Consider the following 72,089-nt stretch of genomic DNA (forward strand, 5'->3'; position numbering starts at 1 on the left):
TATAGGCAGCAAAATCTTGGGTCCTCATTGTGTATCCAGTTTGTTAATCTGTGTCTTTTTATTGAGGAGTTGATTCCATTGCTGTTGAGAGATATTAAGGAATAGTGATTGTTGCTTTCTGTTATATTCATGTTTGGATGTGAGATTACGTTTGTGCTTGTCTTATTTTTGCTTTGTTGTAAAACGATTAGTTTCTTGCTTCATGTAGTGTGTAGCTTGCCTCCTTGCGTTGGACTTTACCATTTATTATCCTTTGTAGGACAGGATTTGGAGAAAGATATTGTGTACATTTGGTTTTGTCATGGAATATCTTGGTTTTTCCATCTATGTTAGTTGAGAGTTTTGCTGGGTACAGTAAACTGGACTGGCATTTGTGTTCTCTTAGGGTTTGTTTGACAGATGTCCAGGATCTTCTGGTTTTCATAGTCTCTGGTGAGAAGTCTGGTGTAATTCTGATAGGTCTGCCTTTATATGTTACTTGTCCTTTTTCCCTCACTGCTTTTAATATTCTGTCTTTGTTTTGTGCATTTGGTGTTTTGACTATTATGTGACAGGAGGAGTTTCCTTTCTGGTCCCATCTATTTGGAGTTCTGTAGGCTTCTTGTATGTTTATGGGCATTTCTTTCTTTAGGTTAGGGAAGTTTTCTTCTATGATTTTGTTGAAGATATTTACTGGTCCTTTGAGCAGGGAGTTTTCACTCTCTTCTATACCTATTATCCTTAGGTTTGATCTTCTCATTGAGTCCTGGATTTTCTGTACATTTTGGACTAGTAGCTTTTTCCATTTTACATTATGCTTGAGAGTTGTGTCGATGATTTCTATGGAATCTTGTGCTCCTGGGATTCTCTCTTCTATCTCTTGTACTCTGTTGGTGATGCTTGTATCTACGGCTCCTTGTCTCTTCCTTTGGTTTTCTATATCCAGGGTTGTTTCCCTGTGTTCTTTCTTGATTGCTTCCATTTCCATTTTTATTTTCTTCAACTGTGTGATTGTGTTTTCCTGAAATTCTTTTAGGGATTTTTGTGATTTCTCTCTATAGGCTTCTACTTGTTTATTTATGTTTTCCTAGGATTCTCTAAGGGAGTTCTTCATGTCTTTCTTGAAGTCCTCCAGCATCATGATTACATGTGATTTTAAATCTAGATCTTGCTTTTCTGGTGTGTTTGGATATTCAGTGTTTGCTTCTGTGGGAGAATTGGGCTCCGGTGATGCTATGTAGTCTTGGTTTCTGTTGCTTTGGTTCCTGTCCTTGCCTCTCGCCATCAGATTATCTCTGATGTTACTTTGTTCTGCTATTTCTGACAGTGGCTAAACTGTCCTATAGACCTGCGTTTTAAGAGTTTAAGCCCCTATAGGGCTGTGTGTCAGGAGTGCTGTAGACCTGTTTTCCTGTTGTCTTTCAGCCAGTTAGGGGAACAGAGTATTCTGTTTTCAGGTGTGTAGTCGTTCCTGTCTACTGGTCTTCAGGTATTCCTGTGGGTGTGTGTCCTGAGTCCACCTGGCAGGTTACTTCAGGCAGAAAAGTTGGTCTTACCTCTGTTCTCAGTCCTGGAGTCGCTCCTCAGAGTTGGGTTTCAGATCTCAGTGAGGGCAACAACCAGAAGGACCTGCCTTGCCTTCACTCCGGATGCTGTTCACAGGGGACTCAGATAGTGCTAGGCATTTCCCTCTACTGTCAGAAATGTCTGCAGTGAGTAGTCTCCTCTGGCTTCCCAGGCATGTCTGCACCTCTGAAAGTCTAGCTCTTCCTCCTACAGGATTTGGGTGCAGGGAGCTATTTGATCAGGTCCCTTTATGATCTAGGCGGTGTCTGGACCGCTGTGTTGAGTGTCCATATCATCCTGTTCCCAGAGCCCTTATACAGTTTCCTCTTTGGCCAGGAAGGTGGGCAAGGGTGGGTGGTACGGGCAGTCTCTCCTGCCCTACAGTCTCAGGAGTGTCCACATTTCTAGGTGATGAGCTCTCTCTCCCACGGCATTTGGGAGCAGGGAGCTGTGGGTGAGGGTCAGCAAGGTTCGGGCCCCAGCTAGAAACAGGAAGTGCCCAGTCACGGTGGAATTTTGCCTTTGTGTGTTCTGAGTCCACCAGGCAGCTCACTTGGAGCTGAAAAGTTGGTTTTACCTCTGGTCTCGGGCCAGGAGTAGCTCCTCAGAGCCAGGTTTCAGCTCTCTGTGAGGGCAGCCACGAGAAGGGCCTGCCCCACCTTCGCTCAGCACCCTGTACACAGGGGTCCCAGATAACATTAGTATTTTCCTCTAGAGTTAGAAATGTGCGCAGAGAGTAATCTCCTCTGGCTTCCCATGCATGTCTGCCCCTCTGAAGGTCTAGCTCTCCCTCCCATGGGATTTGGGTACAGGGAGCTGTTTGACCAGGTCCCTTCAGTATCTTTTTGTCTCTAAATTAACACAATGTTCTTAGTATATTTAAATTCTTTAATCAAATTTTGAAAACTATACATAATACTATATAGGGAGATCATTCACAGCTATAAAATGAAACTAACTTATTAGTTCAGTGCCTCTGCTGCATATTCATTTACTTCACAGTGACAATAAAGCTTTCTTCAGTGTTTGGCTACTCACCCATGCTCCCTATACTAAACAGGGTGAACAGTTTTGTTGCATGCTCTTTTACAAAATGAGATTCAAAATCAAAATCAGAAGAATTATTTTAGAGATGATTCTAGATAAAATGGGAAGCAGCCTTAATACATTCTTGTCAGATGTCACATCAAGGTAACAAATTGACTAGGTACAAAATTCTAGCTAAAACATTTGCGTATATGGATTCATAGAGTGCATGGGTTATGATGGTCATTCTAGACAAATGACTTATCTATAATTGTAAAATGCTTTTGGCAAAGTCATTTACTGTACGAAAATGAAATTAATGCTTTGCCATGAAATCAGAAATTGACATATTTCTAGTGGCTTTTCGCTTATTTTTAACTAATCAATATCAATCTTTAGGATTTTATCTGTATTTATTAATATGGTTCTTAATGGAACATTGTGTTATTTTGGTGTTACAAGTAATATAACTATTGCGGAACAATAGTGTGCTTAGTTTTCCCAAATTGGTGCCGAAGGCTTGATGTGAGAACTAAATTTTTCATCTGCTTCCATGTTGCTGCTGTTGAAACTTTTTCAAATTGCACAATAATTCATCACTTTGGTTTTATACTTAAGATTTTGAGCCATTCTATTCATAAATAAGCTGTTATATATTTTCATCTAAACTGCTTTTTAAATGATAATTGAATAGTCAAATCAATGTAAAGCAAGGCAATGTTATCATGGAAATATAATCACATCTGTGATGCTGCTTCTTCACTTCCCTGCATGACCTGCTCACAATGACATTTCCTCCACATAGACACTTGCATTTTCTGAATAGCATCTACAGTACCAAATCATTCCTCTGTATACACATCGTTTTATGATTTATTCTACTGTCATGATGTTTTGCTTCTCGGTAGACGTGCCAACCCATGGATTAAGTCATTAAAAGAAGAATTTATTATTTTTAAGTGTGAAAAACTGACATTTAAATTAAAAAGAATATAGCAGGTCAAATAAAGGTTAGGGAACAGGCATGATGAAGTCTCCCTGTCCAGATTTCTTTTAAGATATTATTGTGATAAACAGAATGGGGTTTCATTAAATTTAAGCCATGTCACACTTACTTTTGCATATGAAATGTAAATACCTTGGGTTCCCATATTGTTATTGAAATAGATTCTGAATATATTTACATATTTAAGGAGTTCACATTCTCCTTCTTTTCTCTTTGATGTATCTCTTTGGCATTCCATGGCTCTATTTCTTTTCACCTGTATCACCAAGATTTCCCCATGTACTACCTCCCCATTTCTGTTACTTTTTGGCTTAACCTGGTATAATACAATTAAGTTTTTGAGTCTCAACAACTGTAAGCTTAATATAATACCTATATTCAGTCACATCTGAGATTTTATGACACTTTAAGATGCACACAATCCTCAAGAGCCTTGACTCCACAGGAAAGGGGGAACCCTTGTGAGGGGAAGCACCCTCTTGGAGAAAAGAGAGAGGAGGAATGAAAGATGGAACTGTGGTAGTGGAAGACCAAGGGGTAATGACAGAAATGTAAATAAAATAGTGAAAAGAAAAAACAGATTTTTGAAAGGTAAAAATGGAATATAGAACTAAACAGAGAACTCATAACAGAGGAATTCTTAATGGCCAGGAGCACTTAAAGAATTTTTCAGATCCTTACTTATCAGGGAACTGTAAATCCAAAGCACCTTGAAATTTCCCCTTTCACCAATTAGAATGGCTAAGATCTAAAACTCAGGTTGGTACAAATGTGGAGAAAGAGGAACACTCCATCATTGCTGGTAAAATAGCAAATTGGTAAAACCACTCTGGAAATCAACCTGGAGCTTCTGCAGAATATTGGAAAGAGATCTACCTGAAGACCCAGCTATACCACTTTGGGACATACAGCCAAAAGTTGCCTAACCGTGACACAGGGTTGCACTTGTTCCACTATGTTCATAGTGGCCTTATCTGTGATATCTAAAAGTTGGAAACAACCCAGATGTCCTACAACAGTAGAATGGATCTAACAAAAATGTGGTTCATTTACATAGTGGAATACTATTTGCTATTAAGAACGAGGACATCATGAGTTTTGCAAGCAAATGGATGGAACACAAAATGTCAGACTGAGTGAAGGAACTCAGACTCAAAAGGACTTACATAGTATGTATTCTCTAATGTGTGGATATTAGCCAAAAAAGTACAGAATACCAGGTTATAATCCACAGAACTCAAGAAGGTTAACAAGCTGAAGGGTCCAAGTGAGAATGCTTTAATCCAACTTGGAAGAAAGAAGAATGCAATTACAGGGATGGGATGTAGAGGAACAGAGGGACTTGGGTGGGAAAGGGGAGGGGAAGGAGAAAAGGAGAACATGATCAGGTATAGGGAGAGGAATAAGAGTGAATCCCTGAGGCCTGGCAGTATTAATGCAAACAAGCAACCTTGGGAGGTAGAAGAAGGGGGACCCTCTAGAATGTACCAGAGAACTGGGAAGTAAGAGACTGTCAGGACTCAAAAGGAGGGACTTTAGATGAAATGCTCAATAATGGAGAGAGGGAACTTGTAGAGTCTACCTCCAGTAGAAAGACAGGGCATCAAATGAAGGCATTTGGTTGCCATCCTATAGTCAAAAACCCTGACACAGAATTGTTCCTGTCTAAAAGAACTGCAGGAAAAAGCATGGAGAAGAGACTGAGGGAAAAATTTCCAGTGACTAACCCTAATCAAAATCCATCTCAAGAGGAGGCTCCAAGGTCTGACACTATTATTGATGCTATGATGTACTTACAGTCAGGAACCTAGTATGACTAATCCCCAATAAGCCCAACAAGCAGCCGACTGAGACAGAAGCAGATACTTACATCCAACCAAAGGACAGAAGCCGGGGACCCTTGTGGTTGAATTAGGCAAAGTCTGGAAAAAGCTGAGGAGGACAGTGATCTCACAGGAAGACCAGTAGTCACATATTATCTGGTCCCTGAGATAACTTAGTCACTGAGCCACCAACCAGGCAGTATACACTAGCTGCTGTCAGAACCCGACACATATACAGCAGAGGACTACCTGGTCTGTCCTCAGTTAGAGAAGATATACCTAACCCTTGAGAGACTTGAGGCCCCAGGGAGTAGGGAGGCCTAGGAGGGGTTATGGAGGAGGACATACTCTTGGAGGCAAGGGAGGAGGAATGGGATGAGGAACAGTGGAGGGGGAACTGGAAGGAGAGTAGTGGCTGAACTGTAAAAAAAATAAATGTTAAAGAAAGAAAGAAAGATCAAGGTTGTCAAAATGAATTGAAAATGTTTGTGGTACATACTTGAGTTCAATTCCTGGACCCGACATGGTAGAAAAAACTGATTCGGGAAACTTATCCTGACCTCTGACCTCTACATGTACACCATGTTTTGCACATACACAGACACACATAAATAAGTAATTAAAAATATACAATAAAATTTAAGAAGTTTCAGTAAACATGCATTTATTCATTAATCAGCATTATATGAAACATCCATAAACATTGATCCATTTTAGCTAAAATAACCTTCCTTACATCCATGAAGTTCAGCAAGATGATCACAAATTCAACATTGCTTAACTATTAAGATTTGGTGTTAGCATGACTCATTCCCAAACCCCTTTATTGAGCATAGACACACTGCTTCAGTTTGTGTATATTCCCTTATTTGTAAATCTCTTTCAAATTCAACTGGTTTTAGGTGCCATAATAACCCATTATCTGTTCTTGTTAAGAATGACCCTTTGACAATTAGTTTTCCATTGTCCTTAAAACATGCTTCTCTGCTTCCAATTTTCTTCTCCCAGTGTGCACCTGTACTTCTGAACACAAGATTAGCATCCCACACATTTGGCCTAGAAATGTGTTAAGGACACAGATAAACTTAGAGTGACTTTGATTTCACATTTGTTGTTTTAGAACTCTGATCTGAGTTCTGTCCCAATTCACAAAATATAAGATGAGATGGTATGATCAGAAACTATTGGTAACATCAAACAAGCAGGAATACCACAATATTGTAATAACACAAGCCAAGTAAAGACAGTTGACAATGGGCGAAACAAATGAGGGCAAAGGTATTACGTATAAACAGTCAAACAACTTCAATTATGAGCAGGTCTGAGGAGAGCCACAGATAGAAACAAAAAGAAGGATGGTAACTAAAACCCGGCAGATTCCTTTCATCTTCCCTTATTAGTATCTGAAATGTGAAAACCTTTAGGTGTGCATTTCAATTATGAAGGCAACAGCTCTGTTTGTAGTATTAATTGAGGTCACTGCCCGCTATCATCATGTATCTGGAAAATCAAAGCTTTCCTTAATTTTCATTTATCAAATACATAAAAGTACACTGACTGGAGATAAAGAACCCATAAGGCAACATAAGGAAAAGGCTGAAGTGTAATATCAAAGTAAAAAGCGGTCAGGCTGTCTGTCTGAAGCCTTGGGTCTCATTAAGATTCCAGGAGGGGAATGGCTGTATCCTCGAAGTTTGCTCTCTGGGGAACCCAAAAGACAAATGACATCACCTCAACTCATCCAGCAGTCAAAGGCCCTAATTCTGCGGTTCTGCACATAGTAGGCATTCACAAAGTTCAAGTGGATGACAAGACCCAGTTGTATCAACATTAAAAGAGCAACTTAAAATTAGTAATACATTTATAATATATTTCTGAAAGACTTCTATTATGTTTCTTGTAAAATTAGTGACTGTTTCCTACTATCTTCGGCTTAGATGAGTTATTCCTTGAATATCTTTAATGCTGACACCTTGTAGTGTCATTCTGAGGTAGATGTATTCACATACTCTAAAACTGATTGTTTGAACTTTAGGAATTTGTTCTATTCTAGAGGTTCCAAGATAATATAGAGACTACAAGATTAAAACCTGCACCTCCTATTTTAAATGATGTTTAAGGCTTCCAAAACATTTTTACTGTTCCTAAGTGTGTAAGGTGTCAGGTTTTATGAGAAACTGTCAGAGAAGATGATTATTTTTTTCTTTTTCTTTTTTTTATTGGATATTGTTTATTTACATTTAAGATATTATCCCCTTTCCCTGTTTTCCATCCATAAACCCCCTATCCCATCTCCCACCTTCTTCTTCTATGAGGGTATTCCCCCACCCATTCCCCCACGCCTTGCTGTCTCAGCACACAGACATTCCCCTACACTGGGGGATCCCGTCTTGGCAGGACCAAGTGCTTCTCCTTCCATTTGTGCTCAACAAAGCCATAGATGAGGATGTTTCTAATCATATACTTCATAGTTAACAATAAGTACCAGAAAAAATGTGTAAAGTCTTATAAAGTTAATGCTCTTACTATTTACATAAACAAATGAAAATGAGATACATGGAGAAGAAGAGATGAGTATTTTATGTTATGCATTTTATTTGGTCTCTTGTAAGAGGGGTCTGGGTTACAATGTTTTGTTTGCCTTTAGTTTTGTGTTTGTTTCTTCTTTGTTTTGTTTTAATTTTTTATTTGTTTGTTGTGTTGTGTTGTGGCAGAAATTCCCTGTGTAGGCCTGGCTGTCCTGGAATTAACTCTGCATATCAACCTGCCTTGAACTAAAAGATATCTTCCTACCTCTGCCTACTGAGTCCTGGGATTAAAGGTATGTATCAATGCTACCCAGCTTACTTGGGGCTTTAGAAGACTGGTCAAAGCAGCCATAGATGAAGATTCAAAAGAATTACAATAATTTCATTATGGCATTTTTCTGATTTGCAATATTTTTTAGTTGTTCTTCAGTTACTACATAAACTGAGAATTTCTATTTTTTTGCAAATAGCAGGGAAAGTGTTTTTCATAATAATTATATGTCCAATAAATAATTTACCAATGTCTTCAAAAATATCTCCAGAGATCAAGTGGACGTAAAACCAGAAAGTCTGGCAGGTGAGCACTCAGAGCTGGCTGTTCTGGCCTAAACTTCTCAGATCCTGTTACAAGGAACTATGGGTCAAACTAGACCCAAATTAGTGTAGGCTGGGGGTGTGGCATGGAGTGTGGTGTGCATGGGTTGGTTGGGATGGGATGGAGTGGGTGACGTGGGTGGGGGTTGAGTGGGATGGTTAAGCACCATCATAGAAGCAGGGGTAGGGGGTTGGAGGTTTTCAAGGGGGAAACTAGGAAAGGGGATAATATTTGAAATGTAAATAAATAGAATATCCAATAAACACACACACAAAAAAGGAGGGGAAACTTCCTAATCCTGAGATCCCAAGAACAACTACCCTCAATATAATTGCATCCATAACAAACTTTTGGAAATGGTTGGTTAATACAATGAAATGTATTGCTACAACTACTGTGTTATGCATTTATAATCAGCTATGGATTTTATATTTGAACATTTGTATCATTCTGCCATTTGTTCATTGGAAGAGTATATATTGTATTTTGGTTATGAAAACCAATTTATATTCAAGAAAAGAAAAAGAAATATTTATAGAAATTCTTTTGCAACAAAGACTGTTGCAGCTATGCCTGGAATTGTGAATAGTAATTCAGAAGAAGGTGGACTGATGAATAAGTGTGTGTACATATACAATTCTGTTTTCTGTAAGAAAATAAGAGATACAGCATCATCACACATCGACAACATCGCATTAAGTTAACCATACCATACAGGCACATCCATTATAATTTTATTCAAACAAATATCAGGCTCCATAAAAATTGATTATTTTTAGCAAAGTGGTATCAAATCACAATGTACAAGGTTGGAAATTGCTAGAAAGAATTGAAAATAGGATATTTTTAGTACTGTTCAGTGAGCTCTTAGGTATCTTCCCACTGCTTTAAAATGCCTCTTGAAAGAAGAGATTATTTAACTTATATTCTTTAAATATATATACATATATATGTGTGTGTATATATATACACATTTGTTTTCAACAATAATATTAAATATATGTCATGATGAATAAAAGGATGAATAAAGGCATAATAATAGAAAGGAAAGTGAAGAGATTAAGTCTTGAGGGTAGTCTGATACAATATTGTGCATCAAAACTTTGCAATGCCTCCTTTCCATCTCAAACTCAAGCCTTCTGATTTCACGAGTGAGTGCGATCACATTCTCCTAGGCTTTCTGTGCCTGCTTATTTCACTTAACATGAGGGACTCTGTTTCCACTCCTGCTAGGCATTGTCACAATTCCACTCTTAATTATGTTCCACAGTATGCGAATATCGCATTTTCTTTATCTGCTCTTTACTGGACAGGTACAGATTGCTTTCATTTATTCACTAGTGCGGAATGCCCCAGTCAGTGTGAGAGTATGCACATCTTCTGCATATTTTGTGAAACTAGGAACAAATGCAAAGCCTTTCTTAGCTAGTACATTGTCATTACTGAAGTAGATTTCCAGGCGCTATTTTTAGTTACTTGAGGAAGAATGCCATTCAAAGATTTATAGCAGTTTATAAAGTATGGTTGTGGAAGAAAATAATGCCGATTTTTACTTATTTATTTACAGCTTCATTTGAGTGTGTTGTATGTATGCATATGTGTTAGTGTGTCTGTGTCTCTGTCTGTGTGCCTATCATGTGGATAACTTTTGGGAGTTATTTATATCCTTCATACAAGTTTAGAAGGGTCAGATTTGGAATCTAGCACCTTTGCATAGTGAGCCATCTTGCTAGCCTTTAAAATATTAAATAACTAGATGAAAAAGAGGGAGAGAGGTTGTAATCTTTAGAAATATGAGTGAAAATAATTTTAAATATACATTTATTTGCAAATTACAGAAAGTGGAATAAATATGGTTTCTGATAAATTGTCTTCAAACTATCTTCTACAGTTTTACTCCTGAACACAGAAAATATTTTGGCCTGGAAAAAGAAAAGAGAAAATCAAGAAAATATATCCTGCAAAAGTAAAAGAAAAAAAAAAGAATAACTTCCCAGGGTTATGACAAAGGAAGGATTTAGGTTCATAAGCAGTTGAGAGTTGCAAAAAGAGTCTGATGAGCATTAGCATTCTGTACTGTTTCTGCAGAATGATAGAGAAAATTTACATGAACTAACAAACTAACACTCTGTTCCTGTGGCTCTAACTGTGCAATGCATATTCCTCTCACTCTGTTTTTCTCTTCCAAGTCAATGATAGGATCTTTCTGGTATATGTAATTTGTATGCAATGACATGAAAGGCATTGGGGTCCCTTTTCCCTCAATTTCTTCACATGCTCTCAGAGCTACAATACCAGTTATGGGCAAGGACACACCTCCATATTCCTTCTGCTTTTCTCATGGTTTCTATTTTCCCACAGTAGCTGAGGTGGAAATGTAACTAAATACTGAAATGACTGATATGTTTCCTCAACAGTCTCAGGATATAGTAAATAGGTGGGGAATTTTGAGAGTTATTTCTATCAAAGAAAATTAGCTCTACAAGGATGAAATTTTTCTTAATCTTTTAATTCTTCTTACCAATTTTCCAATTGTGTCACAGATTTATGTTCAATTCTTACTCATGCAATGAGTCAAAGGCTCTGCCTGCTTCATGCATGAAAGACAGATGTGATTTAGCAGAACATGGTGACTATCTTCTGGCATATTCTCTCTGAAAAGAATACAATAAAGGAAAGAAAAAAGAAACAAATTACTTATCAAACTGTTCATGTGTTTCTTTGTGTAGCACTGTTACTATTCTTCCAGCAAGTAGTAATTAAATACACTCTTTTGCTTTAATATTGGAGTTTGATCGGCATTGTAGGTAATCTGTAGATTTTTTTTCCAGTTTTGGGTAGAACATCTAGCATGCCACTCTTAAATCTCCTTTATCCAAAACTTTGGATTTTATGCCTACGAACTTTTCTTTCTCCTTAAAATTTACTTTGATCTTAGTGATCTTATTAAATTCTCTGAGATTATCATACAAGGAAAACTTCAACCTCACTAACTTAACCGGGAATCTCTTTTAGTTATTTAAGATTATTCATTTGGAATAACAAAAAACAAGCATATCGAAAACAATATTAAACAATAAAAGAACTTCTGGGGGAATCATGATTCCTGTCCTCAAGCAGTATTAGAGAGCAATAGTGATAAAAACTGTATGGTATTGGCACAAAAAAAGGCATGTAGATCGGTGGAATAGAATTGAAGACCCAGATGGGAACCCACCCACCTCTGGTTACTAGATCTTTAACAAAGGAGCTAAAATCATTCAGTTGAAAAATACAGCATTTTCAACAAATAATGCTGGTTCAATTGGAGATTAGCATGTAGAAGAATGCAAATCACTCAATTTTTATCACCCTATAGAGAGATTAAATCCAAGTGGATCAAGGACCTCCACATCAATCCAGATACATTTAAACTAATAGGAAAAAAAAGTCGGGAAGAATCTCAATCACATGGGCCTTGGAGAAAATTTCCTGAACAAAACACCAATGACTTATGCTCTCAAATAAAGAATCAAAAAGTGGGACCTTATAAAATTGCAATGCTTCTGTAAGGCAAAGGACACTGTCATTAGGACAAAACGCCAACCAACAGTTTGGGAAAAGATCTTCACCAGTCCTACATCTGATAGAGGGCTAACATCCAAAATATACAAAGAACTCAAGAAGTTAGAATTCAGAGGGCCAAATAACTATATTAAAAATGGGGGGGTTCATTCTTTAAAAGGGGAACAAGAATACCCTTGGGAGGGAATAGGGAAGCAAAGTTTAGAAGAGGCAGAAGGAACACCCATTCAGAGCCAGCCCCACATGTGGCCATACATATACAGCCACCAAATTAGATAAGATGGATGAAGCAAAGTGCAGGCTGACAGGAACTGGATGTAGATCTCTCCTGAAAGATACAGCCAGAATACAGCAAATACATAGGTGAATGCCATCATTAAACCACTGAACTGAGAACGGGACCCCTGTTGAAGGAATCAGAGAAAGGACTGAAAGAGCTTGAAGGGGCTTGAGACCCCACATGAACAATGCCAACCCACCAGAGCTTCCAGGGACTAAGCCACTACCCAAAGACTATACATGGACTGACCCTGGGCTCCAACCTCATAGGTAGCAATGAATAGCCTAGTAAGAGCACCAGTGGATGGGGAAGCCCTTGGTCCTGCCAAGACTGAACCCCCAGTTAACAGGATTGTCGGGGGAGGTCAGTAATGGGGGGATGGGAAGGGGAACACAGCATAGAGAAGGGGAGGAAGAGGAGTTAGGGGGATGTTGGCCTGGGAATGGGTCAAGGGAATATCAATTGAAATGTAAATAAGAAATACCCAAGTTAATAAAGACAAAAAATGGGGTTCAGAGCTAACCAAAGAATTCTCAGCTGAGGAATATAATATCGAATGGCTGAGAAGTACATAAATAAATGCTTGATATCCTTAGTCATCAGGGAAATTCAAATCAAAATAATCCTGAGATTCCACCTCAAACCAGTCAGAATGGCTAAGATCTAAAACTCAGGTGACAGCAGATGCTGGTGAGGATGTGGAGAAAGAGGAACACTCCTCCATTTTTGGTGGGATCACAAACTGGTACAGCCTCTCTGGAAAACAGTCTGGAGATTCCTCAGAAAATTGGACATTGTATTACCTGAGGACCCAGCTATACCTCTCCTGGGCATATACTCAAAAGATGCTCCAACATAAAACAAAGACACATGTTCCACTAGGTTCATAGCAGTCTTATTTATAATAGCCAGAAGCTGGAAAGAACTCAGATGCCCCTCCACAGATAGATGAATACAGAAAATGTGGTACATCTACACAATGGAGTACTACTCAGGTATCAAATACAATGACTTCAAGAAATTCATAGGCACATGGAATGAACTAGAAAATATCATCCTGAGTCAGGTAACCCAATCACAGAAAATCATTCATGGTGTGCACTCACTGATAAGTGGATATTAGTCTAAAAGCTCTAATCACTCAACAAAAAACACACAGACCACCTGAAGCTCAAGAAGAATAATGATCAAAGTACAGATACTTCATTCCTTCTTAAAATGGGAGAACAAAAATATTCATAGGGAATATGAAGGCAGAGTATGGAGCAGAGACTGAAGGAACGGCCATTTAGAGCCTGCTGCACATATCCCCATATATTTACATATCACCAAGACTAGATAAGATTGACGAAGCTAAGAAGGATATGCTGACAGGAACCGGATATAGCTGTCTCCTGAGACACACAGGCAAAGGATGTCAAATACAGAGGCAAATGCTAGCAGCAACCCACTGTACTGAGAACGCGACCTCTGTTGGAGGAATTAGAGAAAGGACTGAAGGGGCTTGCATCCCCATAAGAACAGTAATGACAACCCGCCAGAGCTTCCAGGGACTAAACACCTACCCAAAGAGTAAATATGAACTGACCCATGGCTCCAGTTTCATTTGTAGCAGAGAATGGCCTTGTTGGGCACCAATGGAAGGGGAAGCCCTTGGTCCTGCCAAGTTTGGACCCCCCAGTGTAGGGGAATGTCAAGGGTGGGTGGGAAGGGGGACTGGATGGGGAGGAAACACCTTATAGAAGAAGGGGATGGGGATGGGATAGCGGGGTTATGTTCAGGAAACTGGAAAAGGGAATAGAATTTGAAATGTAAATAAAAATTTCCAATTAAAAAATGAACAAAAAGGATTATTATTTTGTCTCATTCCATTGTTGTATGAAATACTATGTTGATGTTTTCATATACTTTTCAGTAGCATGGTGAACCCTTATAATAGAAGTGAGCCATATCATATTCTATCAGTGTTGATCCAAAAACAAGTTATGTAAGTTACATCCCAAAGTTGACATTTAGGTTTGAATTGCTTAGCTGTTCATAATATGTTTTAGAAGCAATATTTTCTATTTGATATACCTGATTTATCACATGTACTTTAAAGTAAGGTTGTAATCAATATTATTTGCTTTAAATAATAAAGAGGGGATCTACTTTATTTATAGGAACATAATGTTACGATACATTACAATAAAATACATTTTTGTTTTTGTAAAATACAATACTGAAGAGACAGTAAATTTATAAACTTGTTATATTCTTTGTATAGCTCAAATGCCAAGAATTTTCAAAAGTCTTCCAGGATTATTTATTTTATTTTGTTAAGTGTATTCATCTCCATTTATCATCCAACAAATTGTTATACATATATCAACAGTCTGTTTCTGTAAAATTCTATTCACTTCCTAAAATGAATTTAGTTCCTTTCCACTTTTACACTAATGGCATTCTAACTGTCTCTACATCAAAGTTTCAATAGCTGTTTACAATCCAGCAAAGATGTACCAATATAATAAGACTCTTGAGAACAGTGACCTCATTTTCTGTTTAAAAATAACTCCAGAGTCACAAAAATCAATGTATTATATTTTTATACTTTATGAAATCATTTTGGGTAAATTAAGTTGGAATGGTATTAGGAATATCTATATACACAAGATTTAAGTTTAATATTCACAAATACATATAATCATATATAAAGCTTTAATATATCAAAAAATGAAAGCATTTTTTCTACCACTGAAAAATATCATTTTGACTTCTAGTAAAGTATCAGCAACATGTAATTCCTATCAAATTAAAAGGTTCATAAACGTTGTCACTTCTCAGTACTCTTTCATTTTGTTTCTATAAATTTTGTCTTCAATTACAATAAAAATCTATATATTATGTGATTGATAAGTATCCTAATCTTCTCTTTATAATTTCTGTAAACTTTGTTTTACTTTCATAAGAAACTAGGGTTTTCTTCTTGAAGATTTTGTGCACTCTGGATGCATTTTATTACAGGTGGTGATATTATATAACATACTACTCTTTAAGTTTTTTACTTCTTATAAATTTCATAGTTCAATAATAGTTAGTCCTATGTAAACTTCAGTTATCTACCTATAAATTCAATATCAAGTAAAAAACTAATACTTTGATTCTCAATAGGTGAATGGAGGGATGGTGATGAGATTGAGAGACCAGCACAGTTTGGCCAGCAGCATCATTCCCACCCCATTGTTATTTAAAATGTATAAAAGTACATAAATTCAGATAAAATTAGATTATAAAAATAAACATTAAAATAACTCTAAAATACCAAAGAGAAATAACATGTCCTCAATTCTGCAATAATAGTGTCATTTGAAACCAAAATCTTTGTATGATTTAAAAACACAATAGTTTGTGCTTTTATAGGAAGATTTATTTAGAGACAATGCAAATACTTTGGATTTTTACTTAATCGTTAAGATTTATTTTATTGTGTGCATGTATATGTACATATCTGTGTATGTATTTATGTATTTATGTGTGTGTGTTGCTTAAATGAATGTATATGTGCCCTGTGTGTGACTGATGTCCTTGAAAGTCATAAATAGGCATGAGGTGTCCTGCAAATGGTGTTGTGTATGGTAGAGTCATCATATTAATGCTAAGAATTTAAGCCAAGCCTTCTGCAGACAAAAAAAATGTCAAAAGTCTTCCTAGCTAATCTCCCCAGATTTACTGTTTATTGTCATGAGTAAAGTATCTGGCAACTTAAAAGAGAGAATGTATTTATTTTAGTATGTGATTCAGAGTGCAGACAATATGGCTTTTTGGTTTAAATACATCAAATGAGATTCTCATTGCATTCAGGACCTTTATTCAAAGTGTAGATACCAGATGTCAGATATAACATTTACAGACCACATGTGACTTACTTTCTCACTTTAAACCTCACCTGCAAAGGTTTTACAGTCTCCCCGTATATTATCACAGGGTTAGGACAAAGTAATCAAGCATATGAGCCTGTAAGAAGTCTTTACAGTCCACCATATTCTGTTCCTGGCAATCAAAGATTCATGTCCATATCACTACTAAAAACACATTTAAACAGGGCTAAAAATATGGCTTTCCCAAGCAGACACCCAGAATCCATAGTGCTGAACTCAAATGCTTTTATGTTTACAATAATAAAAAAAAATTACCCAATATACTTCCTGGGGACAAGTGAAAGTTTCCTGATCCAGATATGTTGGGCTTTATCTCACATCTGTCTTTGAGACTTCAGGGAGGCTTCTTCGACCCTATATCTCATACACTCTGTATGCCTGCAAAGTTAGCATTGCACAGACAATGACACTAAACAATGTTTCTAGATCATGGTAGATTTTTGCTCTCTTGAGCTACATTTTACAGAGAAGCTGTGGCATCTTAATCTCTAGGTAGCTGAATCAGGAAAAAATATTCTCTCTGGAGTCTTGTAACATTAAGGCAATGCAAGCTCTCTTCACAGGAAAAGTCTTTCTTTATACATTGGAGCCTGAAGTGGTTGAGAATATGATTTCGGAGTGCTGTGATGCTATGCTACTTTTACTGAGCATGTAGATTTGCTTCTTCTTAATTTCCCAATTTCATTGAAAATCAGATACCAAGAGTAGCAATTGCCTACTATAACCTTTCAAAGGAATATCCTAGTGTTTTTTTTTCTTCCACTCAGGTATATATTCATAAACTTTCCACAACCTCCCTGAGGCATGTCACTAGCAGGGGGCAAAATATAAAAAAATAATGTATGAAATACCTGTGTCTGAATTTATGTATCACATGTCAATAATAAAGCTGATGGCCTAGAGCTTAGGCAGGATATAGAAGGTAGAACATCCAGGAGGCAGAAAAGACTCTTGGATAGAGCAAAGTGGAAGATTTGCCTGGAAAGACATGGCAAGAAGGACACATGGTACCTGGGCACCTATAAATGGGTTATTATAAGTTATGATCTAGTCAGGGAAGAGCATAGATGTATGACCAAGGTATTTGTAGATATAGGAAGAGTCTGAGTCTTATTTCTGGGATCATGAGACCTAACATAACAAAGATAAAGACAAGCTTGTGGGGGGCTTTTAATATTCATACCATAGTAATACTTTAAACCAAGTTTTGAGGACAGGTTTATTTGTGCATGTGGAGAGAACGTTGAAAAAAATATGTCTTCCTCTGTCGTCACCTTATAGATGAAAGTGATTATTACTTAAATCTGGGAGTCAATGTTTTTCCTTATCTAACTATATTTTCTGCATGGGTCTTGTTGCTCACCATGTAATGAGATTACAGGTGGTTAAACAATCCATTTGGCATTTACATGTATATTAGGGAACTAATATGTGGACCTCAAAATTATACTGAAATGTTTTCACTCACTAAGCTATAATTTCAACCTCAAAATTTTATTTTATATGTACATAAAAGAAGATACTTTCAACATTCAGGAGATTCCATTGTTCAACAATAGACATTAGTTTCTTGTTATGTTGCTTAGTATAGCCACTATTTAAAATATGATATAAAAGTTAAATAAAAAAAATATATATATATTACTCTTATGAATCTTATATATCTCAGATGGATATCAAATTCAAGGGCTATAATTTGGAAAACGGAATATTGAACCAACAGTTTTGCATATTCTAAAAAAGCATTCTTTCATTGAGCTAAATTGCTAACAGTTATTAAAATCTGTATGAAGAAAAAATAGTTTTGAACTTAAAATATAAAATACTAATTAATCACAAATCTTGAAATAATTTTAAATGAATATAAGTCCTATAATATTCATATAAATTATGAAAGATATGATTGCAAATAATTTATAATAAAAATATTCATTTTTTCATTGTGTAGAAAATATTCTTATGGTTTAGCTAAATGGTAGTCTAATAATTTCAACTAGTAATTATTATGATTCTTATTGCCTATTCTCTTGAGGGATCTCTTTTCTACCTTTCTATTCAGGAATAATGGAATGTCTTTAAGTCGTAGATGCCTAGCTTATTGCATTGTGGGAACATAGTACTAAATTTCTAAAACACCAAAATTTATCTAACTTGCTACAGTTTTAATCCACGGAGACCAGGAAATTCTTTAAATCAGTGCTGCATTAGTTCAACATAAAGTTTTTCTTTCAAAAGTTAGTAGTGCACAAAGATGATTATCACAAACCCATTTGTCCTTAAGAACAAGTAACTAAATAACCTTCCATTACTCAAAATCAGTATTTTAGCAAAATAAAATATTTCATACAAAAATTTAAGTCAAATCACTATAACACTGCATATATCATCAAAACTGATATAAATTCATCATAAATTTGTATCTTCTTTTCTGAGGGACAAGATTGTAGATTGGACCATGAGTCTTCTTTTCTGAGGGACAAGATTGTAGATTGGACTGTGAGGATACTTCATACAGTTAATTATCTTTCACAGCCCCTTATAAGGACATTGACCCTGAGTACAATGCTTTGTCTCAGATGATCTTTGCAACTTTGATGCTTTTATTGATTATTATGACAATCTTTTATCATTTATGTCCACAAAGAGTACCAGACAGATGAGTCTGTCATGTTCTAGTATCAGCTGTAAACATTACCTCATTTTCTTTCTTTCTCCTTATGTGTTGGTTATGATTGAACATTTTTATAGGCATTTTCCGCTTAATTCTCTTTTCCTTAATGAATTTTCTTTTTCAAAAGGTAGAGCTGGGTTGGGGATTTAGCTCAATGGTAGAACACTTGCCTAGCAAGTGCAAGGCCCTGGATTCGGTCCCCAGCTCCGAAAATAGAAAAGAAAAGAAAAAAAAAAGGAAAAGCCTTCTATGGCTAGAGTGTTAGCTTCATGTCACCCTTCATATTGCTCGTTGTAGAGTACTTGGTTTCTTTCTCTCTCTCCTTCCTTTCTTTCTTTCTTTTTTCCTTCCTTTCTTTCTTTCTTTCTTTCTTTTTTGGTGAGGGAACCTTTATAACAATCACAGTTAATTGTCCCCATTCAACATTAAAATACTGTTATCCTCTCCCCTTTTCCCACCAAACTGCACATTTTTCACACTTAATTTAAACTTACTGCTAAACCTGAATCAAAATAATGGACACTAACAATGATATTGTCTGAATATTTTCTTATCCTCAAATTTATTCCACTAAAACAATTAGTCTTTTATTATTTTCAGCCTCACTCAAGTTTTCAGGACATTGGCAGAAGAAAGTCAAAGGTTTTATTTGTTTGTTTCTGTGCTTGTTTTTTGTCAGGCTATAATATGAATGACCTAGCCCAGTTACTTTTGAAACCCTATTGCAACCCTTTTGCTCTTCTGCAAGCCCAGGCATTAGGACTTCATTGTTCATATTTCCTTTTGCATTCTGTTCTTTGAAACTCACTTTAAAATGATCCATCAGTTGATTTCCGTACTGAGTTTAACTATTTTCTGCCTTCAACTCGTCTTGGGTGTTTTGCTAGTGTAGGATCTCTTCAATTTCTTTACCAGGGCACTTAGCACTATAAATTTTCCTCTTAGTACTGCTTTCATTATGTCTCATAAGTTTGGGTATGTTGTTTCATCATTTTCATTGAACAGAAGGAAAACTTTACAAAGTAGTTGGATATAAAATAACTCAAATCAGTAAATTTCCTAAACAGAAGTCCAATGGCTCATGCTCTAAGATCAAGAATTGATAAATGGGACTTTATGAAACCAGAAAATTCTCTAGGGTAAAGGGCACTGTCAATAGGGAAAAAACTTCAACCTACAGACTGTGAAAGAAATTTCACTAACTCAACTCAACATCTGATAGAGAGCTATTATCCAAAATTATAAAGTACTCAAGAAGTTAAGGACCAAAGAATGAAACGATCCCAAGGGGAAAAAAATAGGGTATAGAACTAAACAAAAAATTCAAAACAGAGAAATCTGAAATGTCAGAGAAGCCCTTAAAAATGTTCAGAGTCCTTAATGATCAGGGAAATGCAAATCAAAACAACCCTGAGATTACATCAACGAGAATTGCTAAATTCAAAACCTCAGGTGACAGCAGATTTGTGAGGATGTGGGGAAAGAGGAACACTCCTCCATTGCTGGTGGGATTGCAAACTGGTAAAACCACTCTGAAAATCAATCTGGAGGTTCCTCAGAAAACTGGAAACAGATCTACCTGAAGATCCAAATATACTACTCTTGGGCATATAACCGAAGATGCCCCACCATGTCACAGGGGCACCTGTTCCACTATGTTTATAGTGGAGTTATTTGTTATAGCCAGAAGCTGGAAACAACCCATAACAGAAGAATGGATAGAGAAAATGTGGTTCATTTACATTATTGAATATTACTTAGGTATTAAGAATGAGAACATCCTGAGTTTTGCAGACAAATGGACAGAACTAGAAAATACTTTCCTGAGTGAGGTAGTTGGGCCCAAAGTACATGCATGGTATCTACTCACTCATAAATTAATATTAGTCAAGACAAATACAGAATACCCAAAATACAATTCATAGAATTCAAAAAGGTTAACAAGCCAAAGGGCCCAAGTGCGGATGCCTCAATCCCCTTGTCAAGGAAAAGAAACCAATCACAGGTAGTGTTGGGGTGGGGAGGGAGGATCCTAGGTGGGAAAGAGGACAGGAACAAGAAGAGCAGAACATGATCAGGTATTAGGTGGGGGGGAATGACTGAAGCCCTGAGGGCCAACAGGAGGAATGGAAACAAGCAATGTTGGGAGGTATGAGGCAGGGAACCCTCCAGAATATATGAAAAACCAGGGAGGTAAGAGACTTTCAGGACTCAAAAGATGATAACTTAGTTTAAATGCCCTACAATAGGGAGAGGGAACTTCCAAAAGAAAGATAGGGCCTCAAGTGAGGTGGGTTTGCTATCCCACAGTCAAAACTCTGACTCATAATTGTTTCCATATGAAGGAACTGTAGGAACGAAACTGGAGAAGAACCCGAGGAAAAAGAGGTCCAGTAACAGGTCCAAAGTGGGATCCAGCACAAGGGGAGGCTCCAAGGCCTGACACTATTACTGAATCTATGGAGTGCTCACAAAAAGGAGTCTATCATGACTGCCCTCTGAAAGACCCAACAAGCAGCTGAAAGAGTTAGATGCAGATTTTTACACCCAACCAATGAACAGAAGCTGGTTACCCCTGTAGTTGAATTAGAGAAAAGCTGAAAGAAGCTGAGGAGGAGGGTGACCCTGTAGGAGGACCAGCAGTTTCAATTAACCTGGAACCTCGAGATCTCTCAGACACTGGACCACCAACCAGGCAGCATACATGAGCTGATATGATGCCCCTAACACACAATCAAGAGAGGGCTGCCAGATCTGGGTTCAGTCAGAGAAGATGCACCTGAAGATCAAGAGAATGGAGGCTCTAGGGAGTGGGGAGGTGTTTTGTGGTGTGGCTTTGAGTGGTGAAGATATCCTTGTGCAGACTTGGGTGGGGATGTATGGGATGTGGAGCAGTCAGAGGGTGGACCGGGAAGGGGAAAAATCTCGAATGTAAAATAAAGATCAAACAATTTTTAAAAAATGGCCTATTAAGCGTCAATGATAGAATTTTAGTTTTTTTCTAGCCCACAGTTTGAAAGCCTTCCAAATGTTTGTCCCACACAGCAGCTCTAAAGTCCAAAGGAACATATGGTTAAATTTCACAAATATATTCTTACTTACTATAGTCATTTTATGCATTATTGGCTTCTTTGTACAACAAAATATCTGACAAAAGTAACTTAAAGGAGATATAGCTTATTTCAGGTCAAAGATTGAGAATACATTCCATCCTTTTGGGAACATATGGGCGGTAGGACCAGAAGGCACCTTTGCATAGCTCTCACATTGCTTGTGCTGTCAAAATGTAAAGAAGATTGAAGGCTAATATTCATCTAGTTTTATTAAATCTGACAGCTAAGCTTTTGGGAAATCATACCTGCTACTGAATATCTAGCGAACTACCCAGGGCTGTTGGAGAAGAACAACCAATGAGCACTTTAATGCATAGTTCCTTACTCTATTTTAAATATTTGTTTTTATACTAACAGGTATGTATAGATCTCGCCACTCACCATCCTTTTTCATTTCGAGAGGCCATTACATTCCGTAAAAGAATAAAAGACTGAACTCCTGAGAAGGGACCATGTGATGCTCAACCCTAACTGATTCATCCACAATACAACCCCTGCCCCTGAGGCTCAGGGATTAAAGAGGAAGAGGAGATGGGAAGTTTATAGCTACAAAACAAACAAAACAGAACAAACCAGAAATTTTCCTGTGAATTGTCTCCTACTATGTCAGAGAAGCTATATCGAAGTCTTATGAACATGACTGCCTAAACAAGACCTGTACAAGAACAACACCAATAGACATGCTAACATGGAAGGAAGAATTATGGGACCTCAACCCCAGACAAAGAGCTGCAGGCAGTCATAAAATGCTGAGAGCAGGAGAAAGAGTCTTCCCCAGAAAAAAGAAGAGGCTTCCAATAGTGACCTGACACCATGTGATCAGCCCTGAAATAACTTGTATATAACTAAAATTATGTTGATTAAACAATATAAATATTTTGGAATGCACATGTGTGCATGTGCGTGCCCTCATGTGTACACATTCTCTCTCTCTCTCTCTCTCTCTCTCACACACACACACACACACACACTCACACACACACTCACACACACACACACACAGTATCAACAACTAAAGAAATAGAAAGCATTAATTGGAGGAAAAGCAAAGAGGGATTGCATGGCAGAGAGGGAAGGAAAGGGAGAAAAGAGGTAATTGTAATTTTTATTTTTATGTATTTATTTTCCAATAATTTATTTTTATTCACTTTGCATCCTAATTACAGCCTGTTTCCCTTCTCTCTGCCCCTGTCCCTGCCTTACACACCCCTCCCCATGTTGCCCCTCCCTTTCTCCTCAAAGAAGGGAGAGACACTCTTGGGTACATATCACCCTGGGTCATCTAGTCCTTGTAGGACTAGGCATATAATCTCCCATTGAGCCCAACCAGACCGTCCAGGCAAGGAAAAAAGGCGACCTAATGATAAGGGATCAAGACCAAGACAGCTCCTGTTTGATTGTTACAGGTTCCACATGAAGACCAAGCTACATTTCGACAAATATATAGGGTGAATGTGTCTAGTCCCTGAATGTTCCCTCGATGGTAGCCCAATCTCTGTGAACTGTAATGTGCCCAGGTTAGTTTACATCGTGGTTCTTGTGATGTCTTTGATTCATCCAACTTACTTAATTCTTTCTTCCACTCTTCAGCATGACTCTGCCTGATTTTGCCTGTAGATCTCTGCATCTGCTTCTACCCACTGGTGAAGGAAGTATCTTAAAATCAAAATAATTATAAAAACACTATTCAGCACATAGTACATTTGAATAAATGGAAACTGTTTTATTTCTCGAGCAGTATATATTTTCCTTTAGTATATATGACCTGATTTCCCTTATATGGCTATCTTTTCTTTTTACACTTTTAAATATTCTTTATTAGTATTTTTGTCAATTTTATACAGAAATTGAAATTATAGTAATTCCAAATATTAATAGCTCTACTTAAATATTGGTTGTATTACTCTACATAGTAAGAAAAGATTTTTGACAGTAGAATTTATTTGATACTGACTTGAGGCAATTCTTTTTGAACATTAACGGGTGAGGAGGGATAAACTTCATGGATGAAAAGAATTAATGACAGTATTATCAGTCACTAGAAAGATAACCCCAAACATCATGGACATGGTACATCATTAAATAAAATATATAATACCTGCCATAGCAAAGCTAATGGTGCAGATCATTGAAAAGAAAAAGTGGCCTTAGGCTGTAGTATTTTTATACAGTATGCACCTAGAAGTTCAGTTTTTCTTCCAGAATGCATTGATTAAGTAGAAAATCCCTGATTGAAGGGAGTGAGCCCTTAACCTCAGTAATGAATAGTCCCCAAGTTGGAGCACTAATGTTCTAAGTCCTCGGTTTATCTTTGTTTCTAGCTCTTTGCCTCTAAATCAAGATTAAAAAGCAAGTCAACATGAGCTAAAATAAGAAGGAGGTCATTTAATCACCCTGTTAGCTTCAAATGATTATTGATTTGTGGAGATGATGTCTAATTCTGCTAGAAAATCTATTTTAGTAATGACTACTGCCTCAGTTTTATCTATGACTAGAGATAATTAACAGTGGAGATCTCAAGAGAAGTGTACAATTTTAAGCCATTAATATCATATTTCATATTTTTCATTAGGACGTGTTTTTGAGATCTGCCTTTTAACCTATAACAGGATCAGGTTATTCATTTATGAATGTTTGCTTCACAGGTCCAATTATTATTTACAGTCCTTGGGGAAACAAAATACATTGAGATGCTGACAGATAAGTAGCAGAGTAGAAAATATTGAATGATTTTTAACCACATAAACATAGCACTCAAGCATGCCTAGAGATGTGAAATTAATGTATTGCCTGTTTTCCTTTCAACTTACTTCATGGTCATACATTAAACACTCCTAGGGGCTCAGATTTGCAATTACAGTGAAAACAAATGTTTAAGCATGGTTGAAATAAATAGCGAGTAAATGCATTTCTGATGCAGATAACTAGATTTGAGATAATCCTTTCTGTAGGAATTGCTATGAGGAATGCTACATCAAATGAGACCCTTGCTTATTTGGATGTGTTTCAGCATTGGTGGTTGCTCAGTGGAATCAGGCAGGAGAAGAAAACAGTATATCTACTAACCATACTATTACAGGTGATGCTACAAAGCTAGAGTTTGTTATTTAATTTGCTATACTTTATTATAGAAAAGACCTGTTTCTCACTCAGTAAGAGTACAGAAAATCTAGAGAACTATTTGAGGGTAGAAAGAACTGATTGTATTATGTAGAGCTATCCAGGGCTGTTGATATATTTAATTGGTAAATTATTTGTGACATCCACCAGTAAGGTGAATTAAGAAAAGGAGTAATGGGAAATTTAAAAACTCAGTCAAAAACTGCACCAGCAGGTTTTGTCCTTTACCCATCAATTTCCCTTTCTAAAGCATTAGAATACATTCCTAAAGTCCCCAAGACCTATTTCCTGTTTTGATCACTAAGTAATTCCTGTCTAATGTTCAGCAACTAAGATTCATTATTTGGCTACAATGTCTAACGTCTCTAGTTAGGACCAACTCACAACTGACCCAAGCACACAGTTTTTTTTCTCCCTATAAATCTAATCCCAATGAAAAAACAAAAATAAAAACAAAACATCAAACAAGCAAACATCTACTGCTTATTGTTTGCTTATTCCCAATTCAGAGGCAGTCCCTTGTTTCTGTCTGTCTTTTCAGAGTAATAATCAACTTTGTGCTGAGAATTTGATATCTCTGTGTGTCCTGTAGTGATTATAACCAGGACCCTTCAAACCCTTCCAAGTACAACCTGTTAGCTTCCTCAAGAAAATATCATTTGAAACAGTCCACTTGAAATTACTGCTGTCAAATATTTGTTATGAATCTTATTTGTTTCATTTATGCATCTCTCCTTTGTGTAGGCTTCATAAGTCTCATGTAAAAGAAACACAAGAATTAGTAAAATTTTAAGTAAATTGTTTATATACAGTGAACAGTTACAAGGATGAGGGTTTGTTCTTTGCATACTATAACTTCAAATATACTGAATAGGAAAATGTGACTTATGGACTGAAGTGTTTTTCTATCATGAGTAGAAACCTAGTTATCCTGGGAACAATTTATATAGACAAGAAGATGTTGAAATCTTCCTGAATATTCAGAATATGCACTTTCTAAGTAGAAAATTAAGGCTGGAAACATATTCAGTTTCGTTGTTGAGTACAGGCATAGCCCGAACACAGGTCTTGTTCCTGCTTGACTACCACAAAAAACCAAAGACAGATTAATAAATAATGAATTAATCGTAAAGTTCAACTCTCTCCCTCCCTCCCTCTCTTCCTCTCTCTCTCTCTCTCTCTCTCTCTCTCTCTCTCTCTCTCTCTCTCTCTCTCTCTCTCTCCTTTTGATACAGGGTTTCTTCCTGTAGTACTAGCTATCCTAAAACTTCATCTATAGACCACACTGGCCTCAAACTCAAAGACCCACTTATCTCTGTTTCCAGAGTCCTGGGAGTAAAAGTGTATGCCACCCACACTCTCAATTTCCTTCTTCATTTCTCACAGTAATTCTAGGAAAGATGTACTAAAATAGAAGTATATTGACAGGGCCGGCTGGTGGAAACCTGGGCCCCTCACCAAACTGGATTGGAGCATAGGGCATTAGTCATGACCTAGACATGAGTGTATGAAAAAATGTGGGCAGGACAGGGATCTGTGACATACACAAGGCTGGATGCTATTTCACTAAACCAATATAATTTCCAACTATATTTAAATATTGTGATTTATCACATTTATACTCACAGTTACATGTAACTCTTAACCATCGTCCAAAAAATCTCCATTTTTAAAAAAAATCAGATGAAGACTAATACTGAGTTCTACAACTTGTCAAAATACAGAAGTGAAATAACAATGAGGTGCCCAACTACAATGGTTACATTAGCTATACTGCTCCTCCATGTCAGCATCAAGAAACATTCAACAACATGAAACTGACAAATCGTAAGAGGCAGAGGAACAGGATGTCTCCTGTGAATGATTTTCTTCTACTAATATGGATAGTATGTGAAATCTCAACAATAGGGTTGCCTAAACAGGGACTGCTTAAAATTATGGCACCACTGAACATATGAACTTAGGGAAGAAAGAATCATAAAACTCAACCCATGGTTAAAGCAAAGTAATGATGGCAGGATGTAGTCATTTTTCAAGGGTATAAAAACATAATTCATATTTATATAAATATGTCATAATTCAAACACACACACACACACACAGAGAGAGAGAGAGAGAGAGAGAGAGAGAGAGAGAGAGAGAGAGAGAAAATATTCTTCTCCAAGAAACATAAACTATAGAATAATTTCAGTGCGTGGCATAGGTTTAGGTCACCTCCATTTTAGTTTGATCAGGGTCAAGATACTACCCAAACAGCATAGGCTAATGTCATTGACACTGGCTGGCTCTCACAATTTGAAAGTGAGATCCTAAAGATACCACACATCAGATCTTGAGAGTATAGAGCTGTGACTGATCTGGAAGTTTCTTCCCTGAGATCTAGCTCTTAAAATATTAAAAGTTGTCATAAAAGCTGTTAATGAAATAAAATAACTAAAAGTACTAACCAGCTGTTTCATCTATGAACCACACTTATGACTGTACCAAGAGTGTCTTAGTGTCACTTGTATTTTAACAATAACGAATGGCCATTTAATGTTATATAAGAACTGCTAAATAGAAAGGAATCCAACCTTAGTAATCTAACCATAGGCTACATCTTTTACCTGGTGAAGTATGCAACATAGTGAAGAAACTATTGCTGGTTGTCTAAACTAGTGCAATATCCCAAATGTATTATAAACATATATACTTATAACAACAGATAATTGTAGTTATCAGCTTTTATTGAAGAAAATACTTTTTCAACATATAGTGTCAATTAAAGAAATCTACAACTAGTCAAAATGCAGAGAACATCTAACAACTAGTCAAAATGCAGATATCCACCCCAGTTGTGATCTCTGAATACTCTAAGTGTAATAATGCAGGAAAAGGTAATGGTCTTTTACAACAATGGAAGTACATGAAAGGCTCTGATACACTATTGAGTGCTGTAAATTATTTCCTTGTCTGTGTGACAGTCACACGGAATCACATCATGAATCCTTAGCATCTTAATAATAAAGTCCACTGATAAAGACCTTCACAATGGCAGCATTGGTTGACAAGATGATGTGAATGGAGGAATTCTCCCATAGATAAAGACAAAGGAAAAAAGAGAGAGAGAGAGATACAGGAGAAATCAAACTTTTCTAAAGACAGTATCCAAATTCAAGTGGCCAGACATGCATATATGTACATATGGACATATAAGGTATACTAAACAGAATAAACAATTATTATATACATTTTGTATATACATATATGTACACTTACATATATGTATAAATATATATAAAATTATGTGACACATGACACACTGTAGAGTATATTATATATCATACATTGTGTAACCCAAAACCCAAAACCTAGTAACTACATTTGACCATTCATTCTAGTATATGTCAAGTATGTTCTCATACTCCTAAAATGAACATTTTTGGTATTTTTTGTATGAGTGTCAATGTTAAAACAGTACAATAGACTACTATAATGTAAATGGTTGAATTAATCATGGTACATTCTTGCATAGAAAACTATGCAGGATTTAAACAGAACAACTATTAATATTCATAAGAAATTAAATATTCAGAGCATTAGTTTAAAGAGGCAATCTCAAAAATTATATAATATGTAACTCCAAATGTATAGCAGTATTAAAATGGCAAACTGTAGAAATTGAAGCTGTTTGGTGGTTTCTATGACTTACGTTGCTGTTTGTAGTGTAAGCTAAATGTAATGATATAGGAAAATATAATGTTGTTTTACAACAATGTAAGTATTCTGCATCCAACTTCATAAATATAAATTAACTTATTTTGACAACAAAGGACATTTAAAAATACTACAATGAGAAGAAATTATCCATATAAGTTCTCTTGTAATTTTTTTATGTCTGGTTCTTTTCATGCTAGTGTATTTTTTTTACAGTGCAGTTGTTATTTCCCCTCTTGGTCTGCCCTATGACTGTTCCTCAGCCCATTCCTTCTCCCCTCTGTATCCAAAAGGATGTCTCCACATCCTGAGCCACTCTTCCACCCCCAACCCTGCCAAGCCTCCCCACCCCCTAGGGCCTCAAGTCTCTCATCTTCTCTCAGTGAGGCTAGACCAGGCTGACTTCTGCTGTATATGTATCAGGGTCCTCAGACCAGCTAATGCATGCTGCCTGTTTGGTAACACAGTGTCTGAGAGATCTCAGGGGATCTGGATTAGTTGCGACTGTGGATCTTGTTATGGGGTCAACTTCCTTCTCAGCTTCTTCCAGCCTTTCCTTAATTCAACCACTGTGGTCCTCAAATTCAGTTCAATGGTTTGGTACAAATATCTGAATCTGTCTCAGACAGCTACATGTTCAGCCTCTTGGAGGGCAGACATTCTAGACCCATGTCTGTAGTAAGCACAACATAGCATCAGTAATAGTGTCAGGTCTTGGAGCCTTCCCTTGAGCTGGATCCCAATTTGAGTTAGTCACTGGACCTCCTTTTCCTCCATCTCTTCTCCATTTTTTGTGGGGCAGCGGACCATGAGAAGTAGCTTTGTCCTTGGTTGAGGTAAAGGCTTTGAAGCCCCAGAGACCCTGAAGGGACAGAAAGAGCTTTGCCTGCTCCCAGTCACCAGGACCCAGTAATATAGCCACAGGTCCCATAGATTTATGGCCATCAGTCACAGAAGGGTTGCACCCCAAGCCCCTCCACATGTAGATGAGAAATCCCTATCATCTCAGACCAAGACAATAGGAAAAGAGACATAACTTGTGGTCAAGTAGGCTCAAGACAGAGATCTCCATGCTAATTAGGTCTATATACGTCCAGAAGACAGAGCAGATAAGCTTTACTTCAGAAATATCCCTTCATGCAAATCAGAGGCCCACCCTGAGAAATAGGGTACAGTCTATGCATCCACTTTCCACTATAACAATAAATGATTTGGGACCATAGAGTGTCTATTTTCATTGGGCTCTACCATAGGGAACCATGAAAAGGCCTTCCCTACAGAGCCACTGTCTATTCTCCCTTAGAAGTCTTCTCTCTATTCCGAGACAAGACCTCCACTGAGTCAGCCATCAAGTCAAGGACTTTCCCTGTAGGCCTAGCAGGAGCTCTCCCGAACCCTGGCCCTGAGCTAGACTCAGCCCACAGGCCCCCAACTCTTTTCTGAGCTCTTCCATGGCACCCAGCAGTAACTGGATGTCCAAGAGCCTGAGAACCAGTTGGCCCCGGCCTTGTTGCAGGCTGGCAGATCCTCGAATCAACTCTGGCCTTCCCATACATCTGATTGCACTTTCCCACCCTGAGTGGTGCCTCTGTGCTTACCTATGGCCTAGCACCCACCAGGTAGGTGCAGTCAAAGACCCTGCTTTCTGCCTCCCCTAGTGTCTGTGACCTGTAGCAGAGGAAACTTAGAACACATAGTACTACAATTATTGTTCTTGCCATTCTTTTAGACAGGAAGAGTTAGGGGTCAGAGTGTTTGACTTGGGATGGCAACCTCATCCCTCCACATGATATCCTGTTTTTCTATTGGAGGTAGACTCTTCTCTTCCTTTTTACCAACAAAAGACCACCAAGGAATTGGTGGTTCCTTGCATTTGCATTAGGGTCTCCTTATTAAATCTTCAAGCTTGAGCTACACCACCAATGCAAGAGAACTGGCAGGGGGCAGGAGAACAAGCCCAGTTTCAGGCAAGCATTTATAGAGGGAAGAAGGGAATATCTAGCCTGGTACAAATCTGATTGAAAGGTCACAATGGCCTTTAACATAATTGCCTGGTGCTAGGAATCAAACAATAAGCTTAACTTCCGTTTTACTCTTGATTGCTGATTGTTAGAAAGTGAAGTTTCAGGGGCAGGCTTGTAACCAGGAGGTACAGATTTGTTGGGGAATAACCTGGAAGCTTGTTCAAGACACAGGTCTTGTTTGGGGGTAACCTGGAAATTGGTGCTAGATGCCAGTTTGTTAGTAAACTTGAGTTCAATCATAGGTCAGGTTCTCAAAGATGGAGTCTGAACCCAAGATATTTGATCAGTTCCTCAGGCACCAAGAGCATGCACGTGCACACACTCACACACACACACACACACACACACACACACACACACACACACACACACACACTTTCTATTTTTTCTCTTAGGGAATATGAAGGCTTTTATTTTAGCCTCATCAATGATGGCAATATGAAAGACACTATCAATTCAAAAACCAAATTCCTGTTATTCATGGAGGCACCGACATAGTCAGAAACAAATTTCTCCTGTCCGCCCAGACCCAATGAGATCCTGGATACATTTCAGGAGGCCGTACTGTACATGAGATGACTGATCTGAGAGTGGCCTTTATTGGAGGCTCTACATACATTTCACTCTATTCTCAACAGATGGAGAATTTGGGTTAATATTAGAGTTAAACTCACTTCTGTACTACATCTTGGAGATGAAAGTCCTTCATTTTCTGAGGTTAGTTGTCTTCAAAAGATGTTCCTCATACAGTCTTAATATTGAGGTTTTATTTTCAAATTTATATAGATAACTTTCTCCAGGATTTTGTTTATGTGTGTGTTGTTTGTGTGTGTGTGTGTGTGTGTGTGTGTGTGTGTGTGTGTGTGATGAATACTTCCATTGAGTCCCTTGAGAATGATTATCTTATAAATGCATTACATGCCGATTATAATTTTTGAGAAATGCTAGTTTTCTCTGCCTGTATTTTATTTAACTCAATCATGTTTATAAGAATCTAATAATTGAGATTGTTAAAACCAGTGCTTTTATGCCTGCTCACAGTCATGGCTTTTACATGAGCTGTGGTAACTTTCAAAAAAAAAAAATAAAAGCTAAGAACTGTTGGGATCTTTCTGATTCATATCCACTCTAAGATGGTCAAATAAGCTATACTACTGAATCAGAGAGTTGATCAAATCACTTATACTTAACCATCAGAATAAAAGACTCTAAAATAGAGACTAAACAACTTACTAGAAGATTTCTTATTTTATCGACAGTTATTTGATGGAATAATAAGAAAATTCTCCCTTTATTATTTTAAGTTATTATTTCAGAATAAAGCAAAATCTTGCACAATTAAGAGTTTGATGAGATCTACTTTAAAACAATTATATATATATTATCCCATGACTTACAGAAGATCATCAAACACCCCTTTCTGTTTAGAAACTAGATTTCACGGTCATAATTAATCAACCACTATTTCTTCCTGTCAGATCCCACTGCACTTTACATTTTCTCCCTGTTTTACAAAAATGGCTATTGGCATCTGCATGGGAAGAAAAAGAACCTTATCTAAGAAATTGAGCACAAGAGATCCATAAATGCTAGCCAATACTGATATTACATGATTAAGTGGAACAATTATGAACGAGCAAGTCAAAGCTAGCAAGCCATTCCACATCAGTTAGTTAACACACTGTCAGACTTACTGACTGCAAATCTTTGTCTCTCCCAGCTTTACACTGTTGATGCATTGCAGTGATGGAATCTTTTATACTTAAAATATTCCAAGAATGCACCTAGATACTTCGTCTCTCCTGTTTTGATAATGGGATTAAATTTTTTCTTCTTAAACTGACCTAACACTGTACACAGTGTATTTTATAAGATTATTTGTTAGAATGTATTATTTTTTCATGCTTTTTAACTGACATACTAAGTTCTTCACGATTCCAGTACTATCTTTTTATTTAAGACATGCTATATTAATCATTTTCACCTTTTCCAATGATTACACAAATTATAATTATTTAATTTAAGTTTCATTCATAAAGTCTTCCAAACATGAACTAAGTAAGGATGATGCCAAAGAATATGTCAACCAAATGGATGAAGAACCCTCTTCACACACACACACACACACACACACACACACACACACACACACCCCAAACAAACAAAAGCATATATTAAACTATGTGAAGTTGGTAACAACAAAAGCTGCTATCCCAAAATTGTCCAGTACCAGTCAATCAACCTTTATGACATTTGTATAGTGTATGTATGTGTAGTATATAACCCTTATGTTTAATGCTTATAGAAATAGCATTATATGGATTTGACGGGTTATATTTAAGAATATATCTGTACATACATAATGCATAATATAATATTACAAAAAGAAGCCGGTAATTTGAAGGAGAGCAGGAGTGAGGGCAAAATAGAAAAGGAGTGGGAAACATATTTAAATTAAAAATCTCAAAATAAAAGTTTCTATATATTTTTATTTGTTCCATTATACCAATCCCCTAATTGCCACATGCATAAAGAGAGAAAGGAGATAATTTTGACTGTTTAATGTATTTTCAATATTTTTCATCCATGAAATATATTTTTTTAACAAATAAAAAGGTCGGGGTTGGGGATTTAGCTCAGTGGTAGAGCGCTTGCCTAGGAAGCACAAGGCCCAGGGTTCGGTCCCCTGCTCCGCAAAAAAAAAGAACCAAAAATAAATAAATAAATAAATAAATAAGTAAATAAATAAATAAAAAACGTCAAAGACTGACGAGGAATCAAAAGGAGCAGATGTGGAAAAGTAAAGGGAGGAGATATGAGTCACTCATGCTCCCTAATACAGAAAAGAGAGGTATGTTAAACAACACTTATAATAGAGAAAAGGAATGAACAGCTAGAAGAATGACATGTGTATATCTAACTAGACATTTATCCTATTCATCAAGGGAGCCCACAATTGCACCTGTATCTACTTGTCTGACACCCAGGTGGTACAGTCTATATTTACAGGAGTGTCTGCAGCCTAAAGACTCTTTGTTGTAATGAGTGTAAGCCATTGTGATTATAGGCATATAAAATTAAAAAGAAGCCATTCTTTAATCCTTCTCACTCCCATCTGTTAGGTTGCTACCTCTCAGGTGTGATTTAGACAAGCAGATGTGCAATCTGGGAATCCATCCAAGCTCATTTGAATTTCTTCCTCTTTAAGGAAAGAAAACCATCCAATAATATCTTCTGAAAACAATTTTGTCAAAAATTATTAACACTGGGTTTTTCCTTCCTCATAGTAAACAGTACTGTCTTGGGTCTGTTCTCAGTCTTTCTTCAGAGAACAATCTTCAGTTATAACTGCTGACCTCTGGATAACAGCATGGACCACTGGAAATTCACAGTTATATAATTCACAGTTTCCCATAATCTGTCCCTACAGAAAACCCAATAGTGACCATAGCCAAGTAGTTTGCATAATTAACATAATAAAAAGTTTAGGGCTCTTTTACCAACCAGACACTATTGGAATGATTAAATAGCTGAAAAGTTCTATCATTCAAATGATCATGGCAGGAGCAGGCCAGGGAGTGAGACCTCATTAATGCTTTATTTTTTTTTATAATCAGGAATATTAAGCAGGATAGTCTTTCTAATTCAGTAATAACTAAATTAATGCAAGATTCTAAGTGGCCTAAAAACAGGCACTGATCTACGAAAGATTACAGAAGAATTAGGCAAAATAAGCATATGGTAACATTCAACAGAAACTTGGAAATCTCTATATTTCAATACGTAGACAGACAGAATGACAGAGAAGTAGATAAAGGAAATGGAGTTAAATCAACTACTCATACATTGTTAAGTATCTTACCACATAGACTAAAGAATGGAATGGTGATTTATAAGTAAGATAGTCAGTTTTGTTCTGTATTATTACATATTAAATATTCATGTTTATGAAGAGAAAGAGGATAGGTATTGCTCTTGTTTTTTAATAGTATTTGTTTGTTTATTTTATTGGCATGTAAGGGTGCAGGAGCCAGAGGAGTTCAACAAAAAGTGTCATATGCACTGGAGCTAAATATCAAAAACTGCTGCTAATCACTGAGCCCTATTTCCAGATTACTCTTATTTCTTAATAATTTCTGTATCCCAAATTAATTATATTTGTCTTCATTGCTATAGTATTGTAAGCATTATACATTTGCCTAAGTAAAATGAAGGTGGCAGAAAAAGTGGTTACAAATTAAAATCTTTTATTTTAATTAACCTATCACTGACATAAAGATACTAGAATTACTGGAAATGATCACTAGCCTATGTTTGGAGACGCCACTTAAATATGTTTAAATGTTGCCGCAAATGGTGTCAAGGTGTGGAATATAGAAAGCATTTCTAGGAGAAATACACAGAAATAAAAAAGATTAACATAGGTAACATCTGTTGGTGAAGAATTTAACAAATTTATTTCTGGTGTCCAAGATTCTCACCACATTTGCTTTAGAGGAACAAAATTTCTTCAGTTTTGAAACTTATGATCTATTTAGTCATAAATCAAAGGTCCTAAGTTCTTTTCACCACTATATTAAGCCAAGATTAAATACAGAAAGTATCAGGTAATTCTGTAGGATTGTGACCAAAATATTGTCGTTGGTGATATTTTATCATTAATTTACATCGTCTTATTTCTGTGTGTGTGTGTGTGTGTGTGTGTGTGTGTGTGTGTGTAATGTGTATAAAGATATCCAAAGAAATCGTCTCGCCAGCAAGAACGCATGCAGACACCAGGATCCTTTTGCAGCAAAGCGTTTACTGTATAGCTCTCTTGAACAGGGACAGGGGCCCTCAAGCGCTCGCCTTATATAGACAGCAGGCTGAGGCTATGCTAATTGTCCTTCAGGGATTGGCGGAGCATGAGTTATCTTATTAGCATGGTGCTGCTCCCTCATTAGCATATTACCGGCCAACTGATGCCAGGTGCAAAGCCTGCGCATGCGCAGTACCGTTGTTCACCACAGGAGGGCGCCCTACATTCTCCCCTTTTTTGTTTAATAAAATGGCTGGTCTAGATCTGGGTGTCACGTCAATCTTGTCATTGCTCCTGTCTTAGGTCGTTCTCATCCAAACTCGGCCTTACCCGTCATAGAGTTACCCTATCGCCACTGGGCTCCATGTCTTAGGTTGGTCCGAGCTCGAGGAAAGTTGCCCGTCTCTGGATACAATGACTCCAAATGACAGTGACAAAAATGATCTAGGGTGAACTCTTAATCTTTCAAAGAGGCCAGTCATATGTTGGGAGAAGCACCCTTTTTAATGGTGGTCATAGCCTGGTAAACAACCACTTTGTGTCTGGCATGCTCTCTTTTTTAAATCGCCAATAAGCCAGAGACCTACTCCACATCTGAGGAGGACAATAGCTTCCCAGGCAAACATGCCCACTCACTCCTTAGAAGGGGAGAAAGTATTGGTGATCCATGAAGATAGTCCCTCTGCGAAAGAAGCATCAACTCTTGTGGAATTCACAGTTACAATGGCCACACGCAGCTGCTCCATCAAATTGTCAAATTCACCAGTCCAATTTCTTTGGCTGTCGAGACGGCATAGGCCCCTCCTGTCTGGCCGGCCACCAGCCAGAAATCCAGGTGGCATTCAGCTTTTACAGGACCCAGATGAATCCCGTGGCAAATTAAACCACACTGCAGTCTGATTCTTATCTAACGGCAAAAGGGGCAAAAAACTTTGGAAAGCAAAACTCAACCTCCAACAAATAATCTAGTCTCCAAAATCCAGTCTCCAAGATACAGAGTCTATACAAGGTTCGACTGTCAATTCTTACATATGAATGCATGATGGTGTGGTCTCCAATACCTCAACAAAGAGACATTGCCCTTAAAATCTTTTAGAAACCTGGTTTCTAGGATAAGAGTTCCATAAAAATATTGTCCCAATTTAGACCTGTTTCCCTAGATTGGCTCATGCCATATGTTGTCTAGAATGACTCTATCCAAATTAACAGTTTTATGTCAACTTTGTTACCAATGTTACATTTTTTTCAACTTTCTGTTACCAATGTCACATTTTTTTCTTTTTTTAACCATATCCAATAACATAAAAGCTAATTGTCCATAACCAAGGAATGTAGAGAATAATTATACATTTAGAACCAGTCAGAAACAAAATTGAAGTGGCTACACATATCTTCACTATTTAGACCAAACACCATTATGACTTTTCTAGCTGTGATTTTAAGAGAAGCACCTTGTCACCTGCTAAATCTAATAATAAGTCAGGGATTTTACTAAGAGAAACAGTGATCAGCTCCTGTACCAAAGAAGCTGAGGAGCTGCTGGAGCCTTTAAGATCAGGTTGTGCAGACGCTCAGCCCCCCGGGCGGCTTCTCCAGCTGACCTAGACACCTGGCTACAGGTACAGGGCTCCAAGGACTGATTGAAACTGCTTTTTATTCATTTGTTCATTTTTTGAAACGAGTTAAAACCAAATCAAGGTGTGAACGACCAGCAGATAAAGTTTTTACCATTTTCTCTTTTGAACATTAAACATAAAACATTTAAGCCACGAGAAATAAAAACCACAGACATAAACTGACAGACATGGACAGCTTGGTGCACCAAGGACAGACAATAGACATAGAGAGGAAAAATTAGATGGTGTCCCACCGAAGGGACCCAGATTCCAAAAGGAGTCAGCAGAGAGGTAGGATTTCCCCTTTCCCACCACTTCCACAGTGACCATCCACTCGAGTGGAATTGATATGGACGATGGATTGTCTCAATTCCTGGACTAGTTCATCAAAGTGTTGAAACCAAATTCCTGTAAGATACTGAGATATATTACAGGATATCTGAGCAGCACGACTGACATTCACAAATGGTATGGAAACACAGTCCTGAATATTTCCACTCACAACCCAATTACAGTAACTCCATCAAGCTGTGCATGGGCGTTGAGATGTCCTTGGGGGTAGGGGGTAGGAAAAATGAAACTAATGCTGTAGCTTATGTGTCCTCACTGGTCCCAGCTGAAAGTCCTTGAGACCAGGAATCCAAGTAGGCACACTCTGTACAATTCTCAAGACAAAAGTTTAGAATCAAGATATATTTTTGTTTGATTCTCCTGTATAAATATTTCAGGCAGTCTACCTCTATCAAATCTGATCAGTATGACTCTGTGAGGTTTCCAGAGCCTAAACACATACCTAGCAATAGTCTCAACTTGAGCCACAACAAAAGCTGCACTACCCCATTTTTTTTCTCTGCCTTCTCTCTGTTCTTTTTATCTCCTTTTCTTTTCTTTTTTTCTTTTGAGACCTTTTCTCCCTCCGATATACTTTCTTGTTGCTCTGCAAGGACCCTCTGACCTGTCCTAACGGCTTCCTCACATCGTTTATCCTCTAAGCAGCCAGGGACCATTCGCCAAAGAGGTTTTGGTCCGGGCTTAAGCTTGCCCCCTGTGGTTTCTCTATCCCACACAAAGAAAAAAAGAAACAAAATTACCAGCCTTGCCCACAAAGGATCCATAACTTTCAGTTTCTTCAGAGTGGCTCTCCACCTAGGCCCATATCTTTCTTCCTCATATATGGCTGCCTCTTCCTCTAATTCCTCCTTTTCCGACTCTGACAACTCTTGCTCAGAGTCACTGCCAGCCAGTTCTAAGGCTTCTATATCCTCTTCCTCAGAGAGGCTAAGCTCATCTGTTTCTGAACTATCAAGCCCCAAAGCCTCTAATTCCTCTACCGGATAAAGGCTTTTTTTCGGGGTTTTCTTTTCCTTCCCCTGTTTCTCTCCCAGGGCGTCCTTTCCCCTATCTCTCGCTTCCTCGGATCCAAGGTCCTTGGAAGGTTCTCTTTTATTAGGTGCACCTTTCCTTCTTCTTCTTTTTTTTTTTTTTTTTTTTTTTTGGAGCTGGGTACTGAACCCAGGGCCTTGTGCTTGCTAGGGAAGCGCTGTACCACTGAGCTAAATCCCCAACCCGCACCTTTCCTTCTTAAAGCTTCTAATCTTTCACCTCGCTCTGTTTCTGACATGCTGTCCTCTAACGCCCCTTGTCCTGCTATTACTATTGGGCGGCATTTCTCAACTTCTAGGCACGATTTCTGACTGTGCCTAGCGGCAGCCGCAAAATCAGAAACAAAAGAAAAAGAATGAGCGCTGCCAAAACAATAACAAAAGCTTCCACCGCACCTTCTAATGGGGGAGAGAGATGAGAGAGATCAAGACCAAACATGCCTCTCAGAGCTTACCTTCGTCCTGCAATTCTGAATCCTCTCCGAGAGCTGAGGGTCTCCTCGGCGCTGGCGATGGTGAGGCATTTTTTTCCCGGGTTTCGGCACCAAATATCCCGCGCTATCATCTTGCCAGCAAGAACGCACACAGACACCAAGATCCTTTTGCAGCAAAGCGTTTACTGTACAGCTCTCTTGAACAGGACAGGGGGACCTCAAGCGCTCGCCTTATATAGACAGCAGGCTGAGGCTATGCTAATTGTCCTTCAGGGATTGGTGGAGCATGAGTTATCTTATTAGCATGGTGCTGCTCCCTCATTAGCATATTACCAGCCAACTGATGCCAGGTGCAAAGCCTGCGCATGTGCAGTACCGTTGTTCACCACAGGAGGGCGCCCTACAGAAATTAGACAGGGCCAGATTACTTAGAGTAGAAGATACAGGCAGTTTGATCTTCCCCATGTGGGTGCTAGGAACAGATCTTGGGTCCTCTGGAAGAGGATGAAGTACTCGAAACCTTTCAGCAATTTCTCTAGCCCAGAACCAAGCACCCTTGCCCATTTCTTTCATCTTCATAATTAATAAAAGTCTACTGTGGTAATAGCAGGAAATAATTGCAAGGCTTTTATGTACACTATATCCTACCAAGTACAATGAATTTAATAAATTTTATTAGAACACCTTATTACTTGTGAAAATGCTTAACTGACATATTTTATAACACTGTTGGATGAAGTATGCATGCTTAAGGAAAATGGATGCTCTTCAGAGAACATGTGCTTGATTTTTGGAAGCTACATGGCAGCTCAAAACTGCCTAAAACTCCAGTTCCTCTTTAGCATTGTGAATTACTCAGGAGATCTAGATTTCAGAAGTTCTGAACAGAACTTGCTGGGGGCTTTGCTAGCCCACCATTTATCTTTAAAAAATCTTTTGTAGGTCTACTTCTTTGGGAGAGGCTTTGTGACTTTCAAAGTTTCTCTGGAGACTTGCAATATTGCTACTTCTTGAGGGTTTATTATTAAATAAAATTTTACTTATTCTTCAAGATTATTATACACTGTAAAATATTATGCATTTGACTGGATGTCATACAATTTTGATCATATTTATCACCTCCAATTTTTTCCAGACCCTTCCTTTTCTCCCTTCCCACCTCATATATTGTCCATTTTTCTAGTTTTTATTGGCTAACTTTGCATTAATATATGGTCTACCTTTGAGTATAATTGATAAACCAGGTATAACTCTATCTAAAAAAAGCAAAACAATAAAAACAACAACAACAAAAAAGACTTTCCTTTTCTCAGAATTAATCAAATACAAAATATCTTCAAGGAGGAATGGAATTGCTTATGATCTCCTACTTTTTCTTTCTCTGATTTTTCAATGGCATAAGCCTGTACCCATACTGCCCATGCTTTTATAATATCTGTTAGTTTTATACGCATCTTTTCAGTTGTGTCTAGAAAACTGCTATTTCCTTGGTGTTATCGGCCACCTCATCCTTGTATAATGGTTTGACAGTCTGTTCCATGTATATCCTTGAGCTTTGATTACAAAGGGTATTTCGGTGGTTTGAATGTGAATGGGTTGCACATGCTCATGTACTTGGATGTTTAATCTCCAGTGAGTGGATCAATATGGGAAAGAGTAGGACTTGTGGCCTTTTTGGAGGTTTTGGTCACCGGGGGTGGACATTGAAGTTTCACACACCTTAACCAGCCATAGTGACTGACTCTTTCTGGATGTAGATCAAGATTCAAAAGTGTTCAGCTACCTTTCTATCACCATGTCTGTCTTCTTCCTGCCGAAATATTAATAGACTAACTCTAAAGCTGTAAGCAAGGCCCCAGTTCAATGCATTCTTTTATAAGCTTTGCCTTGTTCACAGTCTCTCTTGACAGCAATAGAACAGTAATTTCAAACAAAAGTGATATAAACTCCATTTAGGCCTGAGCCTTCTGAAGTCAGCAATTGTTTCAGTATTGGCAATTGTGGTTCCCTGTGTTAATTGACATCTTCTGAAAGAAGCTTCCCTTATTACACCAGTCTATGACATAGCAATAAGCTATCAGAATCAATTTTATGGCTCTCACTTTTTAGTAGAATAATGGTAATAGGATTTTTCTTCGTGTCTATGAACTAACTTGCCACAGGATCTTGATCTCATTGACAGTGTCATGTATGGGTTTCATCTCTTGGAGCAAGACTTGGTTATTCCCATAACATTTGTGTCACTACTGCAACAGTGGGCATATGTTGCCAGGCAAGTTGTTATGTAGCTCAGAAGATTCATAGCTAGGTGAGAATGATAATGGATTTTTTTCTCCAGTAGAAAAATAACATCTTCCAGTAATTTAAAATCTACATGGTAGAGGTATGGTTTCCAGGTAATATCAGTTGTATTTCTTCATGTTCTATATCTCAGTTATATAGTGTTTACAGTACTTATAGAGATTTATTCTCAAATTCTGGAGAGTAAATGATAGACTACCAAAAATAATGTTGATTTTTTCCTGAGTCTTAATGAGTTTTTTTTTCCAACATGAACATCAATTTCAAAGAACACCTAATGAATATTTATTATATCCATTAGATTAAGGAATTCAGTGGGCATTGTTGACTTATTAATAATTCTATACACATCACAAAACCCAATATTTATTTTATCAACTATGTTTTCCCATATCAACTTCACAATATCTACATTGCTGTAAAATAACCTAGAATAAAAAAAGTTCAAGGGTCAGAAGTTTATCTCAAATTTGACAATGTCTCAAAATGGCAATTTATCTTAAATTAACAATTACTAGTGTAAAATGAAAATGATATAAAATTATTTTTTTAAACTTATGGTATTTTAATTTTAATCCAGATTTTAATTCTCCATTTGCATCATTATTTTCCAAAGATCCTTTTTTCATATGTATACTATTTCCAGTATCTTTGTCAATTCATGCATACTCACTAATTAGTCATTGTAGGAATCAACATGAGCTTGTCTTACTTTTTTATTTACCGACTTATTAATCTTGACATTTCAGTTATAAATTTAAGCTTATAATTTGAAAGCTATAATTTACTTATTACTACCTCTGTGGCCCTGCTTTGTTTCTCTGTGGACCACTGACATTTTGTTTGTTTATTTCAGTGGTGATTTGTCTTAAAACACATCTGAATGTAATCACACCTATAGATACATTACTTGAATGGTTGCTTCCTGCTGTATAAAGGGTTTCTGGGCTGTTGATTTTCTTCATGTATTCCGACACTTGAATATCAGCCAGGGAAATGGAAATAGTTTACCTGAAACTTTTGGTAATATCTACGTAGATTTGGTTTTCACCCTATTACACACACCACAGTATATACATTTATCCCAACCTTATAAAATGTTTAAATCAGTCAATTGCAGATTTAGAAGAAATATAAATTTTCTTATCTCACAGTCACCTTGTATTTACTCACTTTATCAGCAAATGCATTTTTCAAAAACTGTATTCATTTTTTTAAAGTACACTTGTTGGACAATTGGTGCTGTATGTAGTATTTTCAGAGAATTTCCACTCACCACTATGGTAGTAGCCATGAACTTTGCCCTCCATTTACTCCACCATTAATAGTGCAAACCACAATGCTATGCATGGATTGTTGACAGAAGACAACTTTTAAGTATAAGCTGAAAAAATTAGAGATAAGTACCCATTTTTCTTCCAGATGTTTTACATACCTTATGGTTTTAGTATCATGAAGCATTCTGTTGGCTTTTGCTCTCTTATTTAACTTTAGGGTGCATAATTAGAATCTGAAGGTAAAAATAATGGGATTGCTCTACGGTTACCAATACCATAGCCTCTCCCAAAACTCTCAAAACATACTTTCTGTATTTTTAAAAATATAAATGTTTAGGTGTGTATTTGCCATACAGAATTATTTGATGATACAAAATGCATCACTAGTGACCAAGCACAGAATAAATTTTTGAGTTTCTGGTACAATAATTACAAAACGTTTGCATACACATAATAAGACAAATATGCAAAGCTTGTCAAATAGTTATTGATTATGAGGATGAACTAACTTTTGAATAAATATACCCTGAGTTGTCATCATTTTGATTGCCCATAACAGCAGACCTGCAAAACACTGGTTTTTGATTTACCATGAAGTAGGTAAATGCTCATGAGGTCATGTCTCCCTGCAAAAATATGAGACAGTTAAGAATTGCTAGGGGGAGGAGTTTACATTGTCATACCCCATTCTCAAGTATCGATAGATAGGTAAATGTTTGCTTGGAAAGCCAAGAGTGATCTTGTGGTCCCAATATTTGGTCCTAATTGAACTTATTGGTTCATCAAGCTAGATGTAACTTAATTCCATTCTTAATTTCATTCCAACAGTTCTGTTGTCTGTGCCCTATCTATGAAAAAGGAACATTTTGCTTGTCTCCACAGCAAATCTAACAATTTTTTAACACTTCTTCATTATTCAAGTAATTAATTTGTGTTAATCCATCTAAAACATACTTGGCATTTGCCCAACAGAAGTTAGATTTGCATATAGAAATGATATCAGCAATATTTATTTATTGTAACACTTATTCACTATAGTCAATATGGAAAGAACATAAGTGTCAACTGATAGATAGATGACAACAATATACTATATACAGACATATAGGTTAATGTTCTGTGGGAAGCGGGTGTGGTGGCAGCACCAAGATGGCGCATGGGACTACAGCTAAGTCTCATGACTAGCACCTGACTTCCTCACACACCTGAAACTAGCCACGTCCATTGTGAGAGCTATGCAGGCACACCATGATGCAAGATCAGGCCATGTGACATGGACCTATGAACTGAGATTACACAGTCTGGACTGGGGAGTCGGAGGTGAGGGAGGATATAAGGGAGTGTGCTTCGGGACTGGGGAAGAGGGAGAGAGAAGAAAAGAAAAGAAAGATTCCTGTTTGCATGTTGTAAGGTTCCTAAATAAACTGCTTTGAGAAGAACATCGTGGTGTTGCTCATTTCTGTGGGACAGAGACAGAAGCGACAAGTGGTGGCCCGTACGGGGAACCTCCTCCTTGGTTCAGAACTCATCGCGGTCAGGGCGGCTAGCTGGTAAGTCCCCAGGTAAGTGGGACGAGAAAAGCTTTCGGATTGAGTCTATAAGGTTCTCGGTTTTGGGACAAGTCTCTAAGCTCTCAGATTGAGACTATAAGGTTCCCGGTTTTGGGACAAGTCGCACCAAGCACAATGGAGAACTCAACATCAGCTCAGACAGTTCGCCAAGCCCTCAAGGATTTGTTAAAAGTGAAAGGAATCGGGCTAAAGAAAGAAATAGAGAATTTTTTAAAAGCAGTGGACCAGGTTGCTCTGTGGTTTCCGGTGACAGGATATCTTACAATGCCCAGTTGGAAGAAATTAGAGAAAGATTTGAGGTTTGCCAAGGAGCGGGGGGTTTTACCAAAAGGAGTGCTGCCAGTGTGGAAATTACTGAAAAATTGCATAGGGGATGAGGAAAGGTGTGGCCTAGAGCTACAAAAGGGAAATGAGGGACTAAATCATGTTAGGGAGGAACATTCTCAAAAATTAGAGATGCAAGGAAATTTTAGCGAGGGGGAAATGTCGGAAGATGATCTGGAAAGCATCGCCGACAGCTTAGAGAAAGTGAAACTAAAGGTAGAACCATTGGATCCAGGGCCGCCTCATCTGCCTCCGTATGCTCTGGGCGGGGCAGAGGGACGTAGCTTACACACGGAAATCTAGACAGTTTTTGGTATTCCTGCAGCCATTGTTACTGCTATAGCAGTTTCTGCCATCGCAGCCATTGCTGTGGCCATATCCCTTACCTCCATAGTACAGACTGCTGCAGCTGTAATTTATCCGCAGGTGTTGCAGAAACTTTAGATGTTCAGGGTAATATTAATAGTCAGTTGAAAGTGGGGATTTTACTGATGTATCAAAGGGTCGATTTGCTCCAGGAACAAGCTGATATTTTGATGGAGTTAATGCAATTGGGTTGTGAGTGGAAATATTCAGGACTGTGTGTCACCTCCATACCATTCGTGAATGTCAGTCGTGCTGCTCAGATATCCCGTAATATATCTCAGTATCTTCCAGGAATTTGGTCTCAACACTGGATCAACTAGTTCAGGAATTGAGACAATCCATCGTCCATATCAACTCCACTCAAGTGCACGGTCACCATGGAAGTGGTGGGAAAGTGGAAGTTTAAAGGTTTCGGCCAGAGCTACTGGATCACAAAGTCTGCTGCAGCATGAAGAGCCCTATGCAGACTCAAAGCTAACCAGCCTCTGGTTCCTAACAGCTGAAGCTTCCAGACTCACAGGTGGCAAGGCAGTGGACCAGAACCATAGCAGCACACCACAAAGGATGATTCACACAGACACAGAGCATGTCCTTAGCTGGAAGACTGGCCAATTAGATTGCCGCTGTTGCCTCACAGCTGAAAGAATGGGCTGGACTTGCTGGACTTGCCCTATGCCTGATTCTTATTAGCATCCTGGCCTTTTGGTGCATATGCTATATACAGTTTCATCAGTGCAGAACTCAAGCCTTAATAATACAGGCTATTGCAGTGGTGGAGACAGGACAGTCTCCTCAAGTGTGGCTTGGCATGCTAGAGAAAGTAGTCAATGACGGGTAAGACTCCCTGGGCATGTCATCAACCTAAGACAGGGATCAAACCTAAGCTGTTTGTCTCCTGATGACGGATAAGGGGCATTGCTGCAGGGGGTAACCTAAGACAGGCATTCTCTCTGCCAAAAACTTAAAGAAGGGGGAGATGTGGGGAGCGGTGTGGCAGCATCCCCAAGATGGTGCCCGGGACTGCACTTTGAGAAGAACGTCATGATGTCGCTCATTTCTGAGGGACAGAGACAGAAGCGACAATATTCATCTATGAAAAGGCTATGAACCCTGTTCTTTGCAAAAGCATAAATGTTACTAGAAGATTTTCTGAAAAAAAAGTAGACAGGCCTCAAAATACAAGTACCATGTGGTTTTTATCATATTGAATCTAAAGCACTTAATCTAACACATGTTAAGAATAAAATGGTGGCTACCTACGGCTTGCAGAAAGGAGAAAATAAGATGAAGATATGGAGAAACTTAATCAACAGATACATACGACGTCCTCAGTGTATTGCTGTGGAGTGTTCTCCTGGTACACTCAAAACACACTACTGTTAAAAGAGGTGAAAGAAAATAATTCCAATACTCTTTACAATAACAAAATCAAAGAGTTAAAGGTATTTAATCTAATTTATAATCTAAAAATCAAATAAGAGTTAAATATATTTACTATAGTTTAAATTTCATATGATGTAAATATTTATGAAAAATTTATGACACATGAATATGAATATTTTTAAACTTTGGAAATTCCTACATAAGTACTGTTTTTTTTTAATCATTTATCTCCTTCCTCTTCCTTCCCCAACCCATCCCATTTACCCTAAATCCTAAAATCCATAGACTATTTTTCTTAATTATTGTTGTCAAACATATACACCTACATATATACACAGAGGACACATATACACACATACACACAGAGATACACACACATTCTCTCTCACACATACACAGAGTGATGAGAGAGAATCTGCTCTTCACTTTAGAATTCTTTGTAGATATGTGTATTTAGAGCTGACTATTTGGTATTAGATAAACTATTATCGGGCCCATCCCTGTAAAAGACTGATTCTCCCTCTCTACAGGGATATTACTTACCTTTATCTCTTCATCTAGTGATGGAGGTTTGCCAGTTTTCCCATATCCATGTTGGTATACCAACGGTTGTTGTCCCTTTCAAGTTCTCCTTTTGGCAAGTACATTGTTGAGATTTTCAAGACTGCTCTTTCTCATTGACAGAAGAAAGTTTCTCATGCTATTTCCTGGTACTTCTGGCTCTTGAAATCTTTTTAACCTTCTTCAACACATTTCAGGTGTCCAAGGTATTGCCTTCAGCAATATTTTCTTCTCTTCAATTCCTGGCAGGTAATCAACATATGGGCAATAGCAGTAACATTGTTTTGGGGGTTTCTTGGGATGTCCTGTTCAAGAACTCCAAAGAGGGACATAGTATATATATATATGTATGTGTGTGTGTGTTTGTATATATATATATATATATATGTGTGTGTATGTATATATATATATATGTGTTTGTATATATATATATGTGTGTATGTATATATATATGTGTGTGTGTATGTATATATACATATGTATATATATGTGTGTGTGTATGTATATATACATATGTATATATAACATTATCTTTAACTATCATATTTTGTATATAATTGGTAAATATATATCACATTATTTTTTCAATTAAAATAACTCAAATTGATATTGGATAAATACAATATACAATGTAGGTAAGTAACAACTACCTCCATTTCTTCATGTTAAAATTGATGTGTAGAATTTCAGAATTTGGATAAAACACGAAGAAATCTTTTAAACCAATCGCTTTATTTGAAAAACCCACAGCCACACATTACATAGAACTTGGGGAATCCTGTGGAAGAAGCAGAAGTTTGACGAAGTCAGACGGTCAAAGGTACCAAAAGAAAATTTACAGAATTAACTACCCTGGTATAATAGGGGCTCACAGACTCTGAACCACAAACCAGAGCACATGCACCGGGTAGACATAGGCCCTCTGAACACGTGTAGGAGATGTATAGTTTTGTTTTCATCTGGGATTCCTAACAGTAGGTGAAGGAGCTGTCTCTGACTCTGTTATCTGCCCTTGGATTTGTTCTCTGTGTTTGCTATCTGAGTTTCCTTGTTGTGCCTCAGTGGATGAAGGTTTGCCTAAACCTACTGCAACTTAATGCAACAAGGTTGGTTGATTTCAATGTTAGGCTTCCACATTTCTCTGAAAAAAGGGAAAAGGATTAGATGGGGGTCAGGGAGGAGAGAGAGGGACTGTTAGAGAAGGGGAGAGTAGAAGCTATGATCCTCATGAAAAGTAAATTAATTAATTAATAAAAAATAAGGTCCATAATACATTTAGAATTCTCAATTTTTTCTCCTATTCTTTTCTGAGACAAATTAAGTATTTAATCATTCAGCAGCTATTCTAACTTACAGTTTTTTATTGTATTTTTTATTTATATTTCAAATGTTATCTCCATTCCTGGCTTCCCGTCTATAAACCCCCCTATATCCTCTCCCCTCTCCCTTCTTCTATGAGGGTGTTCCCCACTCACCCCTTTCTCCTTCCCCTCCCTGACATTCCCCTATACTGGGGTGTCCAGCCTTGCAAGACCAAGGGTGGCTGCTCCCATTGGTACCCAACAAGGCCATCCTCTGCTACATATGCAGCTAGAGCACTGGGTCTGTCCATGAATACTGTTTTGGTAGTAGTTTAGTCCATGACAGCACTGGTTGGTTGATATTGCTGATCTTCTGTGGTTGCAAGCCCTTTCAGCTACTTCAATATTTTCTCTAACTCCTCCAATGGGGACTTTGTTCTCAGTTAAATGTTGGTTGCTAGCATTTACCTCTGTATTTGCCATTATATGGCAGAGCATCTCAGGAGACAGGTATATCAGGCTCCTGTCTGCATGTACTTTTTCGACGCAGCAATATTTTCTAGTATTGGTGGTTGTATGTATTTAGTATTTAATCATTCAGCAGCTATTCTAGGCTGGATCCACAGGTAGGGCATGTTCTGAATGGCCATTTCTTCTATCTCTCCTCCAAACTTTGTCTCTATATCTCCTATTACGAATATTTTTGTTCCCCCTTTTAAGAAGGAACTAAGCATCCACACTTTGGTCATCCCTCTTCTTGAGCTTCATGGGGTCTGTGGATTGTATCTTGTGTAGTTCGAGATTTTGGGCTAATTTACACTTATCAGTGAGTATATGCCATATGTGTTTTTGTGATTGGTTTATCTCACTCAAGATAATATTTTCTGATTCCATTCGCATGTCTATGAATTTCATGAAGTCATTGTTTTTGATAGATGAGTAGTACTCAATTGTGTAGATGTACCACATTGTCTGTATCCATTTCTCTGATGAAGGGTATCTGGGTTCTTTCCAGATTCTGGCTATTATAAATAAGGCTGCTATCAACATAGTGGAGCATGTTTCCTGGTTATATGTTGGAGTAACTTTTGGGTATATGCCCAAGAGTGGTATACCTGGGTCCTCAGATAGTGCAATGTCCAATTTTCTGAGGAAAGAACACACTGATTTCCAGAGTGGTTGTACCAGCTTGCACTCCCACCAACAATGAAGTAGTGTCCCTCTTTCCCTGCATCCTTGCCAGCATCTGTTGTTACCTGAGTTTTTGATTTCGACATTCTGACTGACGTAAGGTGGAATCTCAGGGTTGTTTTGATTTGCATTTCCCTGATGACTAAGGATGGTGAGCACTTCTTTAGGTGCTTCTCAGACATTCAATATTCTTCAGCTGAGAATTCTTTGATTAGCTCTGTATCCCATTTTTATAGGGTTATTTGGCTCTCTGGAGTCTAACTTCTTGAGTTCTTTGTATACTTTGGATATCAGTCCTCTATCAGATGGAGAATTGGTAAAGATCTTTAGCAATCGTTCGGTTGCTGTTTTGTTCTATTGACAGTGTCCTTTTCAATTTTATGAGGTACAATTTGTTGGTTCTTGATCTTAGAACATAACTCATTGCTGCTCTGTACAGGAAAATTTCCCCAGTGGCCATGTGTTTGAGGCTCTTCCCCACTTTTTTGTCTATTCATTAGGGTGTATATGGTTTTATGTAGAGGTGCTTGATCCTTTGTACAGGGTGATAAGAATGGATCAATTTGCACTCATCTACATCCTGCTCTCCAGTTGAACCAGGACCATCTGCTGAAAATGCTTGTTTCCACTGAATGATTTTAGTTCCTTTGTCAAAGATCAAGTTACCAATGGTGTGTGGGTTCAATTCTATTTCATTGATCTACCTGCCTGTCTTTGTACCAGTACCAAACAGTTTTTATCACTATTGCTCTGTAGTATAAGTTGAGGTCATGGATGGTGATTCCCCCAGAAATTCTTTTGTTGTTAATAGTTTTTACTACCCTGGGTCTTTGGTTATTCCAAATGAATTTGCAAATTGTTCTTTATAATTCTATGAAGAATTGAGTTGGTATTTTGATTGGGATTCCATTGAATTTGTAGGTTGCTTTTTGGCAAAACTGCCATTTTTACTACATTAATCATGCCAAACCATGAGCATGGTCTTTCCATCTTCTGAGATCTTCAATTTCCTTCTTTGGGGGCTTGAAGTTCTTGTCATACAGATCTTTCACTTGGTTGGTTAGAGTCACACCGAGGTATTTTATGTTATTTGTGAATACTGTGAAGGATGTCATTTCTCTAATTTCTTTCTCAGCCTGTATATCCTCTGTGTAGAGGAAGGCTACTGATTTGTTTGAGGTAATTTTATATCTAGCCACTTTGCTGAAGTTGTTTATCAGGCTCAGTGTTCTCAGGTGGAACTTTTGGAGTCACTTAAGTATACTATCATATACTTAACAGTAACAGTAGACGTTATAGAATTCTATTTTTTATCTGCACTATAGGATGACAATTTATCAATCATGCTAGGCATTTTTTATTGCAACGGGAGTCAGTTCTTTGGAGGTCCTTGTGAGGAGTTTTTCCCACCTGTGTTCCACATTTTGGTTTCACTGTACTCAGTTATATCACTGAGAATAGGAGATAGACAAACAACTGGAAATTTCATTTGATGACATTCTTATATATGAAATAATTAGCAATTTTTTACTTATCCAGGATCTAGTTACTAAATTTACCTTGAGAAAAATGTAAACCATATTTAGAAAGGATGCAGCTGATAGATATTAGTGATGTTGGGTTTTGTACACCTGTGTTACAATTGAAAAAAATACATATTTAAAATTAGGAAAAGTGCTTATTTGTGTAATTTTTTGGATTTCATAATTTTAAAATAATTTGGGATACTGCATTCATTGAGCACCTTATAAAATATTTTAATTTGTCCTTGACAATATTACATACCAACAATATTTTATTATCATACTCACTCCTGTTATGATTTCTTATTCTATTTTGTTGTTGCTGAGCCTAACCTTTTTCATGGTCTTCAGCATGTGTGTGTGTTTGTGTGTGTGTGTGTGTGTGTGTGTGTGTGTGTATGTGTGTGTGTGTGTGTCTGTTTTTGTCTCTGCGTTTTCCTGTCTGTCTCTCTGTCTGTCTCTCTGTATATCTGTGTCATCTTGTGTATATCTGTCTCTGTGGGTGTCTATATGTGTCTGTCTTTCTGTGTCTACATGACTGTCTATATATAGTATGAATATGCCTGTTTGTATATATCTGCATATCTGCCTGTATGTCTGTATGTCTGTCGGTGTATATTATATGTGTGTGTGCTCATGTATCTCTCTCTCTCTCTCTCTCTCTCTCTCTCTCTCTCTCTCTCTCTCTGTGCATCCATCTGTCAGTGTGTGCATGTGTGTGTTTGTGGCTGCTTGTCTGTGTCTGGGTTCCTTTTAATGCTAAGGATTCTGGTCGTAATGATGAGCAGAATATGGAGAGAAAGAAAGATGCTTTAGTGAATTTATCAGAGGCCATAGTAATGAAGAAAATGACATACCATCATCCAGCAAACACTAGATGCCAATGTAATGTTTGAGAGCTGATATTGTATGACTCTTGTGCAGGTAACCCCAAATGCATTGAGTTTATGAGTATATCAGATACCGTCATGTCTACTTCTCATGCTCAGGCTTCTACATTTTTGTTGCTCCCATTTCCATGATGACTATGAGACTTGGAAGGGGTGATATAGATTTCTACTTTGGGCTGAGCACTCATGAGTCACTCACACATTCTCAGCACTTCAACAAGTTGTATGCCTCTTCATTAGCTGCCACAGACTATGAAAGAAGCCTTACTGGTCAAAGCTGCTAATACAACAGATTTGTAAGTCTGAAGTTAAATACTTTACAGGTAGTTTGAAAACACCTCTATTCAGCAAGATGGCAGAAATAAGTTCCCCTGTAATGCCTAGGACCTACACAGTCATGGAAGTATGACCAAGTTTATGATATCAAGAAAGGATTCTTCAGGTGGAGCAGGCCTCTAATTTAATAAAAAAAAGTGGTAAGGTATACTTTAACACTCACACTATTCTCATGGCTCATAGTATACTTTGCTTCGATGGTCACAATGATGCCAAGGAGAACCTACTATTAGAAAAGAATAAAGACTTTTGAGAGCTGAGTAATATTCCATTGTGTAGATGTACCACATTTTCTGTATCCATTCCTCTGTTGAAGGGCATCTGGGTTCTTTCCAGCTTCTGGCTATTATAAATAAGGCTGCTATGAATATAGTGGAGCACATGTCTTTGTTAAATGTTGAGGCATCTTTTCGGTATATACCCAAGAGTGGTATAGCTGGGTCCTCAGGTAGTTCGATGTTCAATTTTCTGAGGAACCTCCAGACTGAGTTCCAGAATGGTGGTACCAGTATGCAGTCCTACCAACAATGGAGGAGTGTTCCTCTTTCTCCACATCCTCACCAGCATCTGCTGTCACCTGGGTTTTTGATCTTAGCCATTCTCACTGGTGTGAGGTGAAATCTCAGGGTTGTTTTGATTTGCCTTTCCCTTGTGAATTCATAGGCAATTGGATGGAACTGGAAAATATCATCCTGAGTGAGGTAACCCAATCACAGAAAAACACACATGGTATGCACTCATTGATAAGTGGATATTAGCCCAAATTCTGGAATTACCCTAGGTGCATAGAACCCATGAAACTCAAGAAGGATGACCAAAATGTGAATGCTTCACTCCTTCTTTGAAAGGGGAAAAGAATACCCTTGGCAGGGAATAGGGAGGCAAAGTTTAGAACAGAGACAGAAGGAACACCCATTCAGAGCCTGCCCCACATGTGGCCCATACATATACAGCCACCAAACCAGATAAGATGGAAGAAGCAAAGAAGTGCAGGCTGACAGGAACCAGATGTCTATCTTTCCTGAGAGACACACCCAGAATACAGCAAATACATAGGCGAATGCCAGCAGCAAACCCCCATTGAAGGAATCAGAGAAAGGACTGGAAGAGCTCGAAGGGGCTCAAGACCCCTTATGAACAACAATGACAAGCAACCAGAGCTTCTAGGGACTAAGCCACTACCTAAAGACTGACCCTGGGCTCCAACCTCATAAGTAGCAATGAATAGCCTAATAAGAGCTCCAGTGGAAGGGGAAGTCCTTGGTCCTGCCAAGACTGAACCCCCAGTGAATGTGATTGTTGAGGGGAGGGCGGTAATGGGGGGGAGGATGGGGAGGGGAAGCCCATATAGAAGGGGAGGGGGAGAGGTTAGGGGGATGTTAGCCCAGAAACTGAGAAGGGGAATAACAATTGAAATGTAAATAAGAAATACTCAATTGATAAAGAAAAAAAGAAAAGAAAAGAATAAAGGCAATTTATTTTTCCATTTAGCAGTCTGTATACAGCATTTAAAAGCTGTGAGTTGTTGCCAACAAGAAAGAACTTTGTAACTCTGTTCCACCTTAATTTCTCAAAGTATTTGGTGTCTTCACCAATATAAGCTGTTTTAGTTACAGTTCTTTTGCTCTGAATATATACCTTGACCAAAGCAACTTATAAATTAAAGCAATTAGTTGGGGTTTGCCTCTGAAACTGGAGCATGTCCTTAAATAATGTGGCAGGAAGCATGGTGGCAGCCAGTTCAGCAGGCATATCTCTGGGTCAGGAATTGAGAGTTCACATATGATCCTTAAATTGTAGGCAGAAGAAGAAAGACTAAGCCTGGGAAAAGTTATTGAAATTTGAAAGAGCATCTCACAGTGACAAACCAGCTCCAAAAAGGCCACACTTACTCCAAAAACCAATACCTTGTAATTTTTCCTATCCAGTCCACTAACTGGAAAACAAATATCCCAATGTATAAACATATGGAAGTCATTCACAGTCAAACCATTGCAGGGTCTTACTATTTAATTGTATTGGATATAAAAAGTGAGCTTATATTGTTGCAGTGTTCTGGGGACTTCCTGGCCAATCACACATAGAGAATTCTACCATACCTGATACTGGGATTTGTTCAATACCCTGTACTTCTAGAAGCCATCACTTGAAAATAAATATTAATTCTATATACAAAGCAGTATGTTTACATTTAGCATCTCAGTTTATATGACATTATAAACTGCTTTATTAACATAGGTTTATAATATATAACTTCATAAAAATAGTATGATTTTTATAAATTTGTTCTCATGTTTAAGACTGCTATAGTTATATGTCATATTTAATGATCTATATGAATTTTAAACTGACTTTATTTCTGGGATAACTGTCACTAAATTTTAGAGTTTATTTTTTATCATCGGATAACTTATAGATGACCATGCTTCATTGTGACAATTCATTTATATAGAGGATACATTTTGATCATTCTATCTTTTTTTTGTTTACAATGCAATTCTTTCCTTTGACTTTGGCTTATTTTCACAGGAACTGTAATATTGCATGGACTGACATGGATGATATGACTATATTCTTAAGAGTTTTCTTATACATTTATAAGTATATGTGCTTAGTTTAACGTGTATTACTTGATGTTTTGTGATATTTAGATCATAGGCTTTTTATGTACTTTGTTGAATTTATATCTAAATTTATTCTTTGTTGCTGTGACTAAGGGTCATGACCAGAAGGGACATATAAAAAAACAGTTTATTTTTGTTTATGTATCCAGAGGGAGAGTATACAATGTTCAGAGACACACAGGAGTAAGGATCAGGATCAGGAATACACATATCCCACCTTTACCCATGTTTAGGAATCAGAACGTGAGCTAGATGTGGAGTGAAATTATAAACTATCAAAGTCCTGCCCATTGATATATGTCCTCCAGAAAATCTGCACCTCTTAAAGGTGCTATATCCTTCCTAAGCAACATTTATACACTTATGCAAATGCAAAAAGCTATAGAGGCTATTTCTCATTCAAGCCATTACAGTAAACATGCTTATTCTTCTTTATTTTTCAGGGAAATATTTGACCGTAAACATCGATGTTGATAATAACAATGGGTCTGTCTTCAGAGATGTGTCATAATGGCCTGCTTTTATGAACTTATATTATTTTATATAGTTTTAAAAGATATATTATGATGAAATGATTATTGACTATCATCAAGTGTTTTTATACCTATGGTGTTATATCCAATGATTGGAGGAGAAAACCACCCACACAATTCATCATGGACAAAAAAATTAAAGCAAGCTTTTTTGTTTGTGTACATGGGGAGCCAGGGCTAGATCCTTCTAAGGTAGGGTTAGAGGAGTCAGATTTGAATGTTATAAGGACAAGAGTTTTCTTGTTTAGGTGTAGTGGGTTTCTAAAAGAGAGATTTGCAGGATAAAATAGGTGAGATTACAATCCTTCCTGAAAAAAGACATGGTTGGAAGGTAGATAAAAGAAAGTACTCATAGTTGGTCATGTAACCTTTTGAAACAAATATAGTTGTTTGTAAGAATAAGCATTTCTGAAACAGACACTACAGAATCATTAATAATTAAGGTTATAGTTGAGACTTGTGAAGGGTATTGTTTCCCTAATTTCTTTCTCAGTCCATTTATCCTTTGAGTAGAGCAAAGCCATCTGTTAGAGTTAATTTTATATGCAGCCTTTGCTTAAGTTTTTTATCAACTGTAGGAGGTCCCTGGTAGAATTTTTGGGGGTCACATAAGTATACTATCACATCATCTGCAAATAGTGATATCTTGACTTCCTCCAATTTGTATCTCTTTGATATCGCTTTGTTGTCTAATTGCTCTGTCTAGAATTTCAAAAGCTGTATTGAACAGAAAGGGAGAGAATGGGCAGCCTTGTCTTGTCCCTGAATTTAATGGTATTGCTTTGAGTTTCTCTCCATTTAATTTGATGTTGGCTACTGGTTTGCAATATATTGCTTTCAATATGTTTAGGCATGGACCTTGAATTCATGATCTTTCCAATAACTTTAACATGAAGGGGTATTGTATTTTGTCAAATGCTTTTTCAGCATCTAAATGATCATGTGCTTTTTTTTCTTTCAGTTTGTTTACATAGTGGATTGCATTGACGGGTTTATGTATAGTGAAATATCTCTGCATTCCTGGGATGAAGACTACTTCTTCATGGTGAGTGAGCATTTTGATAAGTTGTTGAATTCAGTTTGTAAGAATTTTATCAAGTATTTTTGTATCAATATTCATAAGGGAAATTGGTCTTCAGTTCTCTGTTGGGTCTTTTTGTTGTTTAGGTATCAACATAACTATGGCTTCACAGAAAGAATTGGATAGTGTTTCTTCTGTTTCTATTTTGGCATAGCCTAATACTTGAGAAACAGGTTTAATCACAGACAAGAATGAACCAGGTTGTTTTTACATTTTGATGATTTTTAAGCCTAAGTTGGTGGCAGGCCAGTTCTTCCATAGTTGTATGTATTTTTCCTTCATTATGTCATTGCAGTACAATTGCATTAACTGACATGCATGCATTCAAAATGATATATTTGTATTCAACATATAAAATATATTTGTCATTGTTATACATATCTTTCAAAATTGCTGTTTCTTAAATGATATTTTCTGTATTTATCAGGGATATCAGCTTTCAATTTTTCATTTCTTAAAATTTTCATATGCCCTTAGCATCAATCTATTGGTGGCTTATTAAAATGGATTTATATGACTATAAAAATTTAGTGTGTTTTCAAGTCAGGATGTTCAATGTCTCCTATTTGTTCTTCATGCTACTCTTTGACTATTTGGTATTTTTGTAGTTCAGTAAAAGTCTTTAGTGTTATAGATGACATTTAATATGGAGATCTATAGTAATAGATATATTTTTAACGTTGTGACGACTTCAATCTAAGAAACCCGAATGATATTCTATTGTTTTTGTATCCAGTGTATATTAGATGAGGACTCCATGCTAGGTCTGATGCTAGCACTGTGAGCATCCTGAGACTGTGAAGACAATACCAGGAAATGCAAAAGACCCAGGATATTCTCTGACACTTGTCATAAGCCTCAGAAGGGACAGATTGTGGACTTTGCCTTTAAAAGCTGCCCTTCTTAGGTGGGCAAAATATGTGTAAGAGAACTGAAGACTATGTTGACTACAACTGGATAGAGCTTTATGTTTTATAAGCTCCAATAATTTTAAACATTTTCTTTTTTTTTTCCGGAGCTGGGGATCGAACCCAGGGCCTTGCGCTTCCTAGGCAAGCGCTCTACCACTAAGCTAAATTCCCAACCCCTTAAACATTTTCTTAAGCGTTTTGATAACTACTGTTAATAAGATGGTTTTTACATTTTTCATTTTTGATATTTAAATATACATATCAATGATAGTGTTTTGTTTCTTTTTATTTGTTTATGTCTGGCAGCTTTGCTGGATGTGATTATCAGCATTGATGGCTATTTGGTGAAGTCTTTTGTGTTTTCAGTATATACATATGATCATGATATCTGCAGAGAAACTGTTTGACATCATTACTCTCAGTTGGATATCCTCTTTCTTTTACTTTCTTGACTGTTATGAATAGGGCTTCAGTACCACACATATGTGTGTTATGGAGTAGAATATTCTTGTTATAGTGTAGATCTTACAGGTCAGATATTTCAGTGTTTCCCATCCATCAGGGTCTTAGTACTGGATAGCCATAGCAGGTACAGCTTAGTATGAAGTTGCATAGTTCAGCTCTGACTCAGTTAATGCTTTGCATTTCTCATGCTTCTGTCCTAGCAGTCAGTTCAACCTTATAGCATGAACACCCATGGATAATACATACAGAAAGTGACAATGTTTTCTTGCATTAGGATAGTTAGAGAATATAGGCAATCAAATATATAAACAAGTTTTATTTATAAATATTAACCAATTAAATGAATAATATTTCCTATGTTTACAAATATGTCTCTATGAATATGAAGAAAAAGAAATAACAATATTAGGATTTCATTATATTTTTATATAAACAAATGCAAAAAATCAATTTATAATACTGCTTCTCATTTCCATTCTTTTTCTGAACATAATTATTTGAATAACAACAAAGTATTTTTTTTACGGATTTAACAATGGGATGATCTTCCAAGTGAGGCTTTCTCTGTCCTTGTAGAACTGGAAAAGACACAGGTGCCCGATTTCCCTGAGTTTTCAATAAACGGAATCCATAGAAATGAGATGGTTTGGATTCACAGGAAATAACTTTGAAAATAGTCTATTCTTATTGAAATCAACTCCTGTCTAGAGTTTTTGTGTTAGCAAAGAATGTTTATTCTGTAAAGACTGACGTCCATGTAGCCTCATAGCACAAAAATATACGGATTAGGCAGCTTTGCAATCATGTTAACTCCTTTAACTCCAATGTCATATTCAATACTAGAAAATGTACTTAGAGCATTAGAGCATGCAGTCAAATGAGAGCATTAAGCATGAGATTTATTTTAGGTCAAATTAAGATTTAGAAAATTTTTGTAATATCTTAAGAACTGATCTAATTTTATTGGCCAAACAATATATTTAATTTTAAAAATTGTTATCTTATTTTAAGCTAATGAAGATTATAAGCAGTATTTATTAGTATCTTTTTTACAATATCTCCTAATCAACAACTTGGTGCATAAAAAATCAAAATAATTAATTACATTTAAAAATGTCTTGAGGCGGGGCTGGGGATTTAGCTCAGTGGTAGAGCGCTAACCTAGGAAGCGCAAAGCCCTGGGTTCGGTCCCCAGCTCAAAAAAAAAAAAAGTGTCTTGAGGCAATGTCATGATTACATCTATTTTGTAGAATACACTGCAAAGTAATCTGCTTGCCTCTCTATGCAGTAGAACTCTCACGTATACTATCCTAATCTTATGTGTCAATTATGTACATGTATATATATATGCAAATATAAATGCAACTATTAATGATAACCATCATTTTTACATTTTAATTACTCTTTGTGTATCTTTCCATTTATTTATTTATTCATTTATTTTTTTCTTCTGAAACAGGTTTTCTCTGTCCTAGAACTCTCTTTATAGACTAGGCTGCCTCAGTCTCATAGAGATGTACCTGTTCTTCCTCCAGATTGCTAGATTTAAATGTGTACTCAACCACCAATCAACTCTTTATATTTTAGTATATTTAGGTTTATTATCTTCTTTAATTATAAATTATCATTTATTCTATCAACTTCCGATGTGAAGATTTTTGTGATACTTCCATATGTTAATGGCCTAAGATGTGTCTTGGTATGTGGCATGCACATACACACATACATACACACACACAATCAAATAGTATCTAATTCTTCTGCCATGTGTGTCACTCGCCGAAGGCAGCATATGTTGCCAGGTCAGTCGTTATTGCATCTAGTGGAGTTTATACTTAAGTATCTTTCATGATTACTTTTTTTCCTCCAAAAGTGTACTGTGGGTATCCCTTCTCCTCATGGTCATTGGCAATTGGCCCACTTTGGTAGAGGGAACAGAAACATGGATGGACCAGGGTTCAGTCTGCTGAGTATATGATGAAAGGACTTTCGGAAACAGCATCAGTGAGACAGCTATATATTATTTTTCTAGGGGTATTGTAGAAAAGAACTGTAAGGGGTATGGGTGGAAAGGGTGCTTAGGCGTATGGTTGGAAAGAGCTGATTGGTCATATCATAGCAACTAATTATCATGCAACCAGAAAACTAGATTTATGTGCTGAGTCATGTAGTCTATTCAAAGATGTATGCTTATCTTCATATTTCTAATAAGATAAGGCAATCGTGTTCAGAGACACTCTCCAAATAAGGTTGGGCAGAGAAAGGAAAGTTCTGCTCAGAAAGGGAGTCTTCTCTTTTGCACTCAGCTCAGAGAGCTACCACTGGTGGTTGTGAATATAATAGCAGGATTCTCCAACAGTGTACATTGCATCTTAAGCCACAAAGAAACCGACCCTGTAGGAGTTAATGTTTCAGGTGACTATTAGCTTAATTTCTCCACATTCTATAAATCAAGTCTGTGATGTCTTCATCAATATGTTTTACTGACAAATTCAGGGAAATTGCCTATAACATTGGCAATAGCCTGTGATATTTGGTAGTTTGGGGAATGTCACAATCAACACATCCTCAAAAAGTAAGCTATTCATGGATATGATCTTTTGATGGGAAAACTTCAGGTATCTAGTAAGGATATTGCTACCCTGTCACAGGTTAACTCCATTTTTCTATCATATTGTTTATGTGTACATTTTAGGAAGCTTCAATAATCCTATCCTTCCATACCAGCCAGAATATGGCAAATACATAGGCTAATGCCAGCAGCAGACCAGAACTAAGAATGGGACCCGCTTTGAAGGAATCAGAGAAAGGACTGAAGGAGCTTGAAGGGGCTGGAGACCCCATACGAATAACAATGCCAACCAACCAGAGCTTCCAGGGATTAAGCCACTACCCAAACACTATACATGGACTGACTCTGGGCTCCAACTGCATAGGTAGCAATGAATAGCGTAGTAAGAGCACTAGTGGAAGGGCAAGCCCTTGGTCTTGCCAAACTGAACCCCCAGTGAACATGATTGTTGGGGGGAGGGCAGTAAAGGGGGCAGGATGGGGAGGGGAACACCCGTATATAAGGGGAATGGGAGGGGTTAGGCAAGTGTTGGCCTGGAATCTGGGAAAAGGAATAATAATTGAAATGAAATTGCTAACATTAAACTAAATGGAGAGAAACTTGAAGCAATCCCACTAAAATCAGGGACTAAACAAGGCTGCCCACTCTCTCCCTACTTATTCAATATAGTTCTTGAAGTTCTAGCCAGGGCAATCAGACAACAAAAGAAAATCAAGGGGATTCAGATTGGTAAAGAAGAAGTCAAAATATCACTATTTGCAGATGATATGATAGTATATTTAAGTGATCCCAAAAGTTCCACCAGAGCACTAGTAAAGCTGATAAACAACTTCAGCAAAGTGGCTGGATATAAAATTAACTCAAATAAATCAGTATCCTTCCTCTACACAAAAGAGAAACAAGCAGAGAAAGAAATTAGGGAAATGACACCATTCATAATAGACCCAAACAATATAAAGTACCTCGGTGTGACTTTAACCAAGCAAGTAAAAGATCTGTACAATAAGAACTTCAAGACTCTGAAGAAAGAAATTGAAGAAGACCTCAGAAGATGGAAAGATCTCCCATGCTCATGGATTGGCAGGATTAAAATACTAAAAATGGCCATTTTACCAAAAGCAATCTACAGATTCAATGCAATCCTCATCAAAATACAAATCCAATTCTTCAAAGAGTTAGACAGAACAATTTGCAAAATCATCTGGAATAACAAAAAACCCAGGATAGCTAAAACTATCCTCAACAATAAAAGGACTTCAGGGGGAATCACTATCCCTGAACTCAAGCAATATTACAGAGCAATAGTGATAAAAACTGCATGGTATTGGTACAGAGACAGACAGATAGAACAATGGAAGATAATTGAAGACCCAGAAATGAACCCACACACCTATGGGCACCTGATTTTTGACAAATGAGCCAAATCCATTCAATGGAAAAATGATAGCATTTTCAGCAAATGGTGCTGGTTCAACTGGAGGTCAACATGTAGAAGAATGCAGATCGATACATGCTTATCACCCTGTACAAAGCTTAAGTCCAAGTGGATCAAGGACCTCCACATCAAACCAGATACACTCAAACTAATAGAAGAAAAACTAGGGCAGCATCTCGAACACATGGGCACTGGACAAAATTTCCTGAAGAAAACACCAATGGCTTATGCTCTAAGATCAAGAATCGACAAATGGGATCTCAAAACTGCAAAGTTTCTGTAAGGCAAAGGACACTGTGGTTAGGACAAAATGGCAACCAACAGGTTGGGTAAAGATCTTTACAAATCCTACAACAGATAGAGGACTTATGAACTCAAGAAGTTAGACCGCAGGGGACATATAACCCTATTAAAAATGGGGTTCAGAACTTAAAGAATTCACAGCTGAGGAATGCCGAATGGCCGAGAAACACCTAAAGAAATGTTCAACATCTTTAGTCATAAGGGAAATGCAAATCAAAACAACCCTGAGATTTCACCTCACACCAGTGAAAATGTCTAAGATTAAAAACTCAGGTGACAACAAATACTGGTGAGGATGTGGAGAAAGAGGAACACTCCTCCATTGTTGGTGAGATTACAGACTGGTAAAACCATTCTGGAAATCAGTCTGGAGATTCCTCAGAAAATAGACGTTGAACTACCTGAGGATCCAGCTATACCACTCTTGGGCATATACCCACAAGATGCACCAACATATAAAAAAGACACATGCTCCACCATGTTCATAGCAGCCTTATCTATAATAGCCAGAAGCTGGAAAGAACCTAGATGCCCTTCAACAGAGGAATGGATACAGAAAATGTGGAACATCTACGCAATGGAATATTACTCAGCTATCAAAAAACTGCCTTTAAGAAATTCATAGACAAATGGTTGGAACTGGAAAATATCATCCTGAGTGAGGTAACCCAATCACAGAAAAACCCACATGGTATGCATTAATTGATAAGTGGCTATTAGCCCAAATGCTTGAATTACCCTAGATGCATAGAACACATGAAACCCAAGACAGATGATCAAAATGTGAATGCTTCACTCCTTCTTTTAAAAGGGGGAACAAGAATAACCTTGGCAGGGAATAGAGAGGAAAAGATTAAAACAGAGACTGAAGGAACACCCATTCAGAGCCTGCCCCACATGTGGCCCATACATATACAGCCACCCAATTAGACAAGATGGTTGAAGCAAAGAAGGGCAGGCTGACAGGACCCGGATGTAGATCTCTCCTGAGAGACACAGCCAGAATACAGCAAATACAGAGGCGAATGCCATCAGCAAACCACTGAACTGAGAAAGGACCCCCATTGAAGAAATCAGAGAAAGAACTGGAAGAGCTCGAAGGGGCTCGAGTCCCCTTATGAACAACAATGCCAAGCAACAAGAGCTTCCAGGGACTAAGCCACTACCTAAAGACTAAACATGGACTGACCCTGGACTCTGACCTCATAGGTAGCAATGAATATCCTAGTAAGATCACCAGTGGAAGGGGAAGCCCTTGGTCCTGCTAAGACTGAACCCCCAGTGAACGTGATTGTTGGGGGGAGGGTGGCAATGGGGGGAGGGTGGGGTAGGGAACCCCCATAAAGTAGGGGAGGGGGAGGGATTAGGGTGATGTTTGCCCGGAAAACGGGAAAGGGAATAACATTTGAAATGTAAATAAGAAATAATCAAGTTAATAAAAAAAATAAAAAATAATTGAAATGCAAATGAGAAATACCCAATTTAATAAAGATGGAGGGAAAAAAAGACTTTTCTAAAGGTGTTCATTGTTTCTTATTTCTTACTTCCCATATAAGGGTTGTTGAGGAATGCTCTACTGCTATGTATGATAATGCTAAATTCAATCCCTGAAAGTCTAGACCTACCAGTGACTTCTTGTGTTTATATATGTAAACATTGTTTCTTGATTTAAAAATATTGGCTATATGAAATTGTCTATATCCAATCACAGGGGGGATTAGAAGTAGGTAGATTAGGAATGACCTGGTTGGATAAGGAGAGACAATGAGGAGAGAGGAGGAAGTAGAATAAAGCCACCGTGAAGAGAGAGAAACCATGAACACAAGGTCAGGAGAAACATTAATTTCCTGGGGTACACTACTGGGCAGGTAGCAAGGCCTGTAGTTAGAAGTGAAGATTATGACCTGCCTGGTGGACTCAGGACACACAGAGCCAAAATTCCTCTGGGGCCAGACACTTCCGATTTTTAGCTGGAGCCCAAACCTTGCTGGTCCCTGGCCACAGCTCTCTGCTCCCAAACCCCGTGGAAGAAAGAGTTCACCTTCCAGACAGGTGGGCACTCCTGAGACTGAAGAGCAAGAGAGAACGACAATACTGCTCACCGTTGCTCACATCCCTCGCTCAAGAGGAAACTATATAGGTCCTCTGGGAGCAGGAATATAGGGGCACTAGAGTGGCAGGTCTCCTGCAGTCCAGACACCACCCAGATCTGAAGGGACCCGGTCAACAGTTCCCTGAACCCAGATCCCGTGGGTGGGAGAGCTAAATCTTCAGAGGTGCAGACACGCCTTGGAAGCCAGAAGAGACTACACTCTGCCCATATTACTGACTCCAGAGGAAAACACCTAACACCATCTTGGACTCCCCTGCCCAGGGGTCCGGGAAAAGGCGGGGTAGGTGTCTTTGGTTGCCATCCTCATGTAGAGCTCAAATGCAGCCCCCTAGAAACAACTTCAGGCCAAGGACCACAGGTAAGACAAACCTTTCTGCCCAAGCAACCTGCCTGGTGGACTCAGGACACACGCCCAAAGGAACAGCTGAAGACCAGTAGACAGGACAGACTACACACCTGAAAGCAGAACAAATTGTTCCCATAACTGGCTGAAGGAAAACAAGAAAATAGGTCTATAAACTCCTGATACACAGGCCTGTAGGACGATTGAGCCACTGTCAGAAATAGCAGAACAAGGTAACAGGAGAGACAACAGGATGGCAAGAGGCAAGCACATGAACCCAAGCAACAGAAACCAAGACTACATGGAATCACCGGAGCCCAATTCTCCCACCAAAGCAAACACTGAATATCCAAAGACACCAGTAAAGCAATATCTTGATTTTAAATCACATGTGAACATGATGATGGAGGACTTCAAGAAAGACATAAAGACCTCAGTTAGAGGACCGCAGGAAAACATAAATAAACAAGTAGAAGCAAATAGAGAGGAATCACAAAAATCCCTGAAAGAATTCCAGGAAAACACAATCAAACAGTTAAAGGAATTTAAAATGGAAATAGAACCAATAAAGAAAGCACAAAGGGAGAGAACCCTGGACATAGAAAACCAAAGGAAGAGACAAGGAGATGTCGATACAAGCATCACCAACAGAATACAAGAGACAGAAGAGAGAATCTCAGGAGCAGAAGATTCCATAGAAATCTTAAACACAACTGTCAAAGACAATGTAAAATATAAAAAGCTACTGGTCTAAAACATACAGGAAATCCAGGACTCAATGAGAAGAACAAACCTAAGGATAATAGGTATAGAAGAGAATGAAGACTCCCAGCTCAAAGGACCAGTAAATATCTTCAAAAAAATCATAGAAGAAAACATCCCTAACCTTAAGAAAGAAATGCCCAAAAACATACAAGAAGTCCAAATAGATTGGACCAGAAAAGAAACTCCTCCCATCACATAATAGTCAAAACACCAAATGCACAAAACAAAGAGAGACTATTAAAAGCAGTAAGGGAAAAAGTTCCAGTAACATATAAAGGCAGACCTATCATAATTATACCAGATTTCTCACCAGAGTTAATGAAATCCAGAATATCCTGGACAGCTTTCATACAGACCCTAAGAGAACACAAATGCCAGCCCAGGTTACGCTATCCAGCAAAACTCTCAATTAACATAGATGGAGAAATCAAGATATTCCATGACAAAAACAAATTTACACAATATCTTTCTACAAATCCAACCCTATAATGGATAATAAATGGTAAAGCCCACTATAAGGAGGCAAGCTACACCCTAGAAAAAGCAAGAAACTAATCGTCTTGGCAACAAAACAAGGAGAAGAAAAGCACATAAAAATAATCTCACATCCAAATAAGAATATAACAGGAAGCAACAATCACTATTCCTTAATATTTCTCAACATCAATGGACTCAATTTCCCCAATAAAAGACATACATGAGAAAACTGGATATGCAATGAGGACCCTGCATTCTGCTGCCTACAGAAAACACACCTCAGAGACAAAGACAGACACTAACTCAGAGAGAAAGGCTGGAAACAACTTTTAAGCAAATGGTCTGAAGAAGCAAGCTGGAGTAGCCATTCTAAAATCGAATAAAATCAATTTTCAACTAAAAGTCATCAAAAAGATAAGGAAGGACACTTCATATCCATCAAAAAAAAATCCACGACGATGAACTCTCAATCCTAAATATCTATGTTCCAAATACAAGGGCACCTACATACATAAAAGAAACCTTACCGAAGTTCAAAGTACACATTGCACCTCACACAATAATAGTAGGAGATTTCAACACCCCACTCTCATAAATGGACAGATCATTGAAACAGACATTAAACAGAGATATAGACAGACTAAGAGAAGTAATGAACCAAATGGACTTAACAGATATTTATAGGACATTATATCCTAAAACAAAAGGATATAACTTCTCACTACCTCATTGTACTTTCTGCAAAATTGACCATATAATAGGTCATAAAACAAGCCATAACAGATGCAGAAAGAGAAATAATTCCATGCTTCCTATCAGATCACTGCGGGCTAAAGCTGGTCTTCAATAACATATAAGGAAAGAATGCCCACATATACATGGAAGTTGAATAATGCTCTACTCAATGATAACCTGGTCAAGGAAAAATAAAGAAAGAAATTAAAGACTTCTTAGAATTTAATGAAAATGAAGTTACAACATAACCAAACTTATGGGACACAATGAAAGCTGTGCTAAGAGGAAAACTCATAGCTCTGAGTGCCTGCAGAAAGAAACAGGAGATAGCATATATCAGCAGCTTGATAGCACACCTAAAAGCTATAGAACAAAATGAAGCAAACACACACAGGAGGAGTAGAAGGCAGGAAATAATCAAACTCAGAACTGAAATCAACCAAGTAGAAACAAAAAGAACTATACAAAGAATCAAGCGAACCAAAAGTTGGCTCTTTAATAAAATCAACAAGATACATAAACCCTTAGCCAGACTAACCAGAGGACAGAGAGAGTGTGTACAAATTAACAAAATCAGAAATGGAAAGGGAGACATAAAAAGAGAATCAGAGGAAATTAAAAAAAATCATCATATCCTACTACAAATGCCATATTCAGCAAAACTTAAACATCTCGAGGAAATGGACAATTTCCTAGACAGATTCCAGCTACTGAAGTAAAATCAGGAAAAAAATAAGTCATATAAACAACCCCATAACTCCTAAAGAAATACAAGCAGTCATTAAAAGTCTCCCAACCAAAAAGTGCCTAGGTCCAGATGTGTTCACTGCAGAATTCTATCAAACCTTCATAAAAGACCTCATACCAATACTATCCAAACTATTCCATGAAATTGAAACAGATGGAGCACTACTGAATTCCTTCTATGAAGCTACAATTACTCTTATACCTAAACCACACAAAGACCCAATAATAAAAGAGAATTTCAGACCAATTTCCCTTATGAATATTGATGCAAAGATACTTAGTAAAATTCTTGCAAACTGAATCCAAGAGCATATCCATCAATATCAAGTAGGCATCATTCCAGGGAAGCAGGGATGGTTTAATTTATGCAAAACCACCAAGGTAGTGACTATAAAAACAAACTGAAAGATAAAAACCACATGATCATTACATTAGATGCTGAGAAAGCATTTGAGAAAATTCAACACCCCTTCATGATAAAAGTCCTGGAAAGAACAGGAATTCAAGGCCCATACCTAGAGATAGTAACAGACATACACAACAAACAAGTAGCTAATATTAAACTAAATGGAGAGAAACTTGAAGCAATCCCACTAATATCAGGAACTAAACAAGGCTCCCCACTCTCTCCCTACTTATTTAATATAGTCCTCAAAGTCCTAGCCAGAGCAATCAGACAACAAAAGGAGATCAAAGGGATACAGATTGGAAAGTAAGAAATCAAAACATCACTTTTTGCAAACAATATGATTGTATATTTAAGTGATCCCAAAAGTTCCACCAGATAACTACTAAACCTGATAAACACCTTCAGCAATTTGGCTAGGTATAAAATTAACTCAAATAAATCAGTACCCTTCCTCTACACAAAAGAAAATCAAGCCAAGAAATAAGGGAAAAGACATCCTTCATAATAGTACCAAATAATATAAAATACCTCAGTGTTACCTTAACCATGCAAGTTAAAGATCTGTATGATAAGAACTGCAAACCTCTGAAGAAAGAAATTGAAGAAGATCTTTGAAGATGAAAAGATCTCGCATGCTCATGAATTGGCAGGATTAATATAGTAAAAATGGCCATTTTACCAAAAGCGATCTACAGATTCAATGCAACGCCAATCAAATTTCCAACCCAATTCTTCCTAGAGTTAGAAAAACAATTTGCAAATTCATTGGGAATAACGAAAAACACAGGATAGCTAAAACTATCCTCAACAATAAAAGGACTTCCAGGGAATCACTATCCACTGAACTCGAGCAGTAATACAGAGTAATAGTGATAAAAAATGTATGGTATTTATGCAGAGACAGACAGAGAGACCAGTGGAATAGAGTTGAAGACCCAGAAATGAACCCACACACCTGTGATTACTTGATTTTTGATAAAGGTGCCAAAACCATCCAATGGAAAAAGGATACTATTTTCAGCAAACGGTGCTGGTTCAACCAGAGTTTAGCTTGTAGATGAATGTAGATTTGTCCATTCTCATCACCCTGTACAAAGCTTATGTCCAAGTGGACCAAGGACCTCCATATCAAACCAGATACACGGAAACTAATAGAAGTCAAGGTGGGGAAGAATCTCGAACACATGGGCACTGGAGAAAATTTCCTGAATAAAACACCAATGGCTTATGCTCGAAGATCAAGAATCGACAAATGGGATCTCAAAAAACTGCAAAGCTTCTGTAAGGCAAAGGACACTGTTGTTAGGACAAAGGGCAACCAAGAGATTGGGAAAAGATCTTTAACTGATAGAGGCCTTATATCCAAAATATACAAAGAATTTACAAAGGTAGATTGCAGGGAGATAAATAAACCTATTGAAAAGTGGAGTTCAGAGCTAAACAAAGAATTCACAGCTGAGGAATGCCAAATGGCTGAGAAACAGCTAAAGTAATGTTCAACATCTTTAGTCATAAGGGAAATCCAAATCAAAACAACCCTGAGATTCCACCTCACACCAGTCAGATTTATTTTTTGATTTTGAACCAATTTTTTTTTTATCACAGCAATAATGGAGTGAGATTACACATCTACACAATTGTATACTACTCAGCTATCAAAAACGAAGATTTTATGAAATTCATAGGCAAATGGATGGAACGGGAAAATATCATCCTGAATGAGGTAAGCCAATCACAGAAAAACACACATGGTATGCACTCATTGATAAATGGATATTAGCCCAAATGCTCATATTACCCTAGATGCACAGAACACATGAAACCCAAGAAGGATGACCAAAGTGCGAATGCTTCACTACTTCTTTAAAAGTGGAACAAGAATACCCTTTGGAGGGAATAGGGAGGCAAAGTTTAGAATAGAGGCAGAAGGAACACCCATTCAGAGCCAGCCCCACTGTGGCCCATATATATATACAGCCAGAATACGGCAAATACATAGGTGAATGCCAGCAGCAAACCACTGAACTGAGAACAGAATCCCCATTGAAGGAATCAGAGAAACGACTGAAAGAACTTGAAGGTGTTTGATACCCCATATGAACAACAATGCCAACCAACCAATGTTTCTAGGAACTAAGCCACTACCCAAAGACTCTAAAAGGCCTGACCCTGGGCTCCAACTGCATAGGTAGAAATGAATAGCCTAGTAAGAGCACCAATGGAAGGGGAAGCCCTTTATCCTGCCAAGACTGAAACCCCAGTGAATGGGATTGTTGGGGGGAGGTCGGTAATGGTGGGAAGGATGGGAAGGGGAACACCTATATAGAATGGGAATGCGAGGGCTTAGTGGGTTGTTGATCTGGAAACTGTGAAAGGGAATAACAATTGAAATGTAAATAAGAAATATCCAAGGTAATAAAGGTGGAGAAAAAAAAGATTTCACTCCATTTTTGCTGTGATGAAAAAAAATGGTTCAAAATCAAAAAATAAAAAATAAAATTCACAATTGACACAAGAAAATATTCATGAAGACATGTAATTTTAAATACTTCCTTGGTCCTACAAATCATTGGGTATATAAATACCAGAGCTGTAAGAAAGGACCAGTAAGAATGGTTATTCAGGAACTGAAGGATAGCTTGTAGTTAAGAGCTCTTGTTCCTGCAAAAGATTATTGGATTGTCAGCAACCATATCCACCTACCTTTTCTGACATCTGTAGGCCCCAGATATGCATGCTTAGAAAGCAGACATATAATGACATTAAAATAATTACAAAAATTCTTTGAGAAAATAGTGGTTACTACAAAAAGGCAATAAAAATTGAGAAAAATATTTTTAATGATGAGAATATATATTAATATAGCTACTACCATAAAAAGGATATGGATTATTCAAGTAATAAAACTGTTGCTGTTTTAAATTTATTACAGTTTTATAATTCTGTGTGTCTCTTTGTCTGTATGTGCAGATATCCCTGAAGTCATGCATTCTTAAACACTGAGTCATCTGTTCAGCTCTAGTGAAAACTCTTGATGCAATATTCTTAATACCAGGATACATTGAGAAGAAGTTATTTCATTTACCCCAAAATCTATCTTTATGTGTTTATTACATTAGTAGTCACAAAAGGTGGCCTAAAGGTCTATCAAGCAATGAAGAAAATGTGATACATTCATATCATAGATCAAAAACTCAGGTGACAGCAAATGCTGCCGAGGATGCAGAGAAAGAGGAACACTCCTCCATTGTTGGTGGGATTGCAGACTGGTACAACCATTCTGGAAATCATTCTGGAGGTTCCTCAGAAAATTGGACATTGAACTGCCTGAGGATCCAGCTATACCTCTCTTGGGCATATACCCAAAAGATGCCCCAACATATAAAAAAGACACGTGCTCCACTATGTTCATCGCAGCCTTATTTATAATAGCCAGAAGCTGGAAAGAACCCAGATGCCCTTCAACAGAGGAATGGATACAGAAAATGTGGTACATCTACACAATGGAATATTACTCAGCTATCAAAAACAATGACTTTATGAAATTCGTAGGCAAATGGTTGGAACTGGAAAATATCATCCTGAGTGAGGTAACCCAATCACAGAAAAAACACACATGGTATGCAGTCATTGATAAGTAGCTATTAGCCCAAATGCTTGAATTACCCTAGATGCCTAGAACAAATGAAACTCAAGACGGATCATCAAAATGTGAATGCTTCACTCCTTCTTTAAAAGGGGGAACAAGAATAACCTTGGCAGGGAATAGAGAGGAAAAGATTAAAACAGACAGAAGGAACACCCATTCAGAGCCTGCCCCACATGTGGCCCATACATATACAGCCATCCAATTAGACAAGATGGATGAAGCAAAGGACAGGCTGACAGGAACCGGATGTAGATCTCTCCTGAGAGACACAGCCAGAATACAGCAAATACAGAGGCGAATGCCATCAGCAAACCACTGAACTGAGAAAGGACCCCCATTGAAGGAATCAGAGAAAGAACTGGAAGAGCTCGAAGGGGCTCGAGACCCCTTATGAACAACAATGCCAAGCAACCAGAGCTTCCAGGAACTAAGCCACTACCTAAAGACTATATACATGGACTGACCCTCGACTCTGACCTCATAGGAAGCAATGAATATCCTAGTAAGAGCACCAGTGGAAGGGGAAGCCCTGGGTCCTGCTACGACTGAACCCACAGTGAACTAGATTGTTGGGGGGAGGGCGGCAATGGGGGGAGGATGGGGAGGGGAACACCCATTAAGAAGGGAAGGGGGAGGGATTAGGGGGATGTTTGCCCGGAAACCGGGAAAGGGAATAACACTCGAAAAGTAAATAAAAAATACTCCAGTTAATAAAAAAAATTTAAAAAAAGCTATGAAAATCTGGCATATACTACAGCACGG

The 72,089-nt window shown here is 37.7% G+C and overlaps 1 long non-coding RNA gene across 2 annotated transcripts; it reads right to left on the reverse strand.

The window, feature by feature from the left end:
* Positions 1 to 10,327: 10,327 nt before the first annotated feature.
* LOC134487061 (uncharacterized) lies at positions 10,328 to 39,412 on the reverse strand. Of its 2 annotated transcripts, none has more exons than XR_010066779.1 (3): positions 39,163 to 39,412; positions 11,045 to 11,177; positions 10,328 to 10,445 (listed from the first exon to the last, which is right to left on the reverse strand). It is a non-coding gene; the product is annotated as an uncharacterized LOC134487061 (long non-coding RNA). The 2 variants fall into 2 exon arrangements; XR_010066778.1 differs by lacking the exon at positions 10,328 to 10,445 and adding an exon at positions 23,638 to 23,727 and having other exon boundaries at positions 11,017 to 11,177; positions 39,163 to 39,403.
* Between the last annotated feature and the right edge of the window lie 32,677 nt (positions 39,413 to 72,089).

This window comes from Rattus norvegicus, chromosome 5 (assembly GCF_036323735.1).
Source record: "Rattus norvegicus strain BN/NHsdMcwi chromosome 5, GRCr8, whole genome shotgun sequence".
Classification (NCBI taxonomy): Eukaryota; Metazoa; Chordata; class Mammalia; order Rodentia; family Muridae; genus Rattus; species Rattus norvegicus.